The sequence below is a fragment of the Sinocyclocheilus grahami genome, unplaced genomic scaffold (genome assembly GCF_001515645.1).
Source record: "Sinocyclocheilus grahami isolate Dianchi unplaced genomic scaffold, SAMN03320097.WGS_v1.1 scaffold132.1, whole genome shotgun sequence".
NCBI classification, from domain to species: Eukaryota; Metazoa; Chordata; class Actinopteri; order Cypriniformes; family Cyprinidae; genus Sinocyclocheilus; species Sinocyclocheilus grahami.
The window spans coordinates 1,448,743-1,510,199 of NW_015505311.1; the positions used below are offsets into that span (position 1 = coordinate 1,448,743).

General features: G+C 35.7%; 4 protein-coding genes across 6 annotated transcripts in view; 3 read left to right on the forward strand and 1 right to left on the reverse strand.

The window, feature by feature from the left end:
• The first annotated feature begins 4,114 nt into the window (after positions 1 to 4,114).
• On the forward strand, positions 4,115 to 7,968 carry LOC107590711 (toll-like receptor 2 type-2). Of its 2 annotated transcripts, none has more exons than XM_016279616.1 (3): positions 4,115 to 4,187; positions 4,740 to 4,780; positions 5,451 to 7,968. In XM_016279616.1, the coding sequence occupies exons 2-3, from the start codon at positions 4,770 to 4,772 to the stop codon at positions 7,813 to 7,815; spliced, it is 2,376 nt and encodes a 791-aa protein (XP_016135102.1). In that variant the 5' UTR covers positions 4,115 to 4,187; positions 4,740 to 4,769; the 3' UTR covers positions 7,816 to 7,968. The 2 variants fall into 2 exon arrangements, with proteins under 2 accessions (XP_016135102.1, XP_016135103.1); XM_016279617.1 differs by having other exon boundaries at positions 7,309 to 7,968.
• A 5,097-nt stretch (positions 7,969 to 13,065) lies between these two features.
• LOC107590741 (protein kinase C beta type-like) lies at positions 13,066 to 42,304 on the forward strand. The gene is made up of 15 exons (XM_016279649.1): positions 13,066 to 13,469; positions 13,985 to 14,016; positions 30,429 to 30,515; positions 33,938 to 34,094; positions 34,196 to 34,330; positions 34,421 to 34,517; positions 34,617 to 34,763; positions 35,706 to 35,879; positions 35,984 to 36,075; positions 36,541 to 36,603; positions 36,949 to 37,087; positions 37,177 to 37,257; positions 37,370 to 37,477; positions 37,549 to 37,689; positions 41,826 to 42,304. Exons 1-15 carry the CDS (start codon positions 13,291 to 13,293, stop codon positions 41,979 to 41,981), a joined length of 1,788 nt encoding a protein of 595 aa, XP_016135135.1. The 5' UTR covers positions 13,066 to 13,290; the 3' UTR covers positions 41,982 to 42,304.
• Positions 42,305 to 52,506: 10,202 nt separating this feature from the next.
• Positions 52,507 to 58,283, forward strand: LOC107590766 (voltage-dependent calcium channel gamma-3 subunit-like). The gene is made up of 4 exons (XM_016279669.1): positions 52,507 to 53,069; positions 54,530 to 54,613; positions 55,655 to 55,795; positions 57,106 to 58,283. The coding sequence occupies exons 1-4, from the start codon at positions 52,859 to 52,861 to the stop codon at positions 57,834 to 57,836; spliced, it is 1,167 nt and encodes a 388-aa protein (XP_016135155.1). The 5' UTR covers positions 52,507 to 52,858; the 3' UTR covers positions 57,837 to 58,283.
• A 1,676-nt stretch (positions 58,284 to 59,959) lies between these two features.
• LOC107590712 (uncharacterized threonine-rich GPI-anchored glycoprotein PJ4664.02-like) overlaps positions 59,960 to 61,457 on the reverse strand; it is a 9,792-nt gene continuing 8,294 nt past the window's right edge. For both annotated transcript variants that reach the window (XM_016279620.1, XM_016279619.1), the window contains exons 10-11: positions 60,689 to 60,845; positions 59,960 to 60,125 (exon numbers count right to left, since the gene is read on the reverse strand). In XM_016279620.1, coding sequence (XP_016135106.1) covers positions 60,051 to 60,125; positions 60,689 to 60,845 — 232 coding nt within the window. In that variant the 3' untranslated portion in view covers positions 59,960 to 60,050. The remainder of the gene's footprint in view (positions 60,126 to 60,688; positions 60,846 to 61,457) is intronic.

Here is a 61,457-nt window from a genome sequence, read left to right on the forward strand (position 1 = left end):
CCCGTGCTGGGGTAGGAACGGGCTGAAGGTGAGGAGTCGGGGTGGTGGAGGGATGCTAAGGACGGGAGATAATGGAGGTAAGGCTGCTTTGATTATTTATAGAGGTTCTCTCTTGAGCTGATTGGATAGATGGTGTAATTACTGATGATGAACTGGCCGTGTTAATTATCTGTGCGCGCTCCTCCCGAAACTTGTTAATAAAACATCACTTCACGAGTTCACACTTACTTATAATGAACCGAGTAAAGTTTATGCGTATTTGGCGTGCTGTCCGGGGAGAGGGCTCCGAGCTCGGTAATTACTCTCGAGCCCGGGGTCCTCCCCCTGGTAAAGTTTATGCGTATTTGGCGTGCTGTCCGGGGAGAGGGCTTAAGGGATTAAGCCCGGACCCAGAATGCTCCCCCAAAGATGCAATTAGTATGGGACAGCAGTCAGAGAGGAACGTTGATAACCCCCCAAATATGCAGAACTTTAAAATTGGTGGGTGCTGGACATCGATTGTAGTAGCGGCACTGCTGAGGCACTGAGAGAACTAGAGGCTTCTGCGGAAGCGGGCGCTGCTGCGGCAGTGTAAAAATACAGATAATAGCTCCAGCGGGAGCGGGAACTGCTGCGGCAGTGGGGAAATATGGAAAAAACTCCTGCGGGAGCGGGCACTGCTGCGGCAGTGGGGAAAAATGGAAAACGGTCCATTTCTCCGCAGCTGGGGCGGGGGAGAGGGCTGAGGCGTAGGAGGACGCTGGAGAAGGTGGCTGACGCCTTGAAGGTGCAGGTGATGGCGTGCCTCGGTGCCTGGAGGTATGCGCGATCGCGGCACGGGAGGGCCGGCGGCCCCGAGTTGCAGCCGCGGTCTCGCTTATGGTGTCCTGCGGAGCGCTGGTGTGCTGGACGGCGACTGAAGACGCCGGAGGACCCGTGGTGTCGAATTCATTATCGTCCGGGAAAAGCTCGATGTCTGACATGGTGCTAAGGATGCTAAGGACGGGAGATAATGGAGGTAAGGCTGCTTTGATTATTTATAGAGGTTCTCTCTTGAGCTGATTGGATAGATGGTGTAATTACTGATGATGAACTGGCCGTGTTAATTATCTGTGCGCGCTCCTCCCGAAACTTGTTAATAAAACATCACTTAGCTTCCTCTACTGTCAGTGGTGCCTGCAGGTGTACGGCTGTACACACTGTGCGTACCATGAGCGCTCAGACTGACCTGAGATTTGACCCGCAAACATTTCAGCAGTTATTATAGGCCTGTGTGTCCCGTATTTCTGTCGACTGAACCAGCCATGCCATTAATTATGAATGTATCAGTCTTTTGCATGCCAAAGTCAATTTCTGCATATAAATATTACGCCAAATAGAAGCAGAAAATCGTGCTATATGCACTTTCATGAGATCGGGTTAGCCTACAACAATTAAAGGGGTCATATGATGCGATTTCAATGTTTCCTTTCTCTTTGAAGTGATACAGGCTCTTGGTGCATAAAGAAGATCTGTAAAGTTGCAGACTAAAGTCTCAAATCCAAAGAGATATTCTTTATAAAACTTAAGAGTCAACCACACCTACCTAAAAGGGCTCATTCTAACACGCCCCCACATGTCTACGTCACGATGTGGGAAGATTTGCATAATGCCGTCCAAATGTTCACGCAAAGAAAGAAGGTGTAACTTTTATTCTTGCTGTAGTATTGTTGCTGCCGCCGCCATGTCGTGAAGACACTGTGTTTCATTGTGAAAACAAAACTACTTTGTTTGGCCTTCCAAAAGAGGATGATATCCGCTTCATCATGCCTAGAGCTGATCCGTGCTGGTCGCTGAGGAAATATATCAACTTCGCGCTGTGGATCGCCAGATCCACATCGAATCTCCACATCTCCTTCATCGAATCCGCCGGCCACCGCTCACTCTAGGCCGCCGGCCTGAAAGCAAAACTACTTTGTTTGGCCTTCCAAAAGAGGACACAACTAGAAATCAGTGGTTAAGTTGTATTTACAACACTGTTCCAGAACAGTTCAACCCAAATATTCAGATGTGTGCAGCACATTTTATGGAGGACTGTTTCCTGATCCTGGAAGAGTCTACTACAATGCCGGCTGTTCTGACTCACAGACTGTAAGTACGTTTTTTATATTAAAGAATTTGCCACTGACGATTCAAATGTGAGTTTTGAGCAGTGTAGAGTAGCGCTTGTTGTTTGTCATTTCTCCGATCATAAATGCAGACATCGTTTTATGTTTACGCGGTGCGATGCAACACGTAAAAAGACAGTATATGTCATTATAATCCGTCCCCACTAGATGAAACAAATGCGTAGTTTATAATGGGTTTTAATGTTTTTGTCTCGTCGCTCCGGGACGCGGCATCACAGTATGGTAAGGGGCAGGGTTTCCAGGTTTTCACAAGAAAGCCCGCCCAATCGCTACTCAAAACTAGCCCAATCGCGTTTCGAGGGGGTACAAATCGCATTCCAAGGGGTAAAATACACGTTTTTTGGCGGGGTTCCCCTGCTAAAATTCGCATTACATAAACAAATTTCATTAAAGCAAATACACAAAATAATGTTCTTTTTAGCAACATCATATGACCCCTTTAAGTAAGGACCAAGCGGCCAGCGGCAGACAGTGAGCTGATCATAGCCTATATCAATTTAGCCTTCTCAAATCATCACGACTTGCCTAAAATAAAATCTATAGATATAAAACGTTCAAGCACATCACATGTTGGTTTAAATGTTTAACCTAGATTTTAAAATAAACTCTGTGCGTACCCTCGGAAGAAATCCTGCAGGCTCCCCTGTCTACTGTGACTTGTATAACCTATTGAACTAATTAGTGACATAAATGTTAAGGCAGTTTCCTCTGGTAAAAGTGTCGTCCTCAATGAAGGAAATTACTCATTTCTAGAGACCAGAATATCACAATATGATACACATTGAAAATATCTTCTTTTTAGCATAAACTATCCTTTCTGACCCCTTAGAGTAAAACAGGTTCAAAAGTAATATTTTATGTCAAAAGAACGTATTTCTTTATTCTGTTTTAACCATCCAAGAGGGTTTTGATGCTTATAAGAATATAAGTCATATGCACTGCATGCACTGTTTTGACTTAGTCTGCATGTTTACACTAAACATGACTTGAATTAATTTTGTCTATTTGTATCTAAAATGGAAACAATACAGAAATACTGTTGTGCCATCAACAGTTCAAATCAACTGGAGCAAAAATATGAAAAAAGTAGTCACACATGTTCCAAGCGAACTGAGAAATTTGTTTATGTCTGATATAGGCTTATGCCTCTTTTCACCTGTCACTTACTGGTGACACAAGGGAGGAGTCCTCTTGCAATTTTAGATTGTCTTTCATCAGAGCAACTGCTAAAATCAAAGAGAGAAGGCTTTTGACATTTAATATCCTGCCAGAACAACATAAAAAACTGTTATCAAGATATATTTTACCTATAATGCATGAAAGCAAATAATCAACATAAAATCATAAATATGACAAGTCAAATCACATCTATAATATTTTCAACATGAGGATCCCGTATTTCACCACGGGACTCTAATCTTTCTTTCTTTCTTTTATATACTTTTTCTGTCAAATGTTTTCCATGTCAAAGCTGGTTATGAAGAGCACGGGTGTGCTCTGCAATAACCACAAAAGATGTGTAATGCTTTATAGTAGTAAAGTAAATGCACGCCCTATTGAAAAGGCTAACTTCCTCTTTTCAAATCTTTAATTCAGTGGTTAGTGAAGCAAAAACAAACATATCTGAAATAGCTACAAAACTATTTGCATAAAAGCTGTGTAAGACATTTGAGACAGTCTGAAAAATTATCAGAGGTGGACAGTAAGTACATTTACTTGATTACTGTACTTACTTTTTAAGTATCTGTACTTTACTTGAGTATAATTTTTTCTGGAAACTTATGACTTTAACTTCACTACATTTGAAAGACAAATGTCATACTTTTCACTCCACTACATTTCTATCAAGATCCTGGTAGTAGAAAGTCGTTACTATGTAGCAGCTTTGAAAGTCAGAGGGTGATTTTTTTCTTCTCTAAAACAGCCTATAAGTTTTTTGTTTGTTTGTTTTTTGACAGCCTATAAGTAATCACTCTTGTAGGGTTACGTGAAGTGATTTCCCAGCAATTTTTTTAACACTGGCCAGTTGCTTCTGTGGGGGTGAGTAGGGGTGTTCTTTTTTCTTGTTTGGTTTATATAGGTTTTTAACATTCTAAAAGCTCTTCATTCCAAAGATACTACAAGCTAGTCTGTGTATTCAGTAGGTGTAATGTATTTTAAGTTGGTTCAGAGGCATAAGGTATTGCAAGTATTACATACAACAATAATAAAACAGTGCATTGACATAAAAAAGTTTACTTTTGTTACTTAAGTACTTTTAAAAGCAAGTACTTTTACTTGAGTAAAAATCTGTCTTTACAACTTTCACTTGTAATGGAGTAATATTTGACCAGCAGTATCTGTACTTTCACTCAAGTAATAGAGTTGTATACTTGTGTACCTTTGAAAATTATTATCCAACAGCCACATGAAGCATGTAACTTGTATGTGTACACATGCTCTGAGACTGGATGGTTTCCTAAAATCTCTGTTCCTGATAAAAGTGACGATTTTGAAAGTTTCAATCACGCTATTGAGTTTCACTACCTCCTGTGACTCACAATGTTTGATTTCTGTTTGTTTTCTCTTATTATGACTACCACCAAACTGCAGTTTGCATAGAGAAGAGGATCAGACACAATAATGGCGGCCAGGTAATCAAATTTCACTTTTTTTGTCTTGAAAAATGCTAGACTGGTAGTACTTTAATATTCAACATGTTTTAAGACAGCCACATTTAATGTTATTTATTGACAACCATAAGCTTGCGATTGTACAAAATGTGGTATAATAATGTGGTATAGGCTGAACAAAATGGAAGTGCATCGACTGACTGACAGTTTTGGATCAGAAATTGAGAACTTCTGTTTTATGGTTCTCCTCTTGGGTTTGCTAAATTTACTTCTGGCAAAGCTGAATTTTCAGTAGCCAATACTCCAGTGTCACATTTTCCAGAAATGATTCTAATATGCTGATTTGTTGCTCAAGAAACCGTTCTTATTGGTGTCAATGTTGAAAACAATTGTGCTGCTTAATGATTTTTGTGGAAACCGTGATAGTTTCAGAATTTCAGGATTCTTTGATGAATAGAATGTTGAAAAAACAGCCTTTATTTGAAATAATGTTTTTGTAACAATGTAAAAATTGTAAGAAAATCTACTGGTAATTTTCTGCCAGGACATTATCCATTCATTTTATGGCCATTTCTCACGCCATCTTTTTTTTTTTTTTGAGTGTATACTATGACTTTTGATCAGTTTGATGCAAACTTACTGAATAAAATTATTCTTTTTTTTTTTTTTTTTAATCTTTCTCTTTTTACAGGATGCGACTCTTGAGAACAGAGGGGTCCATAATTATTTTTATATTAATTTTGGCCCAAGGCTTTCACTACTCTAGGACATGTGATTGTGACCAGCAATATTTTTGCAACTGTTCCTCAAATCATCTCCAACAGGTCCCAAAAGTTCCAGCGAATGCTCTTGGCCTTGACCTGTCTTTCAATCAAATTGAGTCTATAGACATGAATGATCTCAGCCCATACAGTGAGCTGAAAACTCTAAACTTGCATAAGAACAAGCTCAAGTTTATACACAAAGAGGCTTTCAAATCTCAACATAAGCTGGAAGTTCTTGATCTGTCCTTAAACAACCTGAAAAATCTGTCTTCGTCTTGGTTCCATGAGCTAAACTCTCTTCAGCACCTGAACCTTGTAGGAAACCCATATACCACCTTGGGACCTGCTCCCATCTTCCAGTCTCTCCTTAACCTAAGGACGCTGCGATTCGGTAGTCCTTCACTAAGGGAGGTATACAAGAATGGCTTAGATGGGCTCACTCATCTGGACGAGATGACGTTTGTTGGCAGTAATCTCAGGTTGTATGAAAACGGGAGTTTAAAAGCAGCCCGTCCCATTGGTTTAGTCTCTTTGAGCCTTCAGAATCTATTTCAGAACGATCCAGAATTAGTCTCTAAGGTTCTTCAAGATGTCTCCCACCCTGAAACTCTGCTGATAATCAAAGATGTCACACTCATAACGAACACTTCGACAGAACCCTTTAAAGCGGCGAGAGAAGGTGGGACTAAAAGCTTGAGTTTCCAAAAAAGCACCACAACTGATGAAGCAATGACCTCTTTATTGATGGTCATGGATGGTTCTTCTTTGTCATATATTGGTCTTGAAGATGTCCATTTGATTGGCCATGGGTGGTGGCAGAAAGCTTCGTATACACATTATGAAAACTTACATACAGCCTACATACGTAATCTCGACATCCAAGGGTTTTTTGGGTTTAGTAGCATGATGCAGTTGGGATTTCTCCTGGTGCATCTCCATAAGGTGTCCGTGATTAACGGCACAGTGTTTGTTATTCCACAGCAAACTACCCCACTGTTAAAAAATCTTGAATATTTGGACCTTAGTCAGAATCTCCTTTCAGACCTGACAATTGAACCGACCTTATATACAGGTTTTGGTGCATATCAAAACCTCAACACTCTTAATGTGAGCCAGAATGTTTTAAAATCTCTTGGACTGATATCTCGATTGGCCACTAACCTAAAGAGTCTCACATATTTAGATTTAAGTCATAATAGTTTTGTTTCTATGCCAGAAAACTGTAGCTGGCCAGCGACTCTTAGGTTTCTGAACCTTTCCAGCACAAAGCTACGTAAGATGACCCCTTGCCTGCCTTCTAGCTTGACGGCCCTGGATCTCAGTGAAAATGATCTGATGGTATTCCACCAAAGATTTCCCCAACTTACTACGCTTATACTGACAGGCAACCGATTTATGAAACTCCCACAGGGGGAATTATTTCCAAGGCTGCAGACACTGCTTATCCAAAGGAATGCCTTGCGGATGTTTAATGGCAGTGATTTGAGGAGGTTTGAAACCTTACAATATTTAGAAGCGAGTAACAACAATTTTGTGTGCTCCTGTGAGTTTGTATCTTTCTTCAGACAGGATGTTGACCATTTCATCACGATAAGGGATGGTCGTCGCAATTATGTGTGCGACACTCCATTCACTCTCAGAGGTGATGCTGTTGACAGTGTCCGATTGTCAGTTTTCGAGTGTTACATGATCCCTGCTGTCTTAGTGCTTTGTTCTGTGATTATCATAGTCCTTGGACTAATTGTTGTCACCTGCTATAAGTTTCACATTATATGGTACCTGCAGATGACTAAAGCATGGATACAAGCCAAACGAAAACCTGCAGTTGGTCGACTGGCCGAAGAGCTCCGCTATGACGCTTTCGTATCCTACAGTCAACATGACGCTGAGTGGGTCGAGGAGATCCTTGTTCCAGAGCTGGAGAGCGCTCATCCTCCGTTTGCCTTGTGTTTGCACAAACGGGACTTCCAGCCGGGCCGCTGGATCGTGGACAACATCATCGACTCGATTGAAAAGAGCCATCGGACTCTCTTTGTTCTGTCTGAGCACTTTGTTACCAGCGAATGGTGCCGCTATGAGCTGGACTTCTCACATTTCCGCATAGTCGATGAGCACAATGACTCCGCCGTCCTGGTACTTCTTGAGCCAATCAAGAAGGAGACCATTCCCAAACGTTTCTGCAAGCTACGGAAGATTATGAACTCCAGGACGTATCTGGAGTGGCCCGAAGACGAGGAAAAGAGAAGTGAGTTCTGGAGCAATCTGAGAGCTGCCCTACAAAGAGATGAATGATGAAGCAAAACTATCTCAATGACCAAAAAAACTGTCCGATTACCAAAACTCAATGTCTCTATTATGCATTTTCATATTTACTTTTATTTGTAGGCCTACTGTACACAGTGTTATCATTAACTTAAAAACAAAACTAAAACTGTTCATTAAAATAAAGCTCAAACTTAATTGAAAAAACTTAAAGTGCCCCTATTATGGGTTATGATAGGTTCATATTTTGGTTTTGGGAGTCCCCAACAACAGGTTGACATGCATGCAAGGTCAAAAAACACTTTCATTGTCTTATAATATGCATTTATTTTGACCTTACTTGCTCCCAAACGATTTGTTTAACGATTCATTTTTCCAAACCCCTCCTTTGCATGACGCTAATCTGCGGTGATTGGTCCGATTGGTCTCATTTTCATTTCATCTTGCCTGTAAAGCCTGATAAAGCTCTGATAAAGACTGATAAAGACTCTTTCTTTAGAGAGACAATAACTTTATACACGGTGCGCTTTCAGATTTAAAACTTGGCAGGATGTTTTCATTCACTTAGAGCTGTGTTACACACTGCATGAAAGATCATTTTCAAAAATCCATAATAGGGGCACTGTAAATGAAAATTAGAAATGTTGTCTCAGCAGCCAACTGAAACAAAACCGAAGACTGAAATAGAAATAGAAAATAAAACTAACTAACAAACTAATAATAATGACAAAAGCACATAACAAAACTGCTAAAACTGAAAATATAAAAATAAAAGCTAATTCAAAATATTAATAAATACTATAATGGTATATAAATAATACTAAAATAAATAAATAGTATATAAATAATACTAAAACAGCTGAGGTTTTAGGGCATTGCTTAGATAATATATGCATACAGGCTTGTTTTTACTTCATAGGTACTGACGGTCCATTGTTACTTAACAGACTATTTTACATGACGTGTTCAGAGCACTAACACAACTGTGAATGCATATGGTTTGAGGTACAATATTAGCACAACAAATATTAACATTCCAGGCCTTGTGTTATCCGTAGAATGTGTTTGTGTAATGTGAGCTGTGACAATGTTATCTGTAATGACTAACTGTCTATCTCCAGTATCATGATTTCACAATGAGTTCAACCATTGTCTGTTACTTAAGTAAATACCATTAGACTGAATCAAATACTAATGTATGTGACAATGAGCCTTTACAGTGAAACATATAGAAATAATGAACTTCTGATGACTTTGTGTTGTTCATGTTCATTATGTAAACTTTACATTATGTAACTTTACATTTCATTATGTAAAGTTTGTGTTTAAATGTTTAAATGGTCTTGCTCCTATGCCCTTATGTACATTTTTCCAGAGACTGCAGGAAAGCAGTAGATCCACTAGAGCGGTTTCTAGTGGAAACTGTAAAGTTATACATTGTAAAACATAATTTGCTCAGACTGTTCTCAGTGAAAGGTGTAAAATTTTGGAATTCATTGCCTGACTATTTAAAATCTACTGTAAATTATAATTATTTTAAGAAAGCCACGAAATCTTGGTTGATACATCAACAAACCTGTAGTCATGTTAGTGTACTTTTATTATACATTTGTGTACTACTTGTTTATTGTAATTGTAATTTATAAAAGCCCTCCTAGGGACAAGTGTTGCAAATTAGCTTCGGCTACAAGCACTATGGTACATGCATGGGATGATTGTTTTTACATTTTCATCTATGTTTATTGTATCTGTCCCTAACAAATAAAACATTAAATACATAAATAATGTCATATTATTTTAGACTTATTCTTTTGTTCTTAGCATGTTGTCTCTACATGTAGATTTCTCTCTTTGACACAGGAACTGTCTTGTATATGGCTTTACTGTCTAAAACAATATGTACATAAACACATAATGATGCATAATGAAAAATAAATCACTAAAAGCTGCTGTAACATTCTATCAAATTGTCACGATTGTCTAGGTTATGAATAAAACATTTCGTATTAGTTTATTTACGTTTTTTCAATGTTTTGAAATAGGCCTGATACATCAATAAAAAAGCAAAAATAAAGTTTTTAAATTAAACAGTGTTTACATTGTACAGTCATTTTAAAGCTTTCAGATCTATTTTGGTCGTCTTAATAGTATTTTAAACGATCTGTTTTTAGATCTATTTTTCCAGAAATCACATGATACTGACAACTTTTAAATAGTGTTTTATGGCTTTAGCGCCACCTATTGGATGTTTTTAGATTGTTAATTTAAAATGAAGTTTATGTAATTTCAAACTGTGAGTTTATAACTGATCAGTGAAAATACTGGTGAGGTGGTGAAGGCCACATCAGATTGTTTTTTTCACCTGTTATTTCTCTAATGTTCTCACAATATAACCTGCCTGTTCTTAATGAAACCCAAACCAAGCATGCAATTTTGTGCAATAATTTGGTAGTAGTACCTTGTGTAAGTGTGGAGCTCAGCAGATGGTGGATGACTGTATCAAATGCTTTTGTTGCCAATGCAAGTGATTCAAAGAAAAAGGTTTTGGTATAGTGGTGAATGGTGAGGGGCATGCATATTGTTGTCAAAGAATAAACTGTAACCTTTGACTAAATATTGCATGTTTTAATAATGCAATCACAGACTATATCCTTATCAATAAACTCACCCTTAGTGGGTTAGTGAACATACTGCTTGAGCGTTTTATTTCTTGGCTCCTGAAGAACTTTCTACAGATGGCCATCAAAATCAGTGTATCTCAGACTCAGATAGCATTTAACAATGATGCCAGGTTGGATGATGTAAGGAAATGCCTCATCAACTGAATTATTATTTATTGATATATATTAATATTTTTGTTTTGGTGTGTAATCTGACCTTTGATTCAATACCACAGCCCAGTTTTACAACTAACAGGTCTCCGAGTCTCTCAGACATTTTCTGTAAGTCATCTGCAGACGTTATCTCTCTGTGGGTCAATTTCTGAATGTGGGTCAGTTAATCCTTTTAAAAATTAATCTCTTATGTTGTGGCAAAGCATCTGCTAAATGGCAGAATTCATGTAAATTAAAGGGGAAGAAAAAAAAGAACAAGTGGCAGGTCTGAAATGTTCCTTATTTAGTCATTTTATGCTTTGCTCTTGAATAGTAATTGCAAGGACAGTCCCCTTGGTGGTGCCTATGGGTTAAGTTTATTTTTCAGTGGTGATTTTAGTGAACTCTTATTCATGGGTCAGCACTACTGGGGTTTGAATCAGTTCAGATCATAGACCACTGGGCTTTAACCACAATGTTTGCATTAAATGCTACAGGAAAGATAACCGGGGGGAAAGTTTTTTTTTGCTACTCCTTCAAAAATAACCTTTTTAAGTGCAAGTAAAATTACTTGGTCTGAAAAACAACTAAGTCATCAGTTTAAAAGCCAAACAAAGAACAAATGTTCTCAAGAACGAAAATAGTCGTCCATAGAAATTAGAAACTAAACAAGTTACCACCACTTCTACACATATCATGAGGTGATTTGTATACAGACACACAAAGCAATTAGCTACTGTTATTACAAAAAGAAAATTACAGGTTTGAGTGCCAAAATTTATCTGAAACATTTTCTCACTAACTGCTAAAAAAAAGATACTTGAGATGCCTTTTGGGGCTTCTCAGAATTGCTACACAGTCTGGTCCATTTGGAGAGCCCTTTCAAACAAGACTGGTCTCTGAATAAAGTATAAGGTTTCTTGAGGTTTCATCTTGACTGCAGAATCTTGCACAATGGAATCCTTAAGTTCCTGCTAGAAGTTTAAAGACTGTCCTCCAGTCCATCATGAGGAAAAATGTTTTTGAGGAACTTAAAATATACTGAAGTTTCCAGAGTACTTAAGTTTAATTCATGATATGGGAACAAATATATTTAAGTAATATTGTCTAACTGGATTAATCAGTTGGAAAAGTATTTATGCCAACATTGTAGTGTAAATAACACCTAATATATATATATATATATATACAGTGGGTACGGAAAGTATTCAGACCCCCTTAAATTTTTCACTCTTTGTTATAGATAATTTTAATGAATATTAATAAATTACAGAACTGGTGTCACCAAAATCAGCAGGTTCTCTTGGTAAATTTGATATAAAACATTCACACAATTTTTCTATTTACATATTTTTTAAAAATTAAAACTTGAAATGCGACCAGACTGGGAGGAACACTACTTTCACGCGTTTTTCTTACTAAACGCACAAAAATTTCACGAAATGTGCAACAGTCTATAACCCAACATCTGACATAATTGTGACATGCACTCAAACAGTTACGTTTTTTAGAGTTGTTAGCATCTGTTTTATGTCTTAGTTCTATATTTGTTTTCTGTTTCAATTGCTTTTTTTAATTAAAATGGTTTCTATATGTTTACCATTTTGAATTCAAATGTTTCACATGAATTGAGGGGTCAAGTAATAATGGAGGGTGGTAGAGCAACTATTGTTGTATATATCTACAAGTAAATGTGATCATCACACAGTACAGTAGTGGGATTATAACAACAGTGCTTTTTGTATTTGATGTAAAATTACACCGTTTTTGGGATAAGCATGTTTACATTTATGCATTTAGCAGAAGCTTTTATCCACCACTTTAAGGTTTACACGAATTATAGGAGTCAAACTCCTTGGTGTTGCTAGTGTTATGCTCTATATTGTCTGAGCTACAGGAATGCTTAAATCAATTAGAAACAGCAGGTTTTCTAACAAAATACTGCAGCTGGTTCTACTGGATAAAAATGCAATGCAGAGTTTAGCTCCAACTTGCCTCAACACACCTGCCTGGAAGTTTCAAGTATGCCTACAAGACCTTGATTAGCTGGTTCGGGTGTGCTTGATTAGGGTTGGAGCTAAACTCTGCAGGACACTCCAGGACCGAAGTTGGAGACCCTTGACTTAATCGAACAGAAGGAGATTCATAGTTTTTACTAATAAATACAACATCATTATAGCATTTTACCGTAAAAATATCACAATATCAATTGTAGAATATAGGACTATGTATTGCTAAACTATGAGAACTAATTATTTTCGTTTATTATTTTATGACAGAGATGCATAATAACCACGTACCACAGTCTTGGCAGAAAGCTACTATGGTAAACATTTGCAGTGCGCCAAATCAACACGTGCTGTGTGCCTCTGATGCTCGATCAGTCACACTATTGACGACAGTTTCCTCGGAAATGAGTTTTGGTTCTCTGTCAGGTTTCGCGACCAAAATGTTTCTCACAACCACAACAGTCATTCAAAAACGTCTGCACGAAGGGGGCGTGGTTACAGGATCACTGAAGCACCGCTGCCCGCGCGCTCCGCCACAACAGTCAGCTGGGGAGAGGTAGGCGTGTGTGCGCGCGCGTGCCGACCAACCGGGAAGCGAAGCGCAAGCCGAGCAAGACCCCATACAACCGCGCAGGCTACAAGTTGAGGAGATTTCTACCCACTTCATCCATTCCGTCCCCATCATGGCCGACCCAGAGGCTGCGGAGGGCGCGGAAGGCGCGGAGGGCGCGGGGGGCGCACGAGGCTTCGCCAGGCAGGGCGCGCTGAGGCAGAAGAACGTACACGAAGTGAAGAACCACAAGTTCATCGCGCGCTTCTTCAAGCAGCCGACCTTCTGCAGCCACTGCACCGACTTCATCTGGTGAGTATGGTGGAGGACGCAAAGGTGGTGTCGTATGTAAACGGCTGCGAAGGGCACAGGTGACTCACTTGATGCTCGTGACAGGAAAAACACCAAAGCGTTTGAACGCGCTCAGACATCCGCAGTGGTGTCAACGCTGAACAAAGACGCCGAGCGCAGACGGAAAAGACAAGCGCTTCGCGCAACGAGTCCAACGCAGTGCTGCACCTCTACAAGACAGCCTATTTAGTTTTCAGTGTACTTGTGTGTTTATGCAATTACAGCACATTTATTTCGCCTCTTCTCTTGCTGTAGTACGGATACATGTTAACTGTCTATCACGAGAAATTCCTCGCGTTATGATTAAGCCATCATCATCATCATCACCATCTTCCTAGAGATGGATTTGGCGATTTTGCGGAATATGGCGCGCGCCTGCGCGTTTTGCTGCTGAGCGCAGAGGAATGCATCCAGATATGGTTTCTGTGCTGTCACACAGTCTCGTCTCTTTTCACACAGTCTCGTCTCTTTTGCAGGGGTTTCGGCAAGCAAGGCTTCCAGTGTCAAGGTAAGACTCTTCTGTCTGTTCATTTTCAATGACTGCAACTGTTTATTTTCTGTTACATGACAGCTGCTTGCCTTTTGAATGCAAGCAGTGTTGAGCGCAGAGGAATGCATCCAGATATGGTTTCTGTGCTGTCACACAGTCTCGTCTCTTTTCACACAGTCTCGTCTCTTTTGCAGGGGTTTCGGCAAGCAAGGCTTCCAGTGTCAAGGTAAGACTCTTTGGCCCCCTAGAGAAATTAGAGTCTGTTCATTTTCAATGACTGCAACTGTTTATTTTCTGTTACATGACAGCTGCTTGCCTTTTGAATGCAAGCAGTGTTGCAAACAGGACTACATTGTTCTTTCATTTCATTTGTGTGTGTTTGAGGAAGAAATACAGAGGATCTTTTTGGTTTTCTAGTGGTGAGATGAAGAAATTACCAGTGACAGTTGTTCGACTTTATGGGGTTAGTTGTCACAGCCAACATTCACAGGGCATAACTATGTAATCTACGTTTTGGCCAGTTAGTGGTTAATTCATATGAAATTGTACAATTTCTCTCGTACAATTAGGTTTATGCTTACTTTATTTTTTCTGTATGGATCACATCGTACAAATTATTGCAAAAATAATTACGTTTTCTCATAAGATGGGTTTGTCATAGCCTATACGCCAAAGAATATTTCCTTGTGTAGTTTGTTTCTCTATAGGCACATACCTTAATTTTATTGCAGCAAAAGCTGTTTGCACAATTTCACCATTATTTCCATTCCATACAAAAGCACTGCTTGAGAAAAGCATTTGTAAGTGAATTGAACTTTTGCCTCTTAACTTGGCATGGAGTTTAGCCCTTGCTGACAACTTCCCCATGTGAACTACAAAGTGAACATTCAGATACGAAATACAATATTCAGGCACTGTTGCCATGAATGTCAGAGCCCAAACTGCCATTATACTGGCATTTGGCAGCATTATCCTTAACACATCACCTCCTACTCAGATCATTAATGTGATGTTAAAAACTCATCATCCACAATTACTACATTACAGTGCTACTTACTAAGACAGCAAATATATAGGAGAAAACAGGGCTAGTTGTCACACATTCAAAAAAAAACACTCAAATGATACAAACTTGCTTCAGCCACTATGGTGTAATGAACTGCTTCGTCTACCACAGGTGAAACTAAATACATAAGACGCAGGCATTTGGACCAAATCAAATATGATTCAATTATAGGACATGTGGGCTAGGCAATTAGTTTTAAGGTAATTAATGAATCAAGATTCCCCACCTGTCAGAAAAAAAAGGAAACCTGTAAATCCTGGTGTGGATTTTCTCCATCTGTTGTGTGGAAATGTGTAATTTTAGTCAATCTTTCAATTGAAATCTACCTTTATCAAAGTAAAACATGTTAAATTGCTACAAATTACTATTTAAGGGTTTCCAAAACCCAGATTCTGTCCTCTTTTCAAAATAAGAAAGACGTGAAAAATGTTTGATATTTAACTCCGATCTCAGTAGTAACTGGTATGCTAAGCATTATAGAACAATTTATACTCTGAAATTGTCATCTGTGTGTTTTAGCACAATAAGTCCTGCACAAATGGACTGCTTGGCTTGTCTGCGGAAATAACGCCTCGTTCCCATGTTTCCTGCCTCCACATGGTCTCCAACCAATTCTAAATTTATGGAATTGATTAACATATTTTATCACACTTAGAGCAACATCTCTCTTCCATGGCTTTGCAATCTCTAATATTGTGTTCTGTTGGGAATTAGTATTATTATTTATTTATTTTTACACTTGGGCAAATTCAATCCTTCATTTTCTGATAGTTCATTCCTCTGGCATCATCTAATGTATCTGAAAGCCTGCCAACTTTAAATCTTTGCTCTGCTTTACATCATCTAATGCCATTTTGTACAGTATGTTGGCATGATGCTATTTTTAAATAAATGCTGAAATGCATAATCATACAAAAATTGCATTAATTAAGTTATAAAGTGTTCAGGATTGGTAGCAGTAAAAAATAGAAGGTAAGAGTGAGCTGTAAGCTTCAGGTAACAAAGAGATGTGTCTGATACCGGCACAACAGCTATTTTTACCATTTCATTTTACTGGCAAATACTGGCACATTGAGAATGAAGTGAAGAGAGGGAGGTGGTGCATAGAGAGCTGAGAATGCAAACAAGAGGTTGGAGTAAAGGTTACAGTTCAAAAAACCACAATAAAATAAAATGTTTGAAATTGTACAAAATGCTTATAATGCCATTGTTACAGGTACAGCCAAATATAATGCTTTTTATAATGCCATCATATTACTTAATTCATTAACGTGACTGATCTTTCTACTACTGCAAAACGTGTACTTGTTGTGCAGCTGCGTGCATGTAAATCTATAAACCCAGACAGGTACAGTAGGTTCATATTAAATTACACAGGCTTGAACAAGATGGAACAGTGGCAAAATGCGATGTTTGAAAAAATAGCAGTTGCTGTAATTGTTATTCATTTATGTTATCAATTTATTTAATAGAATTTATATGTAAGTTTAGGGTTTGCATATACTTTCAGTGGAGTAAAAAAACTTTCTGTTAAGTAAAAGATCCATGAGCAAAAAGCTAAAAGCCAAAAAATGTAATTTTAACAGAATTTCTGTGGGTCTTAAAAAGTAAATTCACCTTTCAATTTGAGACCTTATAAAAGGTCTTTATTCTGAACAGAAAGTCATAAATTCATAGTCATACCATTGCATGTTGCATGCATGGCAAAAAATTAATGTCTTCCTCAGTATTTTTTATTTATCTAATCATCCTTAAATCAGGATATATTTATCCTTATTAAATGTGTAAAATGAAATCTTGAACATTTTAACAAAAAGAAGTGAGTTTATGCTTAAAACAAGAACAAATATCTGTAAATGGGGTATGAAAACTTGTTTTCCCTTTTAATTAAGTTGATTTTGTTCTTGTTTTATGTTTATATATCATAAACTGACAGTATTTTGATCAAATTCACCATAAACATGATGACTTCTGTCATTTTTGTGCAGTACGGGTTATTTCTATATTCTAGCGGTTGGGAGCAGAGCTATTCAAGCCTTAAGCTATTTTTTTGTGTGCGTGTGTGAAATGAATTAAAATGTAAATGAGATTAGTTGGAAGTTGTATTTTCAAACTTTGAAATCTAAGACAACTCGTTGTTTGCTCCCTAGACATTTAAATTTAGATAATATATTGTGTTCCCTTCAATTTATTCTTTACATTTTCTTTACGTGGTTCTAAAATGTCTCTAAAAATGTTTTTGTTTTTTTTAAAGTTTGGCAATTGAAAACATTAGGTTGCAAATAAAATTAATTACTAGTAGTAGTGTTTTCCTGTGCACAGTTGTTAAATGCTGTGAGTGGTTGCCAGGGCATTGCTATGTGGTTGCTAAGGTGTTCTGAGTGTTTTTTTAATATGTGTTTGCTTACTAGCCCAAGTCAAAAGAGCCCATCCCATGAAGTCATAATGTTCTGGTCTGTAGTTATGGCTTAGGTTCCTCCTTCAGTTTGTTTTATTCACTCATTTGTCTAATGAAGCTTGTCAGATCGAGAGAAAAAAATGTGACTGTCAAAAGTAAAAAAATGACTGCTAAGTAAACTGTAACATTTAGTTTACAGTAACATTACAAATAACTGTGTATGACTTCCACGCTATTGGGACACTGGATGCAATGTTTGGAAATGTTATGATAGTAACTGCATGGACATTAAGGTTGCTTGGAGAGTTTTAAAGGGACAGACAAACTGATAGCAGGCCTTGTTACAGAACCCTGTCATCACTGACTGCATGAACCTTCTGTAATAACACATCTGTAATGACTGGAGGGCAATAATTGAACGCAAAGATATAATTAATAGGGACCTTGACTCTAATTAAGATGCATAGCTGCTGTGGGATTTAAGAGATTCCATAATGAATGTGTCTGAAGGCCTATTTCTGCCATTTGTACGCAGTTTGTGTTCACTGTAATTCCTTTTATTAGTAGTGATTGCAAAACAAGCATCACTAAGCATTTGAACAAAACCTTACCACTAAAGTTAAGGGTTCTCGATTTCAAGGCTGATTTTAAATGTTTCAAATGTCTTGTAGAAAAAGCATTGCCTAAATGATTAACTTGTATTGCCCCGCTTGCAGTATGATAAACAAAACCGTTATGTAAATATTGAATATATTATACGCAGAAAACAATACTAGAACACTCAGATCCCGTTTTAATCACTGGAACTGTCACTGCAAGTTTTACACTGTTTCAAGCAACCGTTTGAGCTTCACTGTTGAGTTATGGACTCCTGCAAATGCTCCCATTATAATCAATGAAGCTGTCAACATTGCAATAAATCTTATTTACTTTGCATCCACTCCTTGCAGAATTTTTTTTTGTCACAAATCCAAAATAATCCTTTTCGCTTTGGTATTAAAGCTTCTGGTGTCAGGTAATGTTTCTTCAGCTCTCGTTTTCATGCGCCACTGCAATCACTTTTTTTAATAATTGTACTGCTCTGCCTGTATATTTATTGTAATCTGGGTCGTATTTTATTACCTTGCATAGTTTTCAAAACTCAGAGCATGTCATGCAACCTGATCATGTTCAGATCTGCCTAATTTGGCTTGCTTCTACCAAACGACAGGTGATTGTGCACCAACATAATTTAGAGTTTCATTCATTTGTATGTATAGCCTTTGACATAAACAAGAAAATATACAGAAAAGCTTTTCTCTTCCTTTTTAAACTTTGCCTGTTTATTTTTTATCCTAACAATGCACATGGTTGAGCTAAATGCATTCTATTACTTGCATATAGAATTGTATTTTCCTGCTATGGCAGTAGACCTGCAACCCAGCTAACAAAAATATGTTCTAAGAACATTTTGCCAGTGTTGCCATTAAGTTATAAAAATGTTTCTCTGAACATTCAAAATGTCCCTTTTTAAATATTTTAAAAACGTTTTTTAATCATTTTGCAAACATTGTGCAAATGTTCTCTGAACTTTCTGAAACAAGCAGTAACATTTAAAAAACTTCAGATAAATATCCAACTAAAATGTTTCAGGAAAAAAAAGATTCCATGAGCAATGTTTTTGTGCTAACATTTTGAGAACATTATTAAAGTCTAGATAATTTTGAAAGAACATTCTATTAATGTTACTGGAAGAATGTTTGTTCTTAACTTTGAGAGAACCTTGCCAGAACATTAGAACAATCCCTGTTAGCTGGGAACCCATTTTTGGGTCGTGACCCATCAGTTAAACTTACATTGAACTTAGAAAGAAGGAGGGATCTGAGCCAAATCTAAGGACAATCCTAGAACATTTTAGCAATCATCCATTCAACTCAATTCAGGGTTAGTTGGCAAGATTGAGGGTGGTAGGTGGTAATCACACATCTAGTTAGTCAAGAGCAGTTTTTCTATCACTGCTGTGCCATATTTTAGTGTTTTGAGATGCACCAAAAGTTGAACTTCTTAATACTGTGCAGGTCTAAACTTGCTTAGCTTCCAAAGAAAACATGTCGAACATGGCATGGTTGGAACTTGTGTCATAACAGTACACAAATGCGTATGTGTGAACTGCCTAAGCTGTGCCACTTAAGTCATCTCTGGTCAAGTGCAAAGTTTGAGATAAAGCTAATATGCCAAATTATATTTTAAGGTTCCTATAACATTGATGAAACTGTGTGATGTCAGTGGGCAAGTTGAATTAATTGGGAATACTTAAACAGTTCACATTTTTTTACATAAATACATTAATATAAACCAGTTGTTTGTACTTCAATGGTGGGTTTAAATTTTTTTTCAGAGGGAGGGAAGGCTGGGGTTAGTTGTCACAGCCAACATTCACAGGGCATAACTATGTAATCTACGTTTTGGCCAGTTAGTGGTTAATTCATATGAAATTGTACAATTTCTCTCGTACAATTAGGTTTATGCTTACTTTATTTTTTCTGTATGGATCACATCGTACAAATTATTGCAAAAATAATTACGTTTTCTCATAAGATGGGTTTGTCATAGCCTATACGCCAAAGAATATTTCCTTGTGTAGTTTGTTTCTCTATAGGCACATACCTTAATTTTATTGCAGCAAAAGCTGTTTGCACAATTTCACCATTATTTCCATTCCATACAAAAGCACTGCTTGAGAAAAGCATTTGTAAGTGAATTGAACTTTTGCCTCTTAACTTGGCATGGAGTTTAGCCCTTGCTGACAACTTCCCCATGTGAACTACAAAGTGAACATTCAGATACGAAATACAATATTCAGGCACTGTTGCCATGAATGTCAGAGCCCAAACTGCCATTATACTGGCATTTGGCAGCATTATCCTTAACACATCACCTCCTACTAAATTTTTTTTCAGAGCACCACCTCAGGTGGCTTTGGTGAAATTTGCTTCATTTTACATGCTTTGTAAAAAAAAAATTTACTTTTAAATGCAAATGAAAAGGCTCTTTCCACATATAATGCAGTTCAAAATGGGGGTCAGTAAGCTATTTATTTATTAATACATTTTAATTCGGCAAAAGTGACTTTAAACGTATAGGGGCGGTTTTCCCGGACAGAGTTTAAATTAAGACAGGAGTAGGCTTAATCTAGAATAATTTTTCTTTACTAAACAAGCGAACATTTTTGCAGTATTTTTAATATTATTATTTATTATGTACATAAAGTAGCTGTTTTGTAGAGAGAGAGAGCGAGAGAGTCATGGTCAGAATTGTTTTGGCACCCTCAGAAAATATGATCAAAAGAAGGTTTTGAAAGGAAATCTGTATTGTTTATCCTTTTGATCTTTAAAAAAAAAGTAAATAAAAACAATTTTATTCTTTCTCTAGTGCACATTGGTCAATTATTTGTCTTTTAAGATCTACATTCCCATTCATATTTACATTTGTTAGCACACCAGGGTAACTAGGAACATGGAATTATCCAGCCATGACTTCCTGTTGCACAGGAATATAAATATGAGGGAACACAAGGGCCAAATTTCCTTTATCATCCATCACAATGAGAAAAAACAAAGAATATGGTTCTGATGTGCAGCAACAGATTCTTAAGCTTCTCAAAATATAAAGTCGTAAATAAAAATAATTTTATTCTTTCTCTAGTGCACATTGGTCAATTATTTGTCTCTTAAGATCTACATTCCCATTCATATTTACATTTGTTAGCACACCAGGGTAACTAGGAACATGGAATTATCCAGCCATGACTTCCTGTTGCACAGGAATATAAATATGAGGGAACACAAGGGCCAAATTTCCTTTATCATCCATCACAATGAGAAAAAACAAAGAATATAGTTCTGATGTGCAGCAACAGATTCTTAAGCTTCTCAAAATATAAAGTCAAGAAAATAGCACAAAATAGAAAGTCAAAAAATGTAAGAAAAGAGCTAAAGCATTGAACATTTTCATTTCCAGCATTAGGACAACAATTAAGGAGTTCCAATCAACAGGAAATGTTACAAATCTGCCTACTATAGTCTGCGTCTATACTGTCTTAATGCAACTTGAGGAAGATAGTTTAAGTGGCCAAAGACTCTCCCAAGGATCACAGCTAGATAATTGCAGAAAATTTTTGAGTCTTGGGGTCAGAAAGCTTTATAATGGGCCGTGGGCCGTCTTCCAACAGAACAATGATCAAAAAGGACCATCAAAATCAACACAAAAACAGATCACTTAGCACAAAACGAAGGTTCTGCCATGGCCGTTCCAGGTCCCTGACCTGAACCCTATAGAAAACTGAAGAGGAGAGAGTATCAACATGGACCGGGGAATCTGAAGCGTCTGGAGTGATTCTGTATGAAGTAATGGTCTCTGATCTCGTGTCATGTGTTCTCAAAACTCATCAGGCATTATAGGAGAGAGATTTTTATTTATTTATTTTGAATAAAGGAGCAAAATGATTAACAGGGCAGATTTATTTCCACAGACTTCTTTTTTCATATCTAACTAGGGTGCCAATAATTTTGATATTAACACAACGTTAATCTGAAGTTAAACCTGCCTCCTGGTAGGTTTAATTTAAGCCTCAATTTAGTCCTGAAGTAGCTGTAGTCTTCCTCCAGGAAATCAGGCTGTTGAATTCTGGACTAGACTAAGTCTAAGACTACTTAAAACCATGTCAGAGAAAGCAGATTTCTGTTAATCTGGTTTAAAGGGTTATTTTAGTCTAGGACTAGGTTTAATCTCTGTCCGGGAAACCGCCCCCTAATGTATAATGTTAATGTTACAAAAGATTCTATTTCAAATAAATGCTGTTCATTTGAACTTTCTATTCAACAAAGAATCCTGAAAAAAAAGTGAATCACAGTTTCCACAAAATATTAGGCAGCTGCTTTCAGCACGGATAACTATAAGAAATGCTTCCCATCTTAAGTTTACCATCTTAAAATAAATTCTGAAGGATCATGGGGGTGAGACTGAAGACTAGAGTGATGGCTGCTGAAAATTCTGCTTTACTATCACAGGAATAAATTACATTTAAAAATATAATAAAATAGAAATGTTATTTTGAATTATAATAATATTTCTTGATATTACTGTTTTTACTATATTTTTGATCAAATATATCCAGCATTGCTGAGAGACTTGCATAAGAGAACATAAAAACAAATCTTACCATCCCCAGACTTTTGGAATGGAAGTGTATATAATAACATGACAAAAATGTTATACATTTTGCCAGATTAAGACCGCTGCACATTTTACCCTTTGACTTACTCTCACTCCCCACTCTCCTCTACATGTGTGTAATTGTGATATTGTCAAGAGTTAAACTGAGGCAGACTACAAACTTGGCATTTAATGGATAGAACAGGTCCACACTCTTTAACCCTTAGGTCTTGTTGCTAGGCAGCAGCTGACAGATTGCAGAGGGAATGTCCTGGAATGCTTCTCAAGAAAAGGGGAAGGGTGTGCTGAATAGAATAGACTGTTTACATGTGAAGGGGAGATCCTTTAGCTTCAGTCTGGCTGCTGTGACTCAACCGTCTCTGCTTCCTCCTTTATGTAATTCCAGCCATAGGAATTCATGCATAATGTCAGTGCGTGCCAGACTGGGGTTCCCTCCCTCACCTCTACCCCTGTATTTATGTTCACCTGGTCTGTCAAGTTCGGCCAGGTGTTCAGAAGGCTAAAATGTACACTAAATGTGTGTGAAATAGATACATAAAGAAAAATCCTCTTTGTGAAACAGATTTGCAGCGAAATCACAGATTGCAGCAGTTGCCATTGAGTTATCAACCTCATAAATAATTTGTCAAACAATACATATTTAATAGTCTGGTTAATAATGAATGCTAGATCCCAGTGATTAAAGTCTGAGGGCCTGTAACCTTTAACCATGGGTGTGTGTGCTTATCTGATCGTTGTTTCCTTACGGTTATCAAGTCATGCCAGTTTAATTTGTCAGTAAATTTGACAAGTCATTTAGCATATTTACAGAAAAGTATGTTTTAATATAGGCAATAAGTCTATTAAATAATATCGACAGATACAGCTTTTGATTTTAATCATTTTAAAATGAAGATTTAATTTTTTTCATTGTTAATTCATTTTAACTAATGGTAACAAATGGTAACACCTTTGTAATGTGTTACCAAATAGGCTTCTAGGTAACACTTTATGAAAACCTTCCTTAGTTAACCTTAAATTAACTAGCATGAACTAACAATGAGCAATACATTTGTTACAATATTTGTGAATCTTTATTCATGTACAGACTTCTAAAATGTTTACTCTTTAACTTTTTTTTTTCTTTGATGTTGAGGTGAAATATGACTGGGCGTGTTCTTGACACACCTTAAGTCTTTAAGAGCTTCCTCCTAATAGTTTTCAAGAAAAAAAAACATTATGTCTACAAGCTAGAGTTCCTATACCTCCAAAACTACTCTTCTCAATGCATGCTTTTTTAAAACTTGTTTTCCAGTAAAAAAAAATCCATAAACAAGATAATTTTACTTGAAGTAACACTGCATGTGACTTGTTGACAAGTGTATTTTGTTTTACTGCACTGGCAGATTTGTTCACTTATCTTATCTTTAACTTGTTTGTGCCTGATACAAGAAAAAAACTGTCAGTGAATAAGACAAAATACACTTGTTTTAAAGATATGCTAAATATCTTATTCAGTGTTGCTTCTCAAGTACATTTATCTTGATTCACAGATTTTTAGATATTTGAACCTTACAAGTAAAGGCTGGAATACACTACATGACTTTTCAAATCTGAACAGATTTTTAAAAAAAATCCATAAACAAGATAATTTTACTTGAAGTAACACTGCATGTGACTTGTTGACAAGTGTATTTTGTTTTACTGCACTGGCAGATTTGTTCACTTATCTTATCTTTAACTTGTTTGTGCCTGAAACAAGAAAAAAACTGTCAGTGAATAAGACAAAATACACTTGTTTTAAAGATATGCTAAATATCTTATTCAGTGTTGCTTCTCAAGTACATTTATCTTGATTCACAGATTTTTAGATATTTGAACCTTACAAGTAAAGGCTGGAATACACTACATGACTTTTCAAATCTGAACAGATTTTTAAAACGCTGGGCATCATACGTACTTTGTAAATAGTGACAAAGGAAAAATGGCCAACATACACTACACGACTGAGGATCATATACTACCAGACTTTTATGTTGTTCAGAAACATGTGCCTTGTTGCTAGGAGATGTGCGACAAATGAAAACAACGTGTTCTAAAATCGTCTGAAAATATCAAACATGTTTGTTATCCTCTGACTGGATGGAATCATAGTCTGAAGCAAAAAAATCGGAGTCTGTGACCATCATACACTATGCGATTTTCTATGGAATCTGTCAGCTCAAATCCACAGACTGGCACTGACTTTCGGCAACTAGAGTCAACTTCTCCAGATTGTAAAATTGCCTAATTTTCGGTGGAAAATTGGGGCAAAAATTAAGTAGTGTATTCCAGGCTAAAGACTAAAATAGTTGTTAAGACCAGGATTTTGGAGTTATCAGTTTACATTGTTCAGTGCTGATCTGGACTTAGCTGGCAAATGATCGTTAGTGGTTTATCATTATTGGCTTTACTTGCCACACTGTTAGATGGATTATAAAAGAGCAGATTACAACAACAACAATCATTCTTTTTTTAGCCATTTTAAGAATACAGCCAGGAAACTTTTAAATATTTAGAACAGGAGCATTATCTAGTAAACTAGTAAATTAACTGATTGAAAATGTTTATGCTGGAAGTATGTTAGTGACAATATCATATTTATATAGATCAGAACATAAATTCTTTATTGATGCCTGTACATTTACATTCATTTGACACTGACATTTTGAAATGACTTACCGTGATGTATGCGTTTATCATTATGTGCATTATTCAAATTGTGTTTTCTGTTTTATTCAAAAAGTTTAAAAATGTTTTGCAGAAATCAGCACAGAAAATGTGTGAAAAGTTCAATTATTTCATTTAGGCCTACGTGAACTCCATGGGATCCCCAGTAGGGGGTGCTTATTCAGAAATTTGGACTCTTTTAGTGTGCGATATGTATTTTTGACCTAGTTTTATTTCGTATACATAGATTTATGTGTGAATGTCCCCCTTTATTTAACCCCTATCAATAACTGTGACAAATATTAATATATTTATGGGCCAAGCACTGAAGGTGCTTAGACATCTATTGTATCCATCTATTGTTTCTTATTCTTCTTCTTCTGCTCTGGAAGTCTATGGCGAATTTGCAAAATTTGCAGTACCAAGTATGACCTGAGGGCACATGAGTAGTTTTGGCACAGCGCCACCTTCTAGTCAAAAGATATAATGCTACGTTCAAGTCCTCCTGACGTTCGTACTTACGAGTTGACAAGTCGTAATTACGACGTCAGGTGCATTCAAGTCAGTTTAGTCAGCACAAGATGGCGGTGTACCTTCTTTTAATAAATTACAAGAAAATACAACGGGGACTGCATTTTTTTACTTGGATTTCAGCTGCGTAACAAGAACATGACCAATTTAAGTTTATAGGACAACTAAACTATCAATTTAAACTCAAATTTACCGTCAACTACAGACATTGCATCCATCGATTCTGCCATGTTTCTCATTGACACGCCCCCAACTCGGAAACTCGGGGCTTAAAGAAAATTTCAAGTTTCCCACTCGTAATAACGACTTTGTGGTGGCATTCATGTGCGTTCAACTCGTAAATACAATCTATCCGACATGACTTGAACGCACCATTAATATATATGTAAATGGACAATTACAAAATACACAATGAGCTAATGTTAAAATGGTCACGAGTAGCACATATGGCAGTGAAAATATATGTAAGTTTGCTCTGAATCAGCTTGTATGAGGCTAATGCTAATAAAAGAGAGATTTCAAAAAAAGTTCACCGACATGTTAACATTCCATGCAATTCTACAGCTCAAGAACCCAAATGTTGTTTTATTTTATTATTATTATTATTATTATTTACAATTTTAGCAGCAAATGAAGAGATAAAACTTTCGACTCTATCATGTTGTGCTTTATTCTCAGCGAATGCTAGCATGCTAAAAGCTGCTTTTTTTAAAAGAATTGCCTTCGTTTTAGCCGTCAAAGCAGCACCCTTTGTTATAAATGTAAAGCCTTCGACAATACATTTCAAGAATATTGATATGCTAGCTTAGCCAACGAAAGCTTAGCCTGTTTATTTGTTGAATATCTGTCTGTCAAAGGGCTGGGCGATCATGCATTTAGTTTGCGCTACCTTTAAAATGCTGGTGTATGTACGCACACAGGCATCTTAGCCTTGATTTTATTTGAGCATTTTACACTGATTTCATGCTAATTAAAAGTCTGTGCTTTTTCTTATGCAATGAACCTGCAATAATGAGCAGACATTGCCCTCGTATGTAGATTTGGAAGCTTCTGTTAACACGCTGTAGTATGACTGCAGTTCCCTGATGCAAATGTTCAGCATTCTAGTGCTAAATGGGTTCCTCTCTCCATTTCCCTTAATCCTGTATGGCGTACGAGCTGGGATTTAGCTCGGCGCACATTTGTTATGCTGCTTTATCTAGGCGCTAATGCGCTGGTGCTTAGTTAGCTGAGCACGAAGGCCTTAAAACCTACATCTCAATAAAACAGGCAAAGAAGACACTGATCAAATGAAATGAAGTTATGTCAAATAGAGTTCATACCTTATCCAACTTGGCTTCTATTTCCACAACATCAGTCTCGACTTCATCGATATTCGCCCTGCAGAGACACAAGAAAACACATTAGATAACAGATATATCATTTCTGATTGGTTATATCAGAGGACAAACAAAAACATTCACATTTTGGGATTATTGATTTATTTATTATTTCATTTTTACAGATATTGTGAATTCTTAATCCATAAATAAGTCCTCCTGACGTTCGTACTTACGAGTTGACAAGTCGTAATTACGACGTCAGGTGCAAGTCAGTTTAGTCAGCACAAGATGGCGGTGTACCTTCTTTTAATAAATTACAAGAAAATACAACAGGGACTGCATTTTTTTACTTGGATTTCAGCTGCGTAACAAGAACATGACCAATTTAAGTTTATAGGACAACTAAACTATCAATTTAAACTCAAATTTACCGTCAACTACAGACATTGCATCCATCGATTCTGCCATGTTTCTCATTGACACGCCCCCAACTCGGAAACTCGGGGCTTAAAGAAAATTTCAAGTTTCCCACTCGTAATAACGACTTTGTGGTGGCATTCATGTGCGTTCAACTCGTAAATACAATCTATCCGACATGACTTGAACGCACCATTATATATTGAAATAATATATATAGAGATAATATACTGGTGAAAAGGTATACTTTTTACCTTTTTGTTTATAATTTAATTAAAAATATATAATTTCTGAACAGTTTGACCAAAAATCATAAGATGGATCTTTTGAGCATGGACCATTTCGAATTTTGGAATAAAATGTTTTTTGGAAAAAATATTTTACAAACGCTTTAACGTATTGTTATGAATCTTATATAACCGCTTGGGGAAAAGTTATGAAATTTGGCACACAGATAGAGGACAGTCTTAACCATATTAACCATAGCCAACCAATTTGGAGTCTCTGTCTCAACCTCTCAAGCACCACCAATAGGCCAAATTTGCACTCATATTTCTGCTAATATCTTTTTAACTGTAAGGTCTAAAAACTAAATAATTTTTTTCTTCTGTTTCCTTGGCTCATACCGAGTTGAATGCATACCAAAATTTTTATTTATATGGGTTAAGATTTTTTCACAATTTTGAATTTTCCAAAAAATATCTACTTTTTCGAACTCGTCCTAGACGGTGGTTCAAATGTAACCAACATTAGCTCAGATTATCTTCCGAGAATTCTGGCAAAAAGTTTTTGATATACCAAACCGTTTTTCTAAAGTGTGTTAATGAATTTGACGAAATTTGTGCAAAAATGGACATGAGGCTATATCTCCGCAACACTTTAGCGGATTCTGACCACGCTTGGTATGTGTTATAACAAGTATGATCTGAGGGAAGATGAGTAGTTTCGGCACAGCACCATCTACTGGTCAAACGATATAAACATTTGACATTCTTGCTTCTAACGTCTGACTAGTTTTGTCTCGTTAGATTTGGAAAGGCATACCAAATAGAGCGCTACCTAATTTTCCTATGTCCGCCTTTTTGTGCATCAGCCATTTTGAGTTTTGTAGTAAAATGCTGTATCAACAAATGTCTTTAACAAGGTTCTCCAACCCTGCTCTTGGAGAACTACTGCAGAGTTCGGCTTCAACCCTAGTCACATACACAAGCTACTCAAGGTGTTCAGGGCTACTTGATTACAAACAGGTGTGTTGAAGCAGGGTTGGAACTTAAGTCTGCAGGAAGGTAGCTCTCCAGGAGCAGGGTCGGAGAACCCGGGTCTTTACAGTGTAATTAATTAAAGACAGCTCCTTAGCTCTTCATTTTACCTTTGTTGTGCTTGGCCCCTTAATTGCTGCTTGCAGCTATATTTGTCATTGCTGTTGCTCTTCCTGTTTGGATTTACCAGAGAATTTGTAGTTTTGGTGACTTGAAAACATTAAGAGAGTATTAGATTTTGCTCATTCTGTTCTAACCATAGGTTGTGAGGTTTATGATCAAGTAACAGTCAAATTGGGCGATTAGGCAAATCTAAGCCAGAAGACAAAATGCTTGGCTCAGGTCCATAATGCAGCTAATCCACCAAGACTCAACATGTACATGATGACGTTTAAGTACATATGAAGTATAAGTACATTTTACTTGTTGATAGAGTGGTAGTTTCACATTTTGCTTATGTGCAGATATGGCCTAGAACACAATAACATAACAGAAATAAACCTGTGACATGCTTCTCAGACTTCTCAGATGCATGTCAGTGTTGTTACTATTAACATTTATAGTTAATTGAAATAGACTTGAAATAAATAAAAAAAATTTAGATAAATATTATAACTTATTATTTATATAAATATAACAAATATCAGAACTTTAAAAAATGTAAGAAATTAATGAAAATTTGAAATGTTGCCTTGGCAACTAGCTTGAAATAAGTTAAAGAATTAAAATTAAATTGAAATAAAAAATAAATAGAAATATGTAAAACAAAAACTAATAAAAATGACAAATTTACAATTGGCTTAAACTACTTAGATTCATGTCAGTGTTGTAATTTTTTATAGTTAATTGAAATACTAAAACTTAGAAATATTAAAATGTAATATTTATGTAAATATATAAATATTTAAACACAAAATATACAAATAAAAATAACTTTATATTAAAATTAATTTTAAATTAAAATGACTGAATAACTATTTAAAAATAATAAAAAAGAATGACAAACTTGCATAATAAAATTGCTAAAAATGGAAAATATACAAACAGAGCTTATTTCAAAACTGTAATAGTATAAATAATGCTAAAACAACACTGATTCATGTCAGCAGACAGAAGCACAAATGTCCTCTATCTCAAGCTCTGAAGATGTACCTCCTTAAAAATATCAGTGTTGGGAAATAAACAGTGACTCCAAGAAGTATTAAGCTGCACTTAAATATGTGTGACTGCATTAGATCACAAAATATCAAACCACATGGCATCTGCAAACAAATGGCACAGCTTTACTCCGCACTAACAGAGCAACAAGTAACTGCCAGTGTAGTTCATCACATTTACTAACTATGAACCTGTTACACTAACATTCGACAATCTGAAAATCTCCAAATACTTGCTGTCTTCATTTTGAACAGTATATCTGTTGTTCTGTAAAATAGTGTGCTATTTAATTGATATCTATTTTGCTATCTAATAAAACGATGAAAGAGATCAAATATGGTTTAATGAAGTTCTCTTTCTTTCTCTCTCTCCCCCAGTATGCGGTTTTGTGGTCCACAAACGCTGCCATGAGTTTGTTGCTTTCTCCTGCCCTGGAGCCGACAAGGGCCCAGCATCAGATGTAAGTAAAGCACTGTGAGCACACTAGAAAACTCCTGCATTCACCCTCTTTCTGGCTTCTCTTGCGCCATATTTTCTGATAGTGAAATACACTTCCTTATCAGTTTAAAGAAACTTCTTCCTGTGACTAAGCAGTAAACACACACTCACACACTTATTCATGTATGCACACTGCTTGGTGAGCAGTTTAAATATTTATTCAGTGGCAACTGATTATGTACTGTTTAATGAAGCCTAACACGAATTATGTTCCTCATGTGTTTGCTTGCATTATATATTCACAAGCAAACAGGCAGAGACATCAGTTTTCTCTTCTCTAATCTCTATTTATAACCCCTCTTCCTCCCTATATGTGTAAAAGCAGGCGCACATGCACACTTCCTGTGTTGTGCTTTGTTTCTGTTTGCAGCCAATTATGTTTTTTTCCCGTGAATGATACTGTACTTCACATGTGATATTTGTTGCATCTCTATTGTGTGATGCTGATGTGTAGGAAAGCTTTGATTCTTGACCCTTTCAACCATTGACTCCTTTACAAAAGCTTGAAGAACACTGAGAAGCTGCTGAATAATTAAACCATTAGCTTGATTTTGTTGAATTTGCGCTTGCTGGAATCACTTCAACAAAGGAACAGCAGCAGTCAACATAGCTGAATAAAAAATTTTTAGAGTAATATTTGCAGTAGATTATTTCTTTGGGTCTCTACATTGGTGCCCCCTAGCTGTAGGAGTTTATCATACCATTTCATATAGTGCTGCAATATTCACTACATGGTTTTTTAAATTCCTTCTGGTATATCTTGCTATCAGTTGCAGTGATTGCTTTTTCAGTATGTGGGTGCAGCTGTCACAGATAAAAAACAAACGTGAAACCAAAGTTTAAACGCACAAGTAAAAATATATTGCACAAAGTAAATCATACTATTATTAAAAATAATACTAAGCATGAATCAAAACTTTAAACACATTTAAAATCATATTGCACAAAACTGACATATTAATGCAAAATTATCAGACTTGGTTATATTTCTCTGTTTTTTTGTGCTCGCAGACATTTTCTGCTCATATTTGTATTTTTTGTATGCTTTTGCTGTTTTTCCCTTCGCTCTTGTTTCCATGTTCTGCACTTGCTTTTCCAAATGTTGCGGTTAGAGTTTCATGTAAATCAGGGCGGGCTTAAGTGCCATTTTTTAAAAATCCTGCAGATACCCTGTTGTATTATGGTACAATTTGGAGTAACTATTTTTTGAAGCACTTTTTTAACTGTCCTCATTTTGTGTTGAGAATGTTATGTAGGCCACTAATCAAAAATAGGTCCTCTGTACATTTGTTTGTTACATGCAATTGAGATGTTTACATGTGCTTGTTAATTAGCATAACTGCACAAGTTTTATAGTTAATAAAATCTTTAAAAACAAATTACATTAATTATACTTTGATTTCCTTCAATAAAAGGAAATAGAGTAAGACGGTGTAAAAGGGTGTGGATGTGGATTAGTAAACTGGCCCCTTGATATAAATGAAAAAAAGTGCTGACCCTCGTCACTATCAAAGTTGCCCATTCCTGACCTACAGTAACAACCACAAAGAACAGTAAATTGTGACAGTAAAGACATTTATAATGTTACAAAAGATTTCTGTTTCAAATAAATGTTGTTCTTTTGAGCTTTCTATTCATCAAAACAATCCTGAAATCAACATTGATCATAAAAAGAGCAGCAAAACAGCATATTAGAATGATTTCTGAAGGATCATGTGACACTAATGTAATGGCTTCTGAAAGTTCAGCTTTGCCATAAAATCAAATATATTAAAATTTGACAGGTACTTAAAATGTTTTTCTTGTACTTTTGATCAAATAAATGCAGCCTTGGTGAGCATATGAGACTTCTTTCAAAAACACAATAACAGCTAAAACCAATTTAAATCACCCAAGACCAGCAAACCTTCTTAAGATAGTTTAAGCTGAGGTTTGTTTCAGAGTTGACTTGCTTAAATCCCATTTTATGTTAAGGAGCGATTTAAACAATAGAATTAGGTATATTTTATCATATTAAATCCTTTGACTTCGTTAAAATCGGTTAATTTAGGTGTTACTACATACATAATATAATTGGTTAATGGACAAAACATTTTACAACCTCATACACCAGTGTGTGGATATGGATCAATAAAGATTTTATTGGTTTTAATGAGATTCACATCTAAAAAAAAATAGAAACCGTTAATGATCCATGTACTGGATTTCACTGTGTAATTTTTTTGTGATTTTAATTGGTCTGTAGCTTTTTCAAACAAATGCTCTGATAATAATTTACTCACCTTTATGGACTTGAATACAAAGACTGGATTAGTGAGGATGGGCTTTGTTCAGAAACTAGAGAACCCATAGCTGTGCTGGTTTTGAATATGTAACGTTATAAGCAAATATGGTCAGTGTTCATTGTGCATGTTAGTGGTGTTGTGGGATATATGATATATCAGCAGGGCAGAAAGCAAACTGCTTTTCTAGCTGAAATGTTCAGCCAAGCATGCAGATCAGTACAACAAGAGTATTGAATGGAAATGTTGCAATAATGTTAATGTTTGCATGTTTTTGGCTTAGCTAAAGAGGATTTCTAGGTCTGTGTATGGCAAATTTGATTACTCAATTAATATGTGGTTGCCGCAAGCCCGACGGACACTCCTTCATCGAATCCGCCAGCCGCGCCGTTCTCAAGCCCGCCCGCCTCCGCTCACTCTAGGCCGCCGCTGACTCTAGGCCTCCAGCCTCCCTCACGCTAGCCTGCCGTGTGTTTCGTTGTGAAAGCGAAACTACTATTTTTTGGCCTTCCAAAAGAGGACACGACTAGAAATCAGTGGTTAAGTTGTATTTACGACACTGTTCCAGAACAGTTCAACCCAAATATTCAGATGTGTCCATCGCATTTTATAGAGTGTTTCCTGATCCTGGTAGCGTAGACTACAATGCCAGCTGTTCTGACTCACAGACTGTAAGTACGTTTTTTATATTTAAAGAATTTGCCACTGAAGACTCAATATATTAACATTTACATATAAATTTTATTTATTTTATTTGCCGTGGCAAGTTTTTTTTTATTAAGTAAATATAGAAATATAAATAGAATAGTATAATAGTGAACAGAAGTATTTAAAACAACAGAAACTATAAAAATGACAAAAGCACACAACAAAATTACTAAAACTTAAAATTAAAGCTAAAATATAAAAATAAAAGCTAAATTAATATATTAATAAATATTTCAATAGTAACTAAATAAGACTAAAGTAACACTGGTTTAGTTGCTTTGAAATACAAATTGCACATAAAGGTGTTCCAGTTGAAGTTTTTGAATATGTATGCACATATAATAATACTTTAAAATCCTTAAATGGTTTTCATGTTTTTTCTGTAATTTAATTTGTAGTCAAGGAGGCTCGTAACTTGGTGCCAATGGATCCAAACGGCCTGTCAGATCCATATGTGAAGCTTAAATTAATTCCAGACCCAAAGAGCGAGAGCAAGCAGAAGACAAAAACCATCAAGTGCTCCCTCAACCCTACATGGGACGAACACTTCAACTTGTGAGTGGCAAATAAACGTAACTGCAATCAAGTGTATTCATTTGTGTGGATGTGGATGTTTCACATGTGCAATGACTGTTTCTATCTTCGTGTTACCATAGTAACCTCAGAGATACAGATAAAGACAGGCGTTTGTCAGTGGAGGTGTGGGATTGGGATCTGACCAGCAGAAATGACTTCATGGGGTCGATGTCTTTTGGCATCTCTGAGCTGCAGAAACAAGGTGTCAACGGATGGTAAGCACTACCAGATACGAGATACCACCTACACATGAGACTTCAGTGCTCGAGGATTGAGACCATTATCTTCATCTGTTTGGATTGTAGGTTTAAGTTGCTGGGCCAAGAGGAAGGGGAGTATTTCAACGTTCCAGTTCCACCAGATGGAGAGGAGGGCAATGAAGAACTGCGGCAGAAATTTGAGGTGAAATCCACATCATTTTTCATTTGTATTCACACATTTTTTTACCTCTAGCTTTCTTCCCTTTCTGACATTATTCTGTTGTTTTTTTTTACTCTCCAGAGAGCCAAGATTGGCCCTGGCAATAAGAATACAGATGGCTCTTCAAAGAATGACATCTCTAAATATGATGCCAATGGCAACAAAGACCGCATGAAGCTCTCAGACTTCAACTTCATCATGGTGCTGGGCAAAGGCAGCTTTGGCAAGGTAGGACACACCATTCATTCATGTACACATTCTCATTTACACAAACAGCTGTGTTAGTAAAAGGGCTGGTGAAGCTAGCATGTTACCTTTTGAGATTGAGTTTTTTTTTTTTTTTTTTGAAAGAAATTAATACTTATATTGAGCAAGGACACATTACACGGATCAAAAGTGAGAGTAAAGACATTTATAAGATTTCTATTTCAAATAAATGCTGTTTTTTTAACTTTCTTTTCATCAAAGACACAAAAATATAAGGCAGCACAACTGTTTTCAACATTGATAATTAAAAGAAATGTTTCTTGAGCAGCAAATCACCCTAGTAGAATGATTTCTGAAGGATCATGTGACACTAAAGACTGAAATAATAATGCCAAAAATTCAGCTTCGCAGTCGCAGGAATAAATTTGATTTCCGGATATATTCAAATAGAAAACGGTTATTTTAAATTGCAATAATGTTTCACTTTTCTATGCATTATATAACATTTTACTGTAGCAAATAAACGCAGCCTTGGTGAGCATAAGAGACTTCTTTCAAAAATATTAAAAAAGCTTTATGACTCCAAACTGTTGAATGGAAGTGTATTTTTATTATTTCTAAAAGTGTTTAAAATTCTGTTCTTTTTAAAAATAGTCAGAAGTTTGGGAGAAAAAGTGTCCGTATTCAATATTCCATAGCCATACTCTCATTTATCAGTAAATGATTGAAAATTAACGCCACATTTATTTATAAATTAAATACATATGGGATATTTAACAAAAATTATGTCATTTGTAGGCTTTAAATTATGTAAATTAATTATCAAATCAATTATACATAATTCCGTAATAAATTATTACATTTATTTTTACATTGAAATTAACAATTATTAAATAATTTTTACCACTATCCCTATGTCAGTATCACAATAATCACGTTCTCCTTTACTCTGTTTTTCTGCAGGTGATGCTTGCCGAACGTAAAGGCTCAGATGAGCTGTACGCAGTGAAGATCTTGAAGAAGGATGTGGTCATTCAGGACGATGATGTGGAATGCACTATGGTGGAGAAAAGAGTTCTCGCTCTCTCTGGCAAACCACCCTTCCTCACACATCTCCACTCGTGCTTTCAGACCATGGTACACATCACACTCTCTCTTTACACACACTTTACACACAGATGCACATACACATGAAAAACACATTATAAACCCATAATCAATTGTGTTGTGATTGTTTGTAGGATCGTCTCTACTTTGTGATGGAGTATATCAACGGTGGAGATTTGATGTATCAAATACAACAAGTGGGAAAATTTAAGGAACCCCATGCTGTGTATGTATTCACTCCTAAAAACAAACACAAAACAGTTAAATTATGACAACATTTTTAAATGTTATAATTATACATTTAATAGCACAAAATAGTATTTTAAATTATTATTTTAAAACTGGACTAATGGCTGTTGGAAATTAATCTTTGCCAGCACAGGAATAAATTACATATTAATATTTATTAAAATAGAAAACAGTTATTGTTTAAATTGTAAAAAAATTCTTTCAGAAACATTACAAAATCTTACAGACCCCAAATGTTTTGTGTACAATATATAACTATTTCTGACATTTTATAAAAGCAATTATCATAGTCATCAGTTTGGTTTGTTGATGTGTCAGGTTTTAAGCATTAATGCTCATGCCAACCAACAATACTACTGTTATTTAGATTTATTCATAAGTCAGATCAGTAATTTAACTGGGTTTAATTCTATTTTTATTTTTTTTATTTTTTTTCAATCAGGTTCTACGCTGCAGAAATTGCCATTGGCTTGTTCTTTCTTCAATCAAAGGGCATTATTTACAGGTGAAATGTTTGTTTGTTTGTTTGTGGATGTACCCTGAGTGCTCACTAGTTTGGCATAGTGAAGAAATTAGAACACCACAATGCCAGAATTTAACAATCTATTATAATAATACACAAAGTAGTATGCATTACTTTTTGTCAATATTCCACTGTGCTGTAAATTGTCCCTAAAGTTAATTTGTGTCAGTTTTAAACTAATTATGAATAATATAGAAAATAATGAAATTGAATCTCATGTTTCGTGATGCATTGCATTATTTATTTATCATACTCAAACTGATGTCAGAGCAAATATTTACTAATATATGTGTATGTTAACTGTTGTTGCTCCCTGGTTTTGTGTAGAGATCTGAAACTGGATAATGTGATGTTGGATGCTGAAGGCCACATTAAGATTGCAGATTTTGGCATGTGCAAAGAGAACATGTTTGATGGGGCCACAACCAAAACCTTCTGTGGCACTCCAGACTACATTGCCCCAGAGGTGTGTGTGGACATATGAGTGTGTTATATTAATTACAGTGAGTCTATGTTAGTGTGCACAAGGCATATATATGTTCTCCTGTGTTACAGATCATTGCATATCAACCGTATGGCAAGTCTGTCGACTGGTGGGCGTATGGAGTTTTACTGTATGAAATGCTGGCAGGACAGGTAAACTAATGCTACGCTAACATTCTGGGTCTAAATTCAGATTGGATGAGCCATTTTCAGAAGTAATTATGCAATTGTGATAGATGCAATGGTGCTAATGTGCTTCCTCTAGCCCCCTTTTGATGGTGAGGATGAAGATGAGCTTTTCCAGTCCATTATGGAGCATCATGTGTCTTACCCGAAATCCATGTCCAAAGAAGCAGTGGCCATATGCAAGGGGGTAGGCAAATACACAATTTATACATTTTTGTCTATGCTTGCATACATTAACAAACACTGTTACGTCTGCAGCTGATGACCAAGCATCCAGGGAAGCGCCTGGGCTGTGGACCAGAAGGAGAACGAGACATTAAGGAACACGCTTTCTTCCGCTACATGGACTGGGAAAAACTGCAAAGCAAGGAAGTTCAACCCCCCTTCAAACCCAAAGCAGTAAGTAAAAATGTAGCTCTGTGTGTGTGTGTGTGTGTGTGGGTGTGTGGGTGTATCAGGTGGGTGCATCCTTTTTACACTTTTCTTTCTCCAAGTACACTGTATTTCAGTTGCAGTGATGGAAATTATTTCCATTTTTAAGTGTCTATTTTTCAAAGAAGATTTGGTGATTGTGGCCAAGATGCAGTGGTTCCAAACTGCTCAGTGCAGGAAGTAATGCGTCACTTCATGCTCTGCTGTTAAACCACAAAGATTATGAAAACACAAATATGTGAGGCAGTAAAGGTTTGGTTTTAGATTAAGGCACACAAACACTGCAAACAACAATAATGGAGCATTTTAAGAGTTTAAGCGTTTTTACTGTGTGTTTATTTTGCGGGTTGTCTCAGGATGTGGATATACAGTGACCCCAAAATATATTTGGACACTTAAATCACACTAAACTGTATACATTGTATTCATTTTAAAGACATGTAGCACCATTTTCAACAATAAAACAGTACATATGCTGTTTCAAGGCCGACCAGCTGCTTTGGCTGAACAATGTGAAGGTGAATAATGGTAATCCACTGCATTTGCATCACTTAAATGAATTCATATTCATGACCCAAGCTGTGCTGCTCTTGGCATATGGAGTTACTTTTGTGTCCTTTTTATTTAATCAAACATACTATGTTTGAGAGCAAAACTGATTATATTGTAATTAAAAAATAAAAGTTCTTGCTAAGAATGTTTTAATTACAAAAATAAAGTAATTGATAACAAAACTCTTGTCATTGCAAATAAATATTCGATGCAGTTCCCACACTTTTCATTCCGCGCCCATATATTTTGCTCTCTGTTCTGTCATTTTTTTTAAATCTTTGCTTGCAAGTTTTGCCTATGAGTGAAGCTGCATCTCAGTGGGTGGTAACAATGCACCAATATGAAAGCCCTGTTTCTATTGCTCACTTTTGCGCTTGGAGCAATAGTTTGGTCACACCCACTGCACGGTCCCAGTTGTTCCATGAAGAGGGTGCCTTTTAACACAGGGCTTAATACACAGTCTAATGTCCTAACAATTTTTATTTTTTATTTTTTTTACTGTAACAATTTTAATGGACCTTCAACTTAACATATTGCATAATACAGTTGAATGAGCCATGAGTCATTTCAGAGCAGTCTCTCTCAGTCGTGTTCAAGGGTGCGTTAAATATGACGGCGGCTGACGACATGCTATAATGGCCTAGCAAAATCCAAAATTTTACCATATTTCATTGTACCAACCTGCTTTTGTGGACCCAGGATTTACAGTATATTCAGTATAACTCTTCTTTCTGCCCATTTGGCACAGCTCAGCCATGTTAATTTAATCCTAATATACATTTACCCACCTATTATCAAACGCCTTCCTAGAAAATAAAACATTTTCTTCTTACATTGTGAATTCTTTTGACAAATTCATTATATATCCATACCTGGTAACAGGTACATTAGCTATAATAGGCTTAAGCTATACATAACAATTTATGAGATTAATACTGTTTTTTTGTTTTCCATAAAATGCACTTTAATGTATTTTAGGGAAATGCATAACTTTTTAAAATGCAATTTTGATCATATGAGGCAAAAATATATTATTTGTTGGCTAAATGTTGCACCTGCTTAGCGTTTCTCATATTAATATCTTTATTCTTATACAAATACCACAAAATGCATGAAAAACACATACAAACCATATACAGTCACAAAGAGTTTTTCAGACTTTATTTTTTAAATTTAAAAATATTTTTTTTGCAATCTTTTATATACAATATAATCAGTTTTGTTTGGTTGAATAAAAAAAGACTCAATAGTAATACTGGCATGTGCACTATATCTCTGAAGAACAGAAGTCATATTTGGTTTATATATATATATATATATCACAGCTGCAACAACGTTTAGGTCTAGTTATTAAAGTAACAATATTGGTAAAGTGATTGTCTTTAAGCTTTCAAATGGTATTTCATATAAGTGTATCCATAGCAACTAGGCATTTTGTATATGTGAAGGGAGGCTGATGAGATTTTAAATGCGTCTCCCACTTTTCAGATCATTCCTGAGCCCCCGCAGTTAACAGAGATTGCATTAGGTTTTTTTTAACATTTGATTTAATTATTTGATTTATTTTGATGATAAGTCTTTACATGTATAGATGACCATGTAACAGTGCAGCCTGAGTCAGGTTAAAAAAGTCTAAACATATATTTCTGATAATACATTTGACTATGGCCTGATTGGCCGAGTTTTAGTAAGCCCCGCCCCCACATAATTCTGCATTCAGGAGTGTGTGAGGTGAATTCAAAGAATAAATATTTAAACATTTAAATATTGAATTAAAATGATTTCACCCATTAACAGGTAAGTGGTTTGGATACAGATCCCTTATTATTTTCTCACAATCCTTTCACAGTCCCTCTTCATCTGCTCACTTCTTTTTGAATACTTGGAATTGACCAATTCCACAGATCACATTTTTCTGAATGCTGCCTCACCTGAAAACTAAATGCTTCTTTAACATGTGTTGACTTATATTCTGTCATAGTTAAACAATTGGCAGCATCAGGAATATGTTTCCAACACAGAAAATGATGTGCATGAAATGTTTGCTCAAATGAGAGCAGGAAGGTGTTTGTTATTGTTTGACTGCCAATTAGGGCTGGGCAATAAAATGATAATTATCGCGATATAATCTTCCTCGATAAAACGATAACAAGAGTTTGTTAAATGTTCAATATGATGTTTTTGCTCCAAAAGCAGAATGAAACCGCGCTACTCATTTGAACCACGCAACACAGACCATTTATCCACTCGGCTTCAAACTAAGTTCAAACGGTAGCGCAGCGCGAGCTCACTCGAGCAGATGCGTTTACTGGCTGATGAGTCTCAGTCATGTGACACTAAACAGCGCTGTGAGATCCAGTGTGAAGCGAAGAACACTAATGACTGTGATTTAAACTAGTTTAATGCCAGATGAAACAGCACTGACAAACAGTAGAAAGACTGGGCGCAGTGATAGTCAGAAGGCTTTTCAATCTACAAATTGCCATAATTTACCATACACTAACTGCACCATGGTATTGTGGCAAAAATATGGGATATTCATGTCGAATTTTATTTTATTATTAATTTAGACATGTTAAATGTATTACAGGAGTAATAGAATAGAAATATTTTGGTGAGTTAAGCTATAGCATTTAAATGTATTTAGATTACTGTTGTTCATACAAACACCTAGAAACCATGGTATTGAGGTGCTATATGTGTGGTTTTAACTGCTATCATGATTTAAATGTATGCTGCTATGGAAGACCAATGGTTCATTTTAATAAAACTCAAACCGAATAATTCAATTTCCCCATATAAACATACAATTTTACAGATGTTACTGTTTTTGATAATGAACAATTTATATCTGCCTCCTAACTCAAGCTATTACGACTGTCAACTCAAGCTACTATCAAATGTGCATTTCTAAGAGACAAGAAAATGTAATGTTATTAATATTGCAGCCTGCATTGCAAACTGTGCTGAAGATAAACGTCATCAAAGTCAGGCAACACAAACCTGTTTCATGATCTGAAACAATATCACTCATTAGAACTTGCAGAAACTAAGAAATAATTTTTTTTCTATTAAAATATTTAATTTGTTAAGGAAAAATGACTGGAAGAGTGTAAAGAATTCAAAAGATGGTGTTTGTCATGTTCTGACCATAAAGAGTCATTTAAAACCACAAATAATGGTCTGGTTTCTACAACTTTCACTTAGGAGCAAACATTTGCCTTTAAACTTGAAAGAAATAAAGATTTATAATTTATCGAGAGAATTATCGATTTCGTGATAATTTTTTTGGCCATATCGCCAAGCCCTACTGCCAATATGTGCATGTATTTTAGTTATGCAATATACTGTAGGTATGTGCTCATCATTTTCTGTCATTACACATTTACTCAGTTAAGACTGTTACGATAAAAGTACAGTTACTGTTATCACACTTTTTAATTATAATTTTTTTCTTTTTGCTTTCATTTGTCATTGATTCCTCATTTGTTTGCTCATGCCATACCATCATTTTCCCATCCCATATCTCTCTTCTCTCGTCTTCTCTACAGTGCGGTCGAGACGCAGAGAACTTTGATCGTTTTTTCACCCGCCATCCTCCCGTCCTGACCCCTCCTGACCAGGAAGTGATTCAAAACCTGGACCAAGAAGAATTTCAGGGCTTCTCATTCAATAATCCAAATTTTGCATCTGTGAAATCCAAGTAACCAGTTTTAGCCAAGCTCAAAATAGGGACCAATAAGATTACACGTCTTGAAATTACATAATGTGAATGAGCCAATGAGAGAGTTCAACCAGATTGATGGAGGAATGGAGGTCATTTCCTGCTTACTATTTCTTATTTGATTAAAAGGATCAAGGAAAGAGACTGACTAACTTTGTTAATTAACCTATAAAGAGTGAATGTGTGGCAGCTTTGCAAGATTTTGACTATTTGATGATTGATATATCATGGACTGTAGAGTTATTGGTTAAAAAAAAAGAGTATCTGGATAAATCCAGTGTCCTGGTCACATTTCACCCCTTAATAACAATAATAAAATTAATTTAGATTTTTTATTTATTTTTTTTGCTGACATAATTGTCATAATTAAAATTCTATAATGACAATTTAATGAGAATTAGACAAAATGTACTCAAATATGATAATAAATAATGTCTCAATGCAGAAACATTGTAATGGTTTTAAAAAATAGGCTTCATTTTATTTATTATAAACATGTTTTTTATTAAATTAGTTTTCATTTTGAGGTGAAACGTTAGCTAGACATGCCCTAGAGGTTTTAAGAGATTGACTCATTGGGCCTCATTCATGAAACATTCATAAATATGAGAGTAAATTCTGAGTAATTTGCGCGTAAAATGGACTTTCCCGAAAACTCTCCTCCGGATTCACAAACACTTCGTAAACTTCCGATTTGATAGTTAAACATGCGTATGTTAATGAATTCCAATGATTCGTAAATAGGGCCATCGTGCACGCTCATTCACAATTACCATAATCCCCGCCTATGAATTACAGCTATGAAAATTGCGTGTCCAGGAATGCAGTGGAATAATTGGCGGCACAGCGTTTTTCCAGCCGAGACGCTTTGATTGCTATAATTTGGAATATCCACGGCAGTAACGCATTACTAGTATCTCATTTTGAAGAATATTACTGAATATAAAAATGCAGTAACCAGCAATGTTAACTTCTCTATTGTTGTTGTACAAGTAGGATGATGGGTCGGTGTAGCCTCGTATTTGTCCCGCCCCTCCTCCATTGATTGGACGACTAGGTAAAAAGTGACAGTGACAAGCGCTGCATTTTACCCAAAGCTAAAAAGTTTATCAGCTCCCAGCTACAAAAAAAACAAAAACAGAGCAAATTAACTTGTAAAATATTATGACGGCAGTGCATCAAAATTCAGTATCATCAGTTTGCCAAAAAGAACACGTAATGTTTTACGCACCATTTACACTTGGTAGGGAGCAGGTGTAAATTTATTTCGTACCAACTAACATTTTGAAAATACGAACACTTTCATGAATCCGAAAATTTACGTCAGAACAGCTTTACGAACGATTTACACAAAAATTTGTTCTGCTCGTGTTTCATGAATGAGGCCCAATGTCTCTGATGAAACATATCTTTAGAATATCAAATATAGCCAAATCTTTCTGTCTCCCCCTCACACACTCGCACATACACAAACCATGCGCCTCAGATGAACCATTTACCGCTTATTGATCAGGATGTTTATTGGGTCACCCCATTTTAGTGCTTTTTTTGGGTTGGGTGTCGTACATGTGTTTGTGTGAAACTGTGCCAAGTCAGAGATTAAAGTTTAGGAACCGGTCATGCAACATGTAGTTTTTCAACCAGTGCTGCTTGGATACTCATAACCACATCCTTAAACCAACTGGAAATAATAGTGATATGACTACAACAACTTAATTCCAGATATGATTATTATGTAACTACTTACGAGAACATATCTTTTTATGTCATTATTCTGCCAAATCTGTGATGTATGACATTTTTTGACTTGTTACCTGTGCCTGGCAGTGTTTTGATCAAATTACTGTGAAACTGGACAGACTGTTTCTATAGAGGAAAATATATGAATATGTATTTGGAATATATTAATGATTTCTGTATATCTGTATATTTTCCTTCTCTGTGTTTATTCTTGCATACACAAACAATGTCTCTGAATACTGATATTTTAGGATAAGTTAAATATAGTACTTACATATGTACTGTAATTTCTAGATGACAATATTTCATTTCATTTACATAACTGCTTTTCTGATAAATATATAAATGATTTACTAACCTATAAAATGCAAAATTAACAGTAAATATTGGCATAATATATATATATATATATGTGTGTGTGTCTGACCCTGGACCACAAAAGCAGTCTTCAGTCGCTGGGGTATATTTGTAGCAATAGCCAAAAAAACATTGTATGGGTCAAATTTATTGATTTTTCTTTTATGCCAAAAATCATTAGGATATTAAGTAAAGATCATGTTCCATGAAGATATTTAGTAAATTTCCTTCTGTAAATATATCCAAACTTATGTTTTGATTAGTAATATGCATTGCTAAGGACTTCATTTGGACAATTTTAAAGGCGATTTTCTCAATATTTTGATTTTTTTGCACCCTCAGATTCCAGATTTTCAAATAGTTGTATCTCGGTCAAATATTGTCCGATCCTAACAAACCATACATCAATGGAAAACTGCTTTCAGATGATGTATAAATCTCAATTTCGAAAAATTGATCCTTATGACATATATACACATATGGTCACATATACAGTATATATATACTGTATATAACTAGGTATCTTATGCTCACCAAGGCTGCATTTATTTGATCAAAAATACAGCAAAAAACAGCACAATTATGAAAAAAAATACAATTTAAATTTTATACATTTTATATTGATGGTAAAGCATCATTACTCCAGTCTTCAGTGTCACATGATTCTTCAAAAATCATTCTAATATGCTGATTTGCTGCTCAAGAAACATTTATTAGCAATGTTGAAATTGGTTGTGCTGCTTAATTTCTCTGTGGAAGCCATGAAATTTTATCAGTATTTCCATAATCTTTGTTGAATAGAAAGTTCAAAAGAACAGCATTTATTTGAAATGGAAGTATGTTGTAACTTTATCAATGTTTTATTGTCACTTTTGATCAATTTAATGCATCCTTACTTAATAAAATATATAAAAAAAAAAAATTTAAAACATACTTTTTGGTAGCATAATTACACATTTTGAGTATATAGAAAATAAACAGGCTACCAGCAACAAACCAGCAGGGAATAGATTTTGAAACCTAAATATTGATAGTGTTATTTATAATGTGAAAAGTTCATTAAAAAATACATAGCCACAATGCTTTCATTAACACTTTCATTAGTTGACTATTTTTTTTAAATAAGCTATCAACAAACTCATCTGAACTCACACATATGCTTAATTATTATCCTAATGTAATAACATAATCATCCAAAAGAAGTGTTTTGCGCGTGTGATCAAATTGTGGGTCTTCTGGGTCTCACGAGGACATGATGGAGCAGTTATTGAGTAGGTACAGGGACCTGATTCTCAAGAAGTACTTCTCTCCAAGGCCCTTATTCTTGAGCAGGTTTGGGCCTCTAGCAGAAGGTAGGACTTTGTCTTGATTGTCCTCCATCTTGAATGAAAAGGCATTTGGTGTCTCTCTGTTCCTGGTTTGTGTGTTTAGCAGAACTTTGAGCTGTTTGTCTGCAGTTGGTGGCTGGACTTTCATGTCCAAACGTCCATCTCATTCTCATGGGTGTGTTTTAGATGTTTATGGTCCGGTCTGCTCTGCTCTGTACTGTCCCTCCATGTTATTTGTGGTTTAATTCAGCCTCTTCCAGACTGACTCTCAAAATATGTAGTTCTGTTAGTCTCTTTTGTCTTGAGTTTTTGATTCTGATGTAACTTCAAGCTGTGGTTTCATCTTCATCAGTTTCCTCTTGGTCTTTTTAGCTGTTTCTGACTTCTAGTTATCCTCTGTGGTGTTTGTGTGTGTGTGTGTGTTAACTTACTGTTTGTATGTGATTAAAATGACAGACATTTGCTTTAAAGACAACATAAAATCACAATAGAACCTATCTGCTGTTTTAATACTTGTTTCTGGTAATTTGGCATATTTTTCCAAAGTGCTTTCCTAATCCATCATCAAATTGCTCCACATCTGAAACGACTCTGATATCACCAAGGCCTTATATTAACCAAGTAACAGTTTTCATGCAATTTCTGATGGACAATTTCTTTTTTGTTGAATATCCTGATTATCTCAAAAACAAATAGCGTTGTAAAAGTAAAATAGGTTGCAAATGCAATTTTATGTTGACTTTGAAACCTAATTTTAACTGCATTTCTAGTAATTGTCTTACTGAAGTGATGCATAATGCAACATGCCAAATTTTTTTTTTTTAAAAGCCATTTTGTAGATGAAAAATTATATCATAGAGACAGAAAAAAGTAAAACACTTAATATTTTTATACAGTATAATATTGTACAAAAATTAATTAAGTCATCTTAATACAACGTTGACTAATGTGTATTTATAAATATTCATTGTTTTTTTCATAATACAATAATTCACTAATGTTAATTTACACAAATTAATGTTAAGATGTACACTACCAGTACCATTCAAAACTTTAGCTTTGGTAAGATTTTTATTTTTTTTAATAAATACTTTTATTTAGCAGTGATGCATTATATTGATCAAAAGTGACAGTAAAGACATTTTCTTTCAAAGAAATCCTGTTCTTTTGAACTCTCTATTCATCAAAGAATCCTGAACAATATTAAGCAGCACAAAGTCGAGTGAGACTGAAGACTGGAGTAATGGCCGCTGAAAATTCAGCTTTGCAGTTACATGAATAAATTACATTTTAATACATATTCAAATAGAAAAGTTATTTTTACCTGTAATATTATTTCAAAATATTACTTTTTACTGTATTTTTGATCAAAAATCTTTTTCTTTTTTTTTTATTCTTACCAACCCCAAATTTTTTAACAGTAGTATATGGGTAGAAATGAACTAATGTTAACATACAGAGCCTTTCTGTATTATATTGCTATTGAAATGGTTAAACACATTATTTTAAAAAATGTGTAAATGGGTAAGAAACTTGATCTTTGACCTTTAACACCTTGCGTTCAGGTTACTAGTCATAACCTTGCATTCATAACTCTCTCTGTTTTTTTCTTTCAGAAAAATCGACGGGACACAGGTAATTTCGACAAGGAGTTCACCAAGATGGCGGTTGAGCTGACACCAACAGATAAACTCTTCATTATGAATCTGGACCAAAATGAATTCCAAGGCTTCTCCTACACCAACCCTGAGTTTGTCATTCAGGTTTAACAGCAAACTCCAAACGCTTGCTCCATTCAGGTGTGAGAGCAGGAGGCGGTCTTATTACCCAGAAAGCATTATTTTGTCCCTGTGCATCTTGATTGTCCTCTCTCTTCACTTAAAAAGACGCAAACCCAGCAGGATCATACAGAACCAAACGAGGATTATACTCAGTCACAACCTCAACCTCAGAAACTCTGAATTGAAATCGACAGAGGAGAGAGAACGATTATAAAAGAGTGTATTCATAGTCTCCATGAGAATGTCTTGTCTTTTCATCTCCATGAGAATTATCCTACCTCTTTCTTTTACACATTCTCTCCATATATTCAGTCAGCTTTTTCCTGCAGCCCCTCGTTTCCAAAAGAATTAGCCTGACAACATGCAGCACTAATGGCTTTTTCCAGAGCTAATTAAGCTTAATGCAACCTTTTAAGTTAAAATCTGGTTTAAATTAGTAAAGCATTTTTTTTATCAATTCAAAGTCAAGTTGCTGTGCATGAGTAAGTGGTAGATAAGCAAATATCCTCAAGAATATATTGCTAGATGTTCATATAAATGGTTGATATCTTCCAGCTTGGTCTGAGATTTCAGCACAAGCTTGCGTTAGCATTACAGCAAAACAGTCAAATAATGACATCCATATGGCTTTTAGTTTTCTCCCAGCATAATGGCTTCTGTTCATGAGAGGCTCTTAAAAATGCATTATTTATGATAGCTTGAAGGAAATACATAGGCCATCAGGCTTGATTTAGAATTTACATGCAACTCAAAAGCACATAGAAAAAGCTTTGAAAATCTAAATGTTTACATGAAAACAGTTCACTTTAGTAGTCCCAGAAATATGTTGATTGTTTGCCTTTGTTATACATATCCTTTTGGTTTATTAAGTGTATTAGGTATATTGCAGATCAATAGAAGTCTGATATTAAAACAGTCTTAAATCAGTTAATGAGCTTATTTGTGAAAGCATCACATTGATTTTGAAGAGTTTTTTTAAGTTTAATTTTTTCTGGGAATTCTGTGCTCTCGTGGTTATGACATACTAAGTCATATTTATGAGATAAAAGAGGTAATTATGACATAAGTCATAATTATGACCTAAAAAGTAAAAGTAATATTTGTCATAATTAGAACTTTGTATGTCATATTTTCAACTTTTTACATAATAATTAGGACGTTTCATGCATTTAAGTTTACAATTTTGACTTTTTGTCATTGTCGACTCACAATTTCGACTTTTGATAGTGTAAAACTTCTGACTTTTGTCAGAATTTTGAGCTATGTCGTAATTTTGACTTTTCCCCTCATAATTATGACTTTTTTATGTCTCAGTTTTTACTTTTTATGCCATAATGACTTCGTGTCATAATTATGATTTATTAAAGAATTCATCAATTTTTTCCCTTATGTTGCGGAATTGGATTTTTACAGAGAAGTTTGCATAATGCCCATTTTATGGTTAAAAACCGAGTCTAAGAAAGAAACCTTCTGCAAGCATGACAAAGAAAATTTAATTCAAAAAGCAGTGACTGTAGCATTAAATAACATGAAATAAATAGATGAAAATATGCTTATGAAAAAATGGATAATGAATTAGGAGACACAGGTCTTCAATAAGGCCACAGAAAAGTGCAACCGTATGATAATGCAGACTCCTGATTTGCAAAATGATGAGAATAACAAATACTGACTGGAAAATGTTATAATGCACTTTCAACCTTTACTATGTTTCAAGAATTAAGTTTCAGCATTTCTTTTCATTGTATTCATGAACAGATGACGGGTGCATGCGGTTGCAATCCTTGACAAAGTGCGTTAGTGCTGTTTATTGAATTGGCATCAGGGGTTGCATATCACTGGCTGCACAGAATGTGATTCATACTTTATGAGCTGAAGAACTATAACCACCAACTGAAACCCTAATGTGCCATATATTTTTGTGGGGGAATCTGCAGTGTTTGGGGAGCTCGTAATGTGCCATGTGTCTGTGTTAAACAGACTCCACAAGGAGTTTTAGTCTACCCTATGCATGCCTGGTAGAGCCCTTGCTCTTAAACTCGGTGTTAACTTATTAACCAAGTGTTTCAGTAATGGTTGGATCTGTTGTAGCATAGATCTTAATAAGGGTTATGGTGTGTGAACATTTCATTTATGTTTTATTTTGTAATTAGATATATGAAATAGAAATATATTCTAGTCTTCCAAATGAAAACACATTGTGTGATCATGTAAACAGTGAAGCGTATCTGCTTTTCCTGAGGTGATAACTGGAAAAATGGGGATAATGTATAAATATATTGTATAATGTTTATTGTATAGTGTATATAGAGGAAAATGTTTGTGAAAGACCTGTAGCCTGAACTATAAAGATGTGAACGCCAGAAAGAAGGATAGAAAAGCTGTTATTTTAAAACAACTGTATGTAATTTTTTACCTTGAAACATCAGTTTCAAAAATCAATCTGACTTATAATAAAGCAAATGGCTTCTGTTTCTTTTCCGTTTTCCCCTCAAGCGTTTGAGGAGGATGTAAGTTTGATGAATGGGTATGAAATTCCGCAAAAAGGGCGGATTGCTTTGCGGCAGCAACAAATGCTTGTGTAATTACAACAGTGGTATGTTTACGACAGTGAATTCCGCTCACTTAACTGAGCTGCAAAGTCGCATAAATAGACAAAACTACATACAATTGCTTTAACTGGACGTTTTATGAAAACGTGTAGCTGACAGCCTTACTAGCATTCCTGTCCTGAACTATTGAGTTAAATCTCTTCGGCATGTGCGTAACTGTAAATGAATAAATGAATAATGTGGCCTTTACACGACCAAGGCAATTGTCACACCTCAACCAAACATGCACTATTGTAAACCCCTGGCCCTGTCAATATTTTAGTTTCATGTTTTAATATATCATATTTTAATGATGATTTATTTTTTTTATGATGGCTTTAAAGGGCTTCCTGTACAAGACTCAATCCCCCCCAAAACATGTTTTATACTATGCAAGACAGATACATGTCAGCAATGACACATTAACATCCAGACAGCAGCAGTGGTTGGCTATGGGGAGGGCTATCGCTGGTGATTGCAGAGATATTTTGCATGTTATTTATTTATGCTATGTGTATTATTAAAGCTTTTTCAAATGCCAAACTGTGTGTTCATAATATTTGTAAGTTTGTGTTATGAGGTTGTAAGGTTATGAGTCCATAAGGTTACTGGCTCATTCGCAAGAAAACTAAGAAATGTGTACCTGAACGATTTCAGGATGTTTTTCTATTTAAAAGGTTACTGCTTAAAGGGATATCTCACCCAAAAAGGAAAATTACTCACCCTCAAGTCATTCTAGGTGTATATGACTTTCTTCTTTTAGACGAATGCAATAATTGCTGTGAATGGTGGTCGAGATTTTGAAGTAAAATAAAGTGCATCCATTCATCATAAAAAAAGTACTCCACACGGCTCTGGGAATCGTGAACACGTGTATGACAGTTAGCGGAAGATAGAGATTACGGTTTATAAAGTTTTAAATATGGAAATTTGTCTTACAGAAGGCCTTTATTAACCCCCCGGAGCCATGTGGAGCACTTTTATGATGGATGGATTGATGTACTTTTTGGGGCTTCAAAATCTCACCCCCCATTCACTGCCATTATAAAGCTGGAAGAGCTTTAACATTTTTTTACATAACTCTGATTGTATTCATCTGAAAGAAGAAAGTCATATACAGGAGCATCTCAATAAATTAGAATGTCGTGGAAAAGTTCATTTATTTCAGTAATTCAACTCCACCTAGGATGGCTTGAGGGTGAGTGAATCATGGAGTAATTAAAATTTTTGGGTGAACTATCCCTTTTACTTTGCCACAGATAGGTCTATTGCTGAACCACCATGGGGGCACATCTCCCCTAATATTCATACTAGTATTGCAAATATGTTTTTCTAATTTCTGATTCCGATTTTAGTGGGAAAACAACTACAAAGTGGAAAGGATGATATTTTAAATATGTATATGTGATGCTGATTTGTGAAAATAGAATTAATAGTTATGCCTTACACTCTACAGAATGAAATATATAAATATAAATATAGTACCTGTGGTTTAACCTGTTAAATATAATCAGAATCAGAATCAGAATCAGAAGAGCTTTATTACCAAGTATGTTTACACACACAAGGAATTTGACTTAACGACAGGAGCTTCCAGTGTAGAAGAAAGTACAAACATAGTGCAGACATACATGATAGTGTAGACATACATAGGAATAACACAGTAGGGATGTAATATAAAACTAATATAATAAAAATAAAAAAACTTTAAAAAATACAAAATTGAATAATGTACTATATACAGAAATAGAAGTATAGGAAAAAATTTAATTGTTTAGATAAATGTACAGATATGTTTATTAGTGTGCAGATAGATATGTTATTTACAAAGTGTGCAGTTTAATATAAATATACTAATGTATCAGTCATTGCAGTAAGTCATTGGGATACAAACACTTCCCTGTGAATCAAAGTATTATATAAAGCAGGAACTGTAGATTATGAAACATAGGGTACAGTTAGACTTTACAGTGTTCATGTTACATTCTACATGTAAAAACAACGTAGGCCTACACTGTAAAAAATGACCGTGAATTTAATGGTAAAAGACTGTAAAAATGCTACAGTAAAAACCTGTTAAATGGTTAACGGTAAATTCCCCTTCAGATTTCAGTACTTCAATGGGTTGGTATATTAACATTAAATCAGTTAATGAAATTATGGTATTTAAGTAAAAACCGTAAAACGTTGCTACCGTATTTTTTACGGCAAAATTCTGGCAACCACAGCTGCCGGTTTTTTACCGTAAATTTTACGGAATTTTTTTTACAGTGTATATAATAGCCAATTATATAGTGTCCAACCATTTATATTTTCCTTTTTTTTCGACTTTTACTATTTTTGAGTTTCAACAACACTAATTCAAAGTCGTCCAAAAAGAGTCATATACTATAAAACAAAATTTTAGATTTTGGTGTACATTTAACATCTAATAGGCCTATGTGTAATTTGAACAACGGTGTTAATAAACGTAGGCTACGTGTTCTCTCAATATGCGCTCAAATTAATCGCGTTGCTATAACAAATTGATTGTAAACGACCTTGTGAAAATGACAAAATGTTATATAAATTGGTTTATTTAACCCAATGATGCATTGCGTAAGTTTATCTGTGCTGATCACGACACTATCGAGCGCAAAGTGAGAGGCGGTGCTTTACATCCACAATGAGGAGCAGAGACCCATCAGAGGCTCAGTCAAAACCACCTCACCATGATCCATGGGAATGCACACAGATCAGTCATGGGCATGCTGGTCTTATCAGTAGGAATACCGAGAAAACCTGAATTCACCGCAATTACTTTTGGGAGAAAGTTTTGCTTGGAGTTGATTTTTGATGTATAAGGTATGTTTGTAGCGTTAAAATGACGATTTACCTTCATGAAAGAGATAAACCCCAATCTCTCTTACTTTACGCGCAAAAGCGCACGGCATGAGGAACGCGCGTCAAAACTTCTCGCAAACTTCACTGACAAGGTCGCAGACATGTGAGAGTTCATCAACACCAATGAATTTCCATGTGGATAAGCCGCTCGTACACTGATGCCAGAGAGCCGGGAGCAGGATGAAGGTGTGTAACCGTGGAGTGCAGATGCTCCTCTCCACGGCGGGGGCTTTCGCAGCCTTCAGCCTGATGACCATCGCGGTGGGCACCGACTACTGGTTGTACTCGCGTGGAGTCTGCAGGACCAAAAGCGTGAATGACAATGACACCAACCGAAAGAATGAAGAGGTACTTACGCACTCGGGGCTCTGGAGACAGTGCTGCATGGAAGGTATTTTTTTATAGCTCAAATTATGATTTTATTATGATTTTTATTTTATGATTGCAAGTAAGTTAGCTATTGCTGTTGCAATATACCTGTGGTATAAGTTATTGTTGCAATAAAACTGTGGTAAATTGATTGTCATTAAATGAATGAATGAAATAAATGACAGAAATGTTCTGAAATGTCCTTCCCACATGGATTTGGTTGAGATTTAATGTTACTGGAATAATTAAATTATGGCCTACATACTTGCACACTAAAAAATGGTAATGTAAACCTAAACATTTCAATTAACTTAAAGTATTCAAAAATAGTATAACATTACCAAATCAACCTAAATACATTAATTTATTCTAAGAAAACTATTATATATGGGATAAATTAGGTTAAAAAAAATAGCTTTTGCAGGTTACCACTTTTTAGTTTACAAAAAAGTACCAAAAATTGCCTTGCTATTTTTTTCATTGTACAATAGTTTTACCATGTTTTTTTTCATGTATCATGCTATCTTTAAAGTACCTTGGATTACTCATGAATATAGTAAACATTCACTCTAATAGTATATATGTTACATCTTACTATCACTGTCATTACCACACACCACTTTTTTGTAATGCTTGTGGGTCAGATGACTATAAATGTTTATAAGTTGGAGCCAAATCAAACCCTGTGGGATGATTTATTTATCTGATTATTGATGGAATTATTTTTACTTTCTCGCACAATACACGTTCCTCTAGTTTCGACCCATTTGTCACACCCTCTCCTACTCTCTGGCCTATATCAGTTCAAAGTCAATTCTTTTAATGGAAAGTGTAATGAAGCGTTCACTCTGTTAAAAGGGCATCAAAGTGGTAGCGTTCACTTTACGTGTGTGAATGCAGGAGTGTGTGTGAGATATTTAGGGTAGTAGTAGACTTATGAAAGCTGTTTGACACAGACCATACACTTTCTCTACTATTGGTGTTCTCTATAACATCAATTATGCACACAAAAAGATACATCAACAGAAATACAGCTATTAAACATGCAGATGCATGTACATGCATGTGGCATCTACTTCACACACACACACACACACACACACATGCCCATGCAGTGACTATACAACAACAACAAAAGAAAGCAATGGAACCCCACTTTAATTAGCTTGTATATTTTGCTTTAGATCTCTAATAATAGTTACTGTGGCTCATGATATTTGATATGTGGAATGACACTGAGAGAAAGAGAAAATGTGTTGCCCAGTTAAAAGAGAACTAGTTCTCTTTTAACTGGGCAACACATTTTCTGTCTTTGAAAGGCATTTTCTGTCAGTTTGCCTGTCTGTGTTTTGAGAGTGTCTAATTAGATGGGAGAATATTGATATTGTTAATGATTTGATAGCATTAGTCCAATCATGTGGAAAATGGCATTGGCCATTAACTGAGGCATGTGTGATTGTGAATGTCTGGTGTTTCTTACAGGCATATTTAAAGGGGTTTGTAAGAACATTGATCATTTTCCAGAGGATGCAGATTATGAACAAAATGCTGCAGAATATCTACTGCGTGAGTATCTACAAATGTTTCACATTCAGTTAAAGGTCAAACACACACAATAAAAAAAACTTAGTGAAAAGCAGCACTTGTGAACTCCATAGTTTCCAATTGAATCCCACAGTTACTAGAGTTATTGTCACTGTTTCTACACATTTTGGAAAAGTGTGTAAAAGTACTGAATTTAATTTGAGTAATTGAGTCATTGAGTATTTGAGTATGAAAAAAAACTGTTTGCAAACTATTGCCGCCATTCGGTTTTGTAAATCAAACTGCATCAGGTGAATATACGCAGGTTCTTGTCATGTAAGCACATGCTATCACTTAAAGAAAACCAATAAAAAATACTGAGATGACAGTATTATATACTAAATCTAACATTGAAAAATTTATTAACCATTTATGTGGAATACGGACTGAAAAATCTACAGAGTGGTGAGTATGGAATTTTGAAATGAAAAATGTGTTACAATACTATAGTCAGGATGTTCTCTTGAAAAAATCCACAATGCTAACAATGTTACCACCAGAATATATACACACACACACACACACAAACACACACACACACATATATGTTGTAATGTGTGTGTGTGTGTGTGTGTGTGTATATATATATATATATATATATATGAAGAGTTCAGATGCAAAAGCCTCTAAATGCCGTCTGAAATTTTCTTCTAAAATTGGCATTTTTATCAGGCTCCTATATTTATGTTCAGTTATTTCACTTGAATTGCATAGAAAAGGACCTATACATTGCCATTAGAATAAAATTACTGAACCTAAACATAGCAGCCTAATAAAAATGCTAATTTTAGACGAAAATTTCAGATGGCACTTAGAGGCTTTTGCATCTGAACTCTTCATATATTCTGGTGGTAACATTGCTAACATTGTAGATTTTTGCAAGAGAACATCCTGACTTTAATTTCAATTCTACTTCAGTAAATCACTGCAAATGACTTTATATCAGAGACACTAATTTACAGATTAATGTGAAAATACACTATTAGAGATTGGTTATAATTTTTTGTTGTGTTTGTGTGACAGGTGCTGTGCGTGCCTCTAGTCTTTTCCCTATAATGAGTGTGGGACTGCTGTTCATTGGTGGAGTGTGTGTAGCCGCCAGTGAGTTCTACAAAAGCCGACACAACGTCATCCTGAGCGCAGGCATCTTTTTTGTCTCAGCTGGTATGTTCCTGCACATAGACTTTTACCTGATTGTTTAAATGGGTATGTACCATAGATGTTTTCATATGTGTCAATTATGATTGTATCTGCAAACAGCAATCACAGGGTGAAGCACCTCAATATCAGCCCAGTATAAGGTTGAGTAAACTTGTTTGATCATAGTAAAGCAGATTTTGCTTTACTTGTAACGTTTTAGCCTTTACCAGTAGGTGGCACTGTAACAAAATTTATGAGGTTTTCTTAAGACAATGAAATGGAAGAAATCATGCTTTAGTAAATCATATTTATGACATAAGAAGTCATAATTAGAACATAAAGAGTCAAACTTATGACCTATGAGATAAAAAGCTGAATTATGACAAAAATAGGAAATTTAAAGAAAACAAATCGAGATTATGACAAAACATTTTTAGATTAAATGTCGTAATTATGACAAAAAGTCAATAATGACATGAGTTGAAATCATGACTTAAAAAGACATAATTGTGATAGAAATGTTGTCCTTTTGTTTCATAAATGTGGCTTTTTGTCATAATACATAATTATACTTTTATGTCATAATTTTGACCTTTAATGTCATGGTTATGATTAGTTTCCCATATTTTTCTAAAATTTTTCCCCATGCTTGTCCTTTTATTTCATAATTATGACTTTGTAGTTATAATACACACACTTTGTATCTCATAATTATAACATAGTATCTCAAAATAGACTTTTTGTATGTCATAACTATGACTTGTTTTTTCTTATGTGACGGAGTCAAATTTTTGAGCCAGTAAGTCACAATTATGTGATCAAATAAAAAATTATTGGAGAATAAGTCACAATTCTGAAATGAAATGTTGAAATTTATATAGGACTTTTTTTTCATAATTTCAACCTTTTATGTAACAATCTTTTCATCTCATAAGTATGACTTAGTATCTCATAATTTTGACTTTTTATGTGGCATAAAAGGGCTTCCATACAAAGATATGTACAATGGTTCATATAAAACTACAGAATCGGTTCCAAGATAAAGTATTAATTTCTGTTTTGGTGTCTTTGGCAACTTCATGATTCTGGAAAATGGCATTGAAGACAAATTTTGTCTTGAATACTAATTTTTTTGCATTTGTATAATTTAAAAATGCTATATAATTTACTTAAGATTCCATATGATCACGTTTTATTCCGAGGAAATCCTATGAGAGATAACTTTTAGGGACATTTCTTAGCAAATTTGTCCCCAATGTAGCCTATGGTTAGGTTATAGAAACACAAGTGGATTGCAGCAAAAGAAGGAAAGTTAATCGCATCTTTTCTTTTAGGTCTCAGCAACATCATTGGCATTATAGTGTACATCTCATCTAACGCTGGAGACCCCAACCAGAGCGAGTCCAAGCGCAGTCACTGGTACGGCTGGAGCTTCTACTGCGGCGCTCTTTCCTTCATCATAGCGGAGACTGTAGGCGTCCTGACCGTGCACCTGTTCATCGATACACACCGTGTGTTGAGAGCACGTTCACAGCGCTCACTCCAAAGCAGCACACATTCCCTGCAGCAGCGGCGCTCGACCAGCTACCGTTCCCGCTACCGCTGGAGGCAGGGTCAAACCCGCGAACCTTCTCCGGCCCGTGACGGGAAAGACCTCGGGCTTTATGCTCTGGGACGCGGACCACCAACAGCTACTCACGCGCTCGCGCACAACTCCCTAGGCACTGGCCGTGGTTTTGCACAGTTTCATAACTCCGTCATCGCTAACAACAGCTTTGCAAATCCTCATGTTTTCACCATGCAGAACTCGGGGAAATCGGAAAGAGAGCTTCCGCACATACAGAACTCGTTGAGCACCGAGAAGAGGTTTGTGTTTCCAAATGCACATGAACTAAATTCAGTCAAACCGGAAAACGGAGACGTGCTGTCGCAGAACTATAAATTAAACTCAGTAAATCCCAGTAAAAGCCCAGTGTCCAGTGCACAGAATTCTAGGAATGACAATTCACACGTGCAAATTGTGTCTAAAAGTGGCACTGCGACAAGAACAACAACTCCGGTGTAAAAAAGAATGGTTTAAGACCCCTGCTGCTATGACGCTATATGAAAGGTCTGAGTGAAGATAAGCTATTTCCTTCACTGAATATATGCATATTATTCGCTTTTAGCTTTATGCACTAAATGAAGTGAATTGACTCTAAAAAAAAAAATGGTGCTGTTTATTGTGCCCTCTGCTGTCTCTATGCAGACGCGAACATGCTGCCTTGTCCTTGTCCAGATTTTTCGGATGCTATACTCTTCATGGTCACATGAGCAGCATATACTCATATGGACCCTTTTCAGAGACTGCAATGTCACGTTTCACAGTTATTAGCATCGTAAATCTAGAAAAGCATTTTATATTGTAATTGAAATACATTTATAACACTGTTTTATTACCTTGGCATTAAATTACAGAAAACTAGTTTACTGCTGTGTGGGTGTTTCTAATAAAACAGCTGAGGGAGTGAATGCAAATTTGACATTTTTTTCTCTTCTGACCACCATAATCAATCTCTCAATATTTTTTCCTCTTTTGTTAGGTCATAGAAACGCTGGATTTTTTTTCTTCTGCTATAGAAGCAAATGGGAACACAAAAAATACATAACTATGATGACTTCCGTTTCTGAGAAATGTGAAAAGGGTCCATCGGTTCATCAGTCATTTCTAGATCCATATGGGAAGAATTGTGAACAGTGCGTTCTTTCACACTCAATACCCACGAATGAGGTGCCCTTGAGCAAGTCACCGAACCCCCTATGGCTCACTGGGCGTTGCAGCAAAAATGGCTGCCCACTGCCCCAGGTGTGTGTGTGTGTGTTCACTACTCACTGCTGTGTGTGTGCACTTGGATGGGTTAAATGCAAAGCACAAATTCCAAGTATGGGTTACCATACTTGGCCTTCACGTCACGTTACGTCCATCACTATATAAACATATATCAAATGGTGTGATATACAGTGGGTACGGAAAGTATTCAGACCCCCTTAAATTTTTCACTCTTTGTTATATTGCAGCCATTTGCTAAAATCATTTAAGTTAATTTTTTTTCCTCATTAATGTACACACAGCACCCCATATTGACAGAAAAACACAGAATTGTTGACATTTTTGCAGATTTATTAAAAAAGAAAAACTGAAATATCACATGGTCCTAAGTATTCAGACCCTTTGCTCAAAGAGTGAAAAATTTAAGGGGGTCTGAATACTTTCCGTACCCACTGTATACTTTTGGCTCATTGTGTTCCTTTCCTTTTGACAGAAATAAGAAAAAAATACATACAAACTAGTATTGTTAAGCTTTTAATGTGTGCCAATGTATGGTAACAATTATTGCAAGTTATTATTAACCTCAAAAGAGAAATTTTCATGGCACTATTGTAGCAATTAGCATTCAGTCCTTAGTGTACATTTTATGTGCACTATTGGATTTGGTGATTTAACAAATATTTTTTATACAAATTTACTGACAATACAATTGATAGGACAGATGGCCTGGGGTAACAGGGTTAAGTGGATTGATTTTAGACTCAATGAGGGCACAACAGGATGGTGACATTAGTGTCTGGGTCACGGGACTGAACGTTGAACCCTTGTTAACATGTTAGCCAATCAGAAAATGTAGAAATATCTTGCTACCTCTGTTATTTGGTGTGTTCATTTATGCAAACACCAGGTTTGCTGTCACATTTTTGGAAGACAGAGCAGGAGTGTTTTTTTGTTTTATTAATTTTTTTCTTCACAAACAAATTTTAACAAAAGTTTCACTTTATATAAAAAACAATATGTTCTATCTTTCTGAATAAGTATAGAATTTTCTATTAATTCCTCATTTCTTATTATTATCAGTGTTAAAAACAGCTGTGCTGCTTAATATTTTTGTGGAAACCGTGATACATTTTTTAAGGATTCTTTGGTGAATAGAAAGTTCAAAAGAACAGCATTTATTTGTCATAGAAATCTTTTGTAACATTATAAATGTCTTTACTGTTACTTTTGATCAATCTAATGTATCACTGCTGAATAAAAGTATTAATTTCCTTAATAAAAAAATTCTTACTGACCCCAAATGTTCAAATGGTAGTGTACACTGGAAGGAGATCCCAAAGAAGTCTTTTTTCAATTAAAATATATTTTATTAGAGTGGCTCTATATGTTTGGCATAACAATGTTCTTATTTAAACAGATAAAATATTCTCACACTAGGCCAGAGCTTGTCGGGTTTTCTAAGAGTCTCCATTAAGCTGTCCAACTCTTCTCTAAATCCACAAGTTCCATGCCTTCACAGTAAGAGTGAGGACGAAACACTTTCACCTGGATATGAAGAACAGTTATGTGTTAATCATTTACAACAATATAGATATAGAGGGCCTCATTTATAAAACGTGCATACGCACAGATTTGATCTTAGAGTGTGCATACCCTAAAATCCACGCCAACATTCATATTTACAAAAACGGTCTTTGACATGGAAAAGTGTTTAGCGCCATGTCAGGGTCTAAGCAGATGTAGACACTTTTCCTTGTGGCAGAGAGTCGGAGTACTGCAGGTATTTGGAAAACTAAGCAATTCTTGCCGCTCACAATTCTCAAGTAATGGATTTGGATGTTGACTGGTGCTCTATATGTCAATGACATTAATTAGGTGGTGTTTACAAGGCAGCGATCTGAAATCATTTAGCTGCGCACAATTTCAAGATCATTTGCGATTTCTGAATTTCACATCTGAAAGAGAGGTGTACGTACGTTTTTTTTTTTAGTTTTTATGCGTATTCGGGATCAAACGTACTCAGATTTGATAAATGCTCGTAAGATCAAATGTAGGACAGTTTCTACACATTTTAATGAGACCCAGAGCCTTTTGTGTATGTGTCTTACTGTGGTGGTATTCCTGTTGAGCTGTTGCAGCAAAGGGAATGGTGTCCACTGAATCGGCTCGATCGGCCAGCTACAGACTGACAGGTCACTAGCCTTCCCAGAATCCACCACACCATCTGCCAAGCTGCAGTTGCTGAGATCCCAACCATACTGAGAACTGTAAGCGCAAACATACATGGATAAATCATGTGAACAATTTCACAACTCTTTTTATGGTAATACTATGGTACTTTATACATTACCATTCAAACTTTGGGGTGTTTTTTTTTTATTCAGCAAGAACTCATTAAAGGGGTCGTTCTCCTTTCCTTCTCTTTGGAGTGTTACAAGCTGTTCGTGCATAGATAAGATCCCTAAAGTTGCAAAGACTAAAGTCTCAAACCCAAAGAGATATTCTTTATAAAAGTTAAGACTGATTCACACCCTCCTAAAACACCCCGTTTAAACACGCCCCCACATGTCTACGTGACGATGTGGGAAGATTTGCATAACACCGCCAAAATGTTCACGCAAAGAAAGAAGGCGTAACTTTATTGTTGCTGCCACTGCCGCCATCATGTTGTGAAGACGCTGTGTGTTTCGTTGCGAAACCGAAAATACTTTGTTTGGCCTTCCAAAAGTTCAACCCAAATATTCAGATGTGTGCAGCGCATTTTATGGAGGACTGTTTCCTGATCCTGGGAGAGTAGACTACAATGCTGGCTGTTCTGACTCACAGACTGTAAGTACGTTTTCATATTTAAAGAATTTGCCACTGACGATTCAAACG

Excerpts from the sequence above, each read along its gene's own strand:
- LOC107590766 (XM_016279669.1), top strand. The coding sequence starts at position 52,859 with ATGAAGGTGTGTAACCGTGGAGTGCAGATGCTCCTCTCCACGGCGGGG. Across the intron at positions 53,070-54,529 it reads GAGACAGTGCTGCATGGAAG|GCATATTTAAAGGGGTTTGT; the intron begins GTATTTTTTTAT and ends TGTTTCTTACAG. Across the intron at positions 54,614-55,654 it reads TGCTGCAGAATATCTACTGC|GTGCTGTGCGTGCCTCTAGT; the intron begins GTGAGTATCTAC and ends TTTGTGTGACAG.
- LOC107590741 (XM_016279649.1), top strand. The coding sequence starts at position 13,291 with ATGGCCGACCCAGAGGCTGCGGAGGGCGCGGAAGGCGCGGAGGGCGCG. Across the intron at positions 14,017-30,428 it reads GCAAGGCTTCCAGTGTCAAG|TATGCGGTTTTGTGGTCCAC; the intron begins GTAAGACTCTTC and ends TCTCTCCCCCAG. Across the intron at positions 37,690-41,825 it reads CCCCCTTCAAACCCAAAGCA|TGCGGTCGAGACGCAGAGAA; the intron begins GTAAGTAAAAAT and ends TCTTCTCTACAG.